General features: G+C 30.8%; 10 protein-coding genes, 1 long non-coding RNA gene and 1 other non-coding gene across 15 annotated transcripts; 1 reads left to right on the forward strand and 11 right to left on the reverse strand.

The window, feature by feature from the left end:
* The first annotated feature begins 1,978 nt into the window (after positions 1 to 1,978).
* LOC140919875 (uncharacterized) lies at positions 1,979 to 2,702 on the forward strand. Its single transcript, XR_012162474.1, has 2 exons — positions 1,979 to 2,371; positions 2,455 to 2,702. It is a non-coding gene; the product is annotated as an uncharacterized lncRNA (long non-coding RNA).
* A 6,843-nt stretch (positions 2,703 to 9,545) lies between these two features.
* Positions 9,546 to 11,154, reverse strand: LOC101494664 (large ribosomal subunit protein eL22z). Its single transcript, XM_004494527.4, has 3 exons — positions 10,961 to 11,154; positions 10,437 to 10,691; positions 9,546 to 9,867 (listed from the first exon to the last, which is right to left on the reverse strand). Exons 1-3 carry the CDS (start codon positions 11,113 to 11,115, stop codon positions 9,723 to 9,725), a joined length of 555 nt encoding a protein of 184 aa, XP_004494584.2. The 5' UTR covers positions 11,116 to 11,154; the 3' UTR covers positions 9,546 to 9,722.
* A 2,239-nt stretch (positions 11,155 to 13,393) lies between these two features.
* On the reverse strand, positions 13,394 to 18,504 carry LOC101494984 (E3 ubiquitin-protein ligase RFI2-like). The gene is made up of 6 exons (XM_004494528.4): positions 18,151 to 18,504; positions 17,355 to 17,524; positions 16,535 to 16,593; positions 14,777 to 14,802; positions 14,303 to 14,687; positions 13,394 to 14,090 (listed from the first exon to the last, which is right to left on the reverse strand). Exons 1-6 carry the CDS (start codon positions 18,290 to 18,292, stop codon positions 13,631 to 13,633), a joined length of 1,242 nt encoding a protein of 413 aa, XP_004494585.1. The 5' UTR covers positions 18,293 to 18,504; the 3' UTR covers positions 13,394 to 13,630.
* A 1,636-nt stretch (positions 18,505 to 20,140) lies between these two features.
* Positions 20,141 to 25,546, reverse strand: LOC101495310 (uncharacterized). 2 transcript variants are annotated; one of them, XR_001143573.3, is made up of 13 exons: positions 25,284 to 25,546; positions 23,708 to 23,845; positions 23,537 to 23,618; positions 22,999 to 23,075; positions 22,789 to 22,904; positions 22,586 to 22,703; positions 22,270 to 22,386; positions 22,043 to 22,134; positions 21,393 to 21,459; positions 21,235 to 21,316; positions 21,025 to 21,137; positions 20,745 to 20,888; positions 20,141 to 20,495 (listed from the first exon to the last, which is right to left on the reverse strand). XR_001143573.3 is itself a non-coding variant. In XM_004494529.4 (13 exons), exons 1-13 carry the CDS (start codon positions 25,416 to 25,418, stop codon positions 20,349 to 20,351), a joined length of 1,407 nt encoding a protein of 468 aa, XP_004494586.1. In that variant the 5' UTR covers positions 25,419 to 25,545; the 3' UTR covers positions 20,141 to 20,348. The 2 variants fall into 2 exon arrangements, 1 of the variants encoding a protein (XP_004494586.1); XM_004494529.4 differs by having other exon boundaries at positions 21,046 to 21,137; positions 25,284 to 25,545.
* Positions 25,547 to 26,237: 691 nt separating this feature from the next.
* On the reverse strand, positions 26,238 to 28,843 carry LOC101495857 (uncharacterized). 2 transcript variants are annotated; one of them, XM_004494532.4, is made up of 6 exons: positions 28,695 to 28,843; positions 27,500 to 27,611; positions 27,243 to 27,381; positions 27,050 to 27,163; positions 26,854 to 26,947; positions 26,238 to 26,674 (listed from the first exon to the last, which is right to left on the reverse strand). In XM_004494532.4, the coding sequence occupies exons 2-6, from the start codon at positions 27,565 to 27,567 to the stop codon at positions 26,511 to 26,513; spliced, it is 579 nt and encodes a 192-aa protein (XP_004494589.1). In that variant the 5' UTR covers positions 27,568 to 27,611; positions 28,695 to 28,843; the 3' UTR covers positions 26,238 to 26,510. The 2 variants fall into 2 exon arrangements, with proteins under 2 accessions (XP_004494589.1, XP_004494588.1); XM_004494531.4 differs by lacking the exon at positions 28,695 to 28,843 and adding an exon at positions 28,519 to 28,651 and having other exon boundaries at positions 26,311 to 26,674.
* On the reverse strand, positions 28,062 to 28,259 carry LOC113785976 (small nucleolar RNA snoR127). The gene has a single exon (XR_003472158.1). It is a non-coding gene; the product is annotated as a small nucleolar RNA snoR127 (small nucleolar RNA).
* Positions 28,844 to 30,684: 1,841 nt separating the features above from the next.
* On the reverse strand, positions 30,685 to 33,914 carry LOC101502853 (bifunctional phosphatase IMPL2, chloroplastic). Its single transcript, XM_004494897.4, has 9 exons — positions 33,563 to 33,914; positions 33,404 to 33,482; positions 33,220 to 33,314; positions 33,084 to 33,133; positions 32,220 to 32,344; positions 32,018 to 32,084; positions 31,553 to 31,642; positions 31,283 to 31,394; positions 30,685 to 30,982 (listed from the first exon to the last, which is right to left on the reverse strand). Exons 1-9 carry the CDS (start codon positions 33,768 to 33,770, stop codon positions 30,915 to 30,917), a joined length of 894 nt encoding a protein of 297 aa, XP_004494954.2. The 5' UTR covers positions 33,771 to 33,914; the 3' UTR covers positions 30,685 to 30,914.
* Positions 33,915 to 36,016: 2,102 nt separating this feature from the next.
* Positions 36,017 to 39,846, reverse strand: LOC101496627 (F-actin-capping protein subunit alpha). Its single transcript, XM_004494535.4, has 10 exons — positions 39,637 to 39,846; positions 39,444 to 39,559; positions 39,176 to 39,265; positions 38,399 to 38,463; positions 37,307 to 37,468; positions 37,094 to 37,172; positions 36,930 to 37,007; positions 36,585 to 36,659; positions 36,469 to 36,504; positions 36,017 to 36,376 (listed from the first exon to the last, which is right to left on the reverse strand). Exons 1-10 carry the CDS (start codon positions 39,743 to 39,745, stop codon positions 36,269 to 36,271), a joined length of 918 nt encoding a protein of 305 aa, XP_004494592.1. The 5' UTR covers positions 39,746 to 39,846; the 3' UTR covers positions 36,017 to 36,268.
* A 913-nt stretch (positions 39,847 to 40,759) lies between these two features.
* Positions 40,760 to 45,892, reverse strand: LOC101497171 (uncharacterized). Its single transcript, XM_004494536.3, has 7 exons — positions 45,474 to 45,892; positions 45,215 to 45,333; positions 44,721 to 44,786; positions 44,422 to 44,619; positions 43,779 to 43,897; positions 41,867 to 41,972; positions 40,760 to 41,548 (listed from the first exon to the last, which is right to left on the reverse strand). Exons 1-7 carry the CDS (start codon positions 45,706 to 45,708, stop codon positions 41,003 to 41,005), a joined length of 1,389 nt encoding a protein of 462 aa, XP_004494593.1. The 5' UTR covers positions 45,709 to 45,892; the 3' UTR covers positions 40,760 to 41,002.
* Positions 45,893 to 47,250: 1,358 nt separating this feature from the next.
* Positions 47,251 to 51,388, reverse strand: LOC101497501 (uncharacterized). 2 transcript variants are annotated; one of them, XR_012162247.1, is made up of 8 exons: positions 50,806 to 51,388; positions 50,312 to 50,389; positions 50,076 to 50,218; positions 49,849 to 49,919; positions 48,511 to 48,606; positions 48,256 to 48,330; positions 47,618 to 47,710; positions 47,476 to 47,507 (listed from the first exon to the last, which is right to left on the reverse strand). XR_012162247.1 is itself a non-coding variant. In XM_004494537.4 (7 exons), exons 1-7 carry the CDS (start codon positions 51,250 to 51,252, stop codon positions 47,425 to 47,427), a joined length of 1,011 nt encoding a protein of 336 aa, XP_004494594.1. In that variant the 5' UTR covers positions 51,253 to 51,383; the 3' UTR covers positions 47,251 to 47,424. The 2 variants fall into 2 exon arrangements, 1 of the variants encoding a protein (XP_004494594.1); XM_004494537.4 differs by lacking the exon at positions 48,256 to 48,330 and having other exon boundaries at positions 47,251 to 47,507; positions 50,806 to 51,383.
* Positions 51,389 to 53,191: 1,803 nt separating this feature from the next.
* Positions 53,192 to 58,029, reverse strand: LOC101497838 (ATP-dependent Clp protease proteolytic subunit-related protein 3, chloroplastic). Its single transcript, XM_004494538.3, has 10 exons — positions 57,653 to 58,029; positions 57,434 to 57,535; positions 56,248 to 56,370; positions 56,030 to 56,089; positions 55,451 to 55,547; positions 55,286 to 55,359; positions 54,627 to 54,680; positions 54,446 to 54,529; positions 54,030 to 54,159; positions 53,192 to 53,490 (listed from the first exon to the last, which is right to left on the reverse strand). The coding sequence occupies exons 1-9, from the start codon at positions 57,935 to 57,937 to the stop codon at positions 54,061 to 54,063; spliced, it is 978 nt and encodes a 325-aa protein (XP_004494595.1). The 5' UTR covers positions 57,938 to 58,029; the 3' UTR covers positions 53,192 to 53,490; positions 54,030 to 54,060.
* Positions 58,030 to 64,014: 5,985 nt separating this feature from the next.
* Positions 64,015 to 64,666, reverse strand: LOC101498375 (protein RALF-like 33). The gene has a single exon (XM_004494540.4). It carries the CDS (start codon positions 64,574 to 64,576, stop codon positions 64,193 to 64,195), a length of 384 nt encoding a protein of 127 aa, XP_004494597.1. The 5' UTR covers positions 64,577 to 64,666; the 3' UTR covers positions 64,015 to 64,192.
* Between the last annotated feature and the right edge of the window lie 4,032 nt (positions 64,667 to 68,698).

Raw genomic sequence — 68,698 nt, forward strand, 5'->3', positions numbered from 1 at the left:
ACATTTTAAATTTTCTCAAAAAAATATTTTTAATTTTATTTTTGTAAAATGTAAATTTTCATGTAACTTATTTTCTATAAATGCACATTTTATTGTTTGTTTTAGGCTTTAGAATATATTGACTGACCGAAATAAAAAATTTGAATTAATCGGGTCGACATTTATATTTATATATTTGAAAAATATTATTAACTAACACTAAAATTTTAATTGATTTTTTTAGCACAGATGCACGGTAGAAAGTGCATTTTTGCCTCCTTGGTCGAATTCTCCCTTTCCTCGACAGAGTCCAAATCTAGCAAGCAATCTCAAACGCCAATTCGTCAGTGATTATGCAATCTATCAATTACTATTATTACTTCAACTTTTTACCACTACTTTAATCATCCACAGATGCTGCAAGCCACATTTTGCTTAACTATTGACATGCTACAATATGTAAAAGTGATTAATTGCATTAATAAGGGTGATATGTCTACGCAATAAATCGATAAATTTATGTCACCTTACCTTTAATATTTCCTCATGTAAGATTAAGATTCACCGGGTCTTGTCAAATTTATGGTCACACTACTACACTAGGGTAGAATACCATGGCTCCTATCACTTCAATTCTTCTCACAATCATGATGCAACACACACCGTGCATCACACAATGCAAAATATGGATATACTATTACTTTCTAAGATTAAATTTTCACCTCACCAAAGTCCATTTCTTAATGATAATGCCTCTATTTTGTATATTATTATTTTATACAAATTAAGGAAATTAATCATTTTTAATGATATTTTGATTGTGTATTATTTTGTTGTATAATTTTTTTATGCAATAAATAGTTAATAATATTATGATAAAATAAAAACTAATATTGTATTGACATTTGAAAACGATAAATACAGCATTATTTTTATAATATAAGTCATTTTAGTAAAGAAATATCATATTTTATATGTTATGAGTATTTTACAATATCAATAAAATGTTAATTTTTTTTTTAAATATCTATGATTATATATTTATTTCATTTTTTCAATTCATGAAATCTCTCTTGTCCACTGTTAATTATGGTACTTTTGTGAAGTAAGTTTAATTTTGATTTTTATATAACCAATAAAATTAATTATCTCGTAAGAATTTTTTCTATTTTTTTTAAAAGAAGATTTGATGAAACAATTAAGTTATTGGAGTTTGAAGAATATGGCAAAGAAGAAGATTAAGTTGTCAAGGAGGGATTGGAGTTTGACTAAGATGAAATTTCTTTGATTATTTTAGACTGTATTTATGAGTTGACGAAAAAATCGAAAGTTTTTTATTTTATTTAATTATTAAATGATAATTTGAATTTGTCATGTCATTGTAATCATATATCATCAACTTAATAGTAATCAGAATCTTTTTAAATAATTTGAAGGTCATATTTTAATCTTAAAATTGTGTGTGTGAAAATATCGCATTTTGTAATTAAACCATTAAAATGCATCTAATAATTTACAAACTTAATAACATATAATTATATAATTTTAGAGTTCTTTACCATGATCCAACTTGCAAACAATATTGATTAGCCCTAATAGTCACGAGACCTTTTTTTTTCTTTTTTTTTTAAAAAAAGACAACATATACATTTTAAGAATTAAAAGCAAACATCAAACAAAAATGTACCATAAAAAACCAAATTAAAAAATCTAAACAAGAACTAGGTTAAATTAAAAAAAAATCACATGTGTTTATATATATATATATATATATATATATATATGTATATTTTAACAAAAAAGTACAACTCAATAATGCATGTAATTTTAGTTTTAACCATATCTTAATTCACATATTTTCTGTAAAAAAACATGACATGATTTTTTATAGGTTGTGATTTATGTTAATTTTTTGTGATTTAGTTTCACATATTAGTGTTAGTGTGTTTTAGGGAGAATGAAAGCAATCAATTTTGAGAAACGAGAGGGTCCCCTGTTTTTACTCCAAACAATACGCAAACCGGAGGAGAGTGATTGTTCATAATCATCATTGCTTCTTTTTCTCAAACCACTCTTTAATGAATTCCCACTTCAAGACTCAATCTCTTTAATTCTCTCTCTCTCTCTCTCTCTCTCTTCTTCACTTTTCAACCGTTATATAAATCCATTACTTTCTTCTCTTTTCTCTCTCAACTCACTACTACTCCAACCTCTTCTCGTCCACATTGTTGGGTCGCTCTTGTTGGAGAAGCAGGGCACGTGCAAACATAACTTTCTATTAGTTTGTCTCTCATTTTGCACGTGCTCCACTTTTCCAACTTGATTTTCCCACCTTCTTCTTCTATCTCAATTTCAACCTCAACTGACTAAGTATCATCAATAACTAATTAAGGTAATGGTTAATTGCATTTCACTTCGTTTCTAATTTGATGAAAACAATGTTACTTTCACAAACAGAGGTTTTTCTTGTTACAGGGTCAATTGGACTTTATGCATTGCAAACTTCTTTGGATTACAAGGAAAGCTTTCAAGTACAAGCACTCCTCTTAGGAAGACACAAGCTCCTATGCTTAATGCATTCCAAAATGTTGTTACTATTATTTGACATATATGCATTATATAATAATATACTTCCTCCATTCTACAATAATTTGTAAAAATAAATAATTCTAAAATATTAATAATTTTTTCAATTTTTAATACACTTTAAGTGTATATTTTAATTAATATTATTTTCGTTATTTATAATGCAATATTTTCTACTGTATATTTATAATGTTGATTATACATTAATTAAGAGATAATAGTTTTTCTTTAATGTATAAAATAATTAAATTATCATAGAACGAAGGAGTATATAATGATAATAGCAGTAGCAGTATGTTTGTATTTGTAGAATTGTGTGCCCTTTACAATGTGGAAAAGGGTCATGATCTCGAGTTGTAAGTGTTAGTTTAATTAAAATAAGATAAGATGTAAGAGAAGATAAGGAGAGTGCGCCATGTGATAATATGCTCACAAGTTACAAGAAAAATGAGAAGATAAGATTACCTCGATCTTCTATACTTATTCTTAACTTATTTCGTTACAGCTATTTAGACTTTATTAGTGGTACTCTCTTTATATTATAATAATAAATGTTATTTAAAGTAATAATAATAAAGTTATTTTATTAAACTATTTATCTTTATTATTAGTAAATATTTTAATATTATCATATTAAAATATAATGTATTAGAAACTGTATATATAGTACTTATTAAAAAGTAGTATAAAAAAATTAATTAAAATATATTAAGTATTATAAATAACATTTATTTTAATTTCTTTTTAAAACGATAGTTATAGAAATAGTTGTTTATCATTGTACAATAATTTCTTTAAGAATAAATTATTAATGAAGTCCTTGAACTATTCTTTACTTAGCATATCTTTTGACAATCTTCTCATTCTAATGAAAAATTATTGGTATATATTTTGTTTAAACTTTGAAAGATATAAAAATAGAAAAAAATAATGTAATATATTATGATATGGTAGAAAATGAAAGATAAAAATAATATAAGCTGTTTAACGAATCTAAAAATTTTGTGAGTGTACAAATGTTATTGTTATATATTAATATATATAAACATATACATTGATTTCTTGACTTTTACAATCTTCTTAAACTTTTTATAAAAAATAAACACCATGAAGATAAATAGTTATTAAAAGATAAATATTTAATTGTAATTTTGATCATTTATTATTACTAATTTATTAAATTAGCTTGTATATTTTAAAAGTCGATAATTTTGATATTTTTTTAGATTTTTGAATTAAAAAAAATGATTTAATATATTTTAAAGGACATGAATACATTTCTATGATATAAAATCATTGACATATATTAATTATTCATATGTGATTAATTAAATAAAAAATATGAAGAAAAAATTATGAAGTTAGAAAATTAAATTTTTACGGTATTTTATTTTAATTTCTTAGATTTTAATTATTATATATTATTTTTTTTAGTTAAAAAATCATAGAGATGAATGATAAATTAAGAAAATTAATTTCATGGATCAATAAAATTAGATAGGCTAAAACTGTAATTAAATCAAAAATAAATTCTATATTAATTGAGAGATATTTTAAAAATGTTATCATTAAATAAAACAAAAAGATTTAATTTTGTTTATAGTTTAAACAATCAAATATGAGCATATTTTATTTAGGCAAAATACATGTTTTTTTTTTTACTATATTGACCATTATAAAGTCAAATATCCATTTCTATTTAATTTTTCTTCTAAGTCTGTTAAAATTGTTTGTGTCGTTACAAACAAAAAACCATGGTCAGAAACAAAAAACTCGTAGTCTAAACTTTAAACAATAGTTAACAGTTTTTATAAAACGTAGAATATGCAGTCTATTCTAATAGGGCAATTTTTTTAATTTTGTTATGAAAAGAAAAATAAAATTATTGTTGTTTATAACACGTGAATATGCCACATTTTTTTAGCTAGTTTTACACCTCGATTTTCTCATGAATCATTTTATATACGAAAATAGAAAAGTGGAGAATGTATAATCTTGACAACGTGTGAAAAACAATTGCCTAATTTCTTTTTCGACTTCCGATTTTCGGTTATTGACAATTTTCACATACTTAGGGTAAAAAATGTCATATGTATATATATAAAAAAATATTATACTGCGTTTTGATGCGAAAAAGGAAAATTCACAGAAAATTATGGTTAAAAATTATATTTTTGGATTTTAAACTCAGAACAAAAAGTATCAGGGTTGATCACCCTTAAACATAGAAAGGCCAACAATTAGTGAACTGATAATTTCCTTTTTCCTTTTTCTTTCATCTTCAAAAGAAAGGGTGCTTTACAATCTTTAATAAAATTAAGTTAAATTTCAAAATGTGGAGCATAGGGTTTAGGAATGTTTCAAAAATAAGTAGATAATAAAAATAATCACTATTATAAATAAAAATAATAACTTTTATATATATATTAAAATATATACTTAAATACAATTAATTTTATAAATTTTATGTAAAATATAAATTAAATTTATTAAATTGTATATTTTTAATGTTAAATATTTAACTATTCATATAAAATATTTTGAATTAAATAAATAGTGTATTGTAAATAATAGTATTAAATAATTAAAAAGTAGTTATTTTTTTCTTATGATAATGACATAAAATTAAAACCTCTTTTCTGAGATAGAAGTCATTTCTATGTTCTTCTGAGATTTAATTATCCTATAAACGTGTTACTAAAATAATAAATTATTTTACTTTTATCAAAATCACAAAAATATGTTAATGAATTCGAAGAGGTTTTATCATGAACCTCTAAGTAAATGGTCATGAATTTTAAAAATGTGATAATGGATAATTAATTGAATATATCATAATATAAATTGTTTTATATTTAATTAAAGATAATTTTACAAAACATAATTAAATTTCAATGTAAATGAGTCCAAACGTAAGTTTTATTTTAAAAATGATTACTCGACTCATTTTTATATGAATATAAATTTACATTCCAATAAATTTTAATGAAAAATAATTTTATAAATACAGTTAATAAATAATATTATTTGAGAAATTTCCATTGATTTGATGTTTGAGTCAGTGATTTGAAGTGGTTGAGCAATGAGAAGTTGTGACGTAAAAGATGATGTAATAAAGTGGTAGTTAATGTTTCCATATTTTCCTTGTGAAGGAACTAACAGAGTAAATTCTTAGGCAAAGAGACAGGGAGTGAAGTTGTGTAAAAATGTGAAAGTAAGAAAAGAGATAGCGTGAGGACAATAATATATATTAAATATATTAATATACCAATCCAATTCCAATGTATAAACAGCATGTAAGCAAACAGTGGAAGTAGTGTTCTGCTCTGCTCTGCTTTTTGCTGGTTCATTTTTGTTATGCATGTAAGTAACCTGTTTCATTTCCTATTTGTGTTGGAAATTGAACTCTAACAAGGCCACAATTATGGAATGTCGAACTACCTTCATATGCAAGCAATCACTCCTACCACTTTCCAACACGCAATGCATAAACTCATCAACATCTAACATAATTATGAGTTTAATTATATGCTATAATTCACTGAAATATTGGTTTATTGTGATTTTATTATTTTTATTTAAAAAATTAATAATATATCATGGTTGATTATCGAGTAAGATATCAAACCAAACTAATGTATGAGAATGTTGACCTAAAATTTTCACATTAACCATTATTTATTTAAACAACTTCATCCAACCAAAATAAAAAAAGTTAATTTACTTATAGAAAGTTGCAGCTTCATGAATGCACGGTAGTACGATTGGGTACTGGAGACATTGCTTGAGACAGTAGGAAAGGAAAAAGAAAAGAAAAACCCCCGAAAGACATGGAATCAGAGACTGTGGTCCTACACATCATCAAAACACTTGCTTTACGTAATCCTTTCACCTCACCTTTTAATACCCTTTTTGGTAAAATCCTTTTTTCTTTTTTTCATTATTAACTTCAGATAATTGGGATGAATTTTTCAAATCAAAAATATTTCAACCGTATTTTTGGGCGTTGAAAGGAAATAAATGTTATTTAGAAATTCTAGAAGGATATTTTCTATGCTTAATATATAATATTATATTTATTTTTTTCTTAAAAAATATAACAAATTTTATTATAATGAATCACACAATTGTGAAATTTAATGTTTGATTCTAAAAAACATAAGATATTTGTCAATTGACTTAAAAAGATATACTATAATTTACTTTAGATATACATTTTCATGTTTAGATGAGATAATAAAAAATTGGATTTAGGTAATGATTGAAACAATATAAATTTTGCATTAGAGAGAAAATATATCCCACTCCATAATCTTGTGATAGCTGGACTTAAAAGTGATCCTTTTATTTTGCTGAAAGTTACAACTGAAAGAGTCGTGGATATCAAAATTGGGATCGATAAATACACTAATTGATGTAAATTATTAGAAGTCTTCCAAAACTTATTTGAAGAGTGGATATCCACTGTTTGGTTGTTGTTCTAAATATGGATTTGTTAACCATTGCCAACGGTTCAAAAATCACCTATTTTAAAACCCCAAGCTGCTTTAAAACACACTCCTCCACACGTAGCTGGGCCTACACAAGGAAATGTGTCTCCAATCTCCATCACTGTTTTGCAAGTAGAAGTGTAGAAGTACTTCATCAGAGTCTCTTTAATTTCTGAAATGTTTTATGATAATTCTCTTGGTTAAAATATTGTTATTATTTTAGATAATTTTTTTTTTAAAAAAATTTACTTTGACGACAAATTTGCAAAGGGTTATAGCAGAATTTAGAGAAAAGTTGAGTCTGAACTGATTAAATTTGACATTGTTTCTGATTGATTTGAGTAATTGATTTTAGATATCTTGGCATCACACTTTTTATTATATTCAACCAGTCTTATTTTTTAACGTAGTATAGTATGTATGTAGTTCTATGTAATAAAAATTGATTTTGAATAAATTAAATTTTTTTATCAACCGTAAATTGAATATAAAGTAATTTATTTTTAAATACATTAATACAATAGAAATTCTTATAAATTCATGTTGTTAAGTTGTTTGATCAAAATTAATTGTAGATGTATAATTATCAAAATGGATTTTTAACGTACACTTAAAATTATTATGGGTTTTAATTATTTATAGAACACTAATTCCATTGAAAAAACAATGACCTTGTGTTTTATTTGTTATGCTATATCACCATTTATTTAATAGGTCTTTGTTTTTCTCTACGCAAAAAACAATGACCATTTAAATTTTGCGTAAAAATTAACTATCAAATTAAAATTAAAATTCAGTCAACAAAAAATGAATGGGATTACATACGAGACTTTTAAATTTGAGTCCAATCATTTTCCCTAACCTAAGAACATATGTGCAGCAAATTACAGGTAAAGAGGAAACCGTGGAAGCTAGAAAAAATGCTTCACCAATAATCGAACTTAAGTTAACTGAATCACGTTTTGAACAAAAACCCAAATATCCATCAAATTCATAAAATTGCGGTTGCTCAATATAGATGTGCGATCGAGAGAATTCAACGCAAAATCAAAGAAACGAGAAATTTCAATACATCAAACAAAAGCACCACATCCAACAAAAAGCTTCTACACGTTCCACCAACCATTATATTCAATTATAACTAAGGATCTTCACGAGAAATTTACGTCTATACGAGGACCATAGAAATTTGCTACTCCATCGGCCACATCTTTTCTAATTAGGAAGTACCAAAATACATACCAACTTAGATAATCTCCATTCGAGATAGTCAAACCCATTCTTTTGAGTACACCCTTTCAATAACTAAAATTCAAAAAATACCACATAAATTTATATTGGACTCAAATGATTTTAGATCCATTTTCAAAATAACGAGTATCGTTGAAAATTGTGTGAGAAAATATGTTTAAATTAAGACTAAAAATAAACTATATAATTATATATGAACACAAAATAACCTTCCTCATAACCTATTTGACTACTACACCAAAGTTTCACAACAATTAAATTATTACCGGGTTTCAGAAGAAGACAAGTTCACAGCAAAAAATTAGAATTATTGTCTCAATGTCTTTGGAAATTTTGTTCTTGCAATTCAATGAAATATCAATTTTGTTGACATAATTAAAAATTCAAATTGCTAACAATACTATGGCCAATTCAATTTCATCGAGTTACAGTTTTCCTATTGATGATATACAGAAATGAATGGTGTACAGTTGTCATCTACGATTGTGAGAAACATTAATTTCTTGCAATAACGCAAAATATTACACCACTTTGGAAAATATGCAAATAAGAATGGTAGTTTGTAAGGAGAAACAAAAGGCAAACATCGTTCGCAATGTTGAGATTAAAAACCAGAAAAAATAGAAAGGAATCTATAGCTTATAATTTTTTTAAAATTTTACCTACAATGCTGCAACTTAGCATCGCTGTTTATGGAAATACATTGGGAGCACAATATAAGTAGAAGTAGAGTTTATATTGAAAGGGGGTTTCATAGTTTGTTCAAAATAGCACTCTATTATGGTTTAAACATGTCTTTTTGTGGATAAAGACAGCAACTAACATAAATGAGTCTAATGCAAGCAGTATTTTAGAGTGGTTATAATAGTTCAGTTTATGAATAAAATATCTTGATGAAATAGGAGAAGTTGCCACTAAATAGATGATTCAGTGAAGTACATCATCAAATGTATGAATGAAAAAACTCATAGCAATGTTGGGTACCCATTTGACCAGATATAAGCTGAGTAATACAAACTGAGTTCATGGTTGGGGTTGCTGAAGTTTACACATGAAGTTTTTAAGTCATGCGATGCTATGTGCAGATGACATAATTGTCCTCTAATTAATGTGAATGAAAGGACGAGATATTGTTAAGAATTTGTAAAATGGAGCCAATAGAAAATAAAAATAGGTTATTAGGTGACCCATGAAAAAAATATAACCTACTGCAACTGTATAAAAGCAGGAAACACAGAATAAAATGCAAATAGTATTCCCAATTCATAAATGGCAACAAAGCTCGTAAATAATCAAAACTGTTAAATTGCAAAACAGTCAAAACAACACATCATATCTCAAGCAATACTTGCCAAAAGGAAAGCTAGCTCTAGGAAAAAGGCAAACTGTTTGAAAGTAAATAAGTAGATCATACAATTAATCTTCTTCCTCTCCTTCGTTCTCAGCAATGTTGAAGTACCTCAGCTCATAGATACTTCTATCTTTGTTTGAAGCAATCACTCTGAGCCAATCTCTAACATTGTGCTTCTTCAAGTATTTCTTTGTCAAATACTTCAAATATCTGCAACCAGGAAGGATGATGTTAAACTAGTATACCTTAGGCTAAAAATATCAAGACATTCAATTCCAAATAGCCGATATTTAGTTTTGCTAAATCACACTCAATGACTTAATTTTTCTGATACTCTCCATGTTTGTGTGTTTCATAATAAAATGGAACCAAGACAACAACAATGAACAATCAACCAAAGCAATTACAAGGAGGGAACGAAACATTGGAGAAAAGAGAAGGAATATTATAGCAAAGCACTGTTTCATTCATTCAGTCATTTAACAATCTTGAAAAAGGCCATTTATAAAAATCCTTGCATAGTAAGTAGCCAATAAACTAAACAATTTATGCCAATTAACTCTTAATTAACTAGACATAAACCAATATCTTATTAAATCAAAGCATCATATAGTTCTACAATTATTCAAACATAACATACATGTAAGAGCTTTAGTATATAAACACAGTATATATTAAGAAAAACTCTTGGTTGCAAAAAATGATTTTACACAACAAATAAATTCATGAACAAAGCGAAGTTAAAATCTACATAAATGAAATTAAAATAAAGCAATTACCGTTTGGAAAAGTTACTGTCAGAGGTAACAGTGATCTTGCTCTTCTCACGGGTAACAGTGACAGAATCACCAAGGGCACCAGCTTTGCCACCGACTTTGATCCTCTCTTGAAGAAACTTCTCAAGAGATGCAATGTCCATGATCTTGTCTTCCACTGGCTTAGAACAGTCAATGGTGAATGTTGCACCCTTCTTCTTTCCCTTGGCTCCAGCTGCACCACTTCGACTCATTTTCTCTTCTCTTTTTTGTAAACCTCTGCATCAACGCATCAACAAACGACAAATAAACACTCTTCTAATGCCATCAAAAGTCAAAATCAACATATAACTACAATTTAGGGTTCATGAAAATTTAATAAACTCGATTGAAATCCAATAGGAGCACCAGCTTTAGTAAATCTAATATATAATCATAAAAAACTGACAGATCCAAGTATAAAGTGTAATAAGAGATTGATAAATTAGTAGAATAAGTAAACAAATTTATTTGTCGTTGAGGAAATAGAAGGAGAGAAAGAGGGTTACCCTTCCGATTGAAGAGCAGCGGCGACAACTGCAGAGAGAGGTGAAACCAGTAATAGATAGGTTTTAGGGTTTGTGATTTTGGTTTTATATGGTCGCTCTTTTTGGGTCAAATATGGGTTTCGATATGTTTCAAATTGGGCTGACCCAGTAGACATTAGACAAACCTTGGTTGAGTTTGCTTTTTGTACACTGCATTTTTCTTTGACACCCTTTTGTAAAACATCACTTAATTGTACTTTTCACCGCAATATTTTATTTTATTCACGATATTAGTCTTAGATATTAATATCCTCTTTTTGAATTTGTAATATAATCTTCTAATTTTTTAGGATAATGATAAATACTTTTTGTCATGTGTTTGGTATATTGAGAACAAGTGAGAGTGAAATATATCGAGTATTTCCTCTTTTCAGTGGCGGGTCTACAAGTTATGAGACTTAAAGCGAAAAGAATATTTTAAAAAATTAATAAATAAATTATTAATATTTTATTTAATAATTATATAAAATAACGACAATTTTAAATCTTTTTTCTCTATATTTTTTTTAAATTAAATAAGATCTTTCAATGTGTATATACGTTGTAAAACTCATGTAGAATTTTTTATCTTTTAGTTAAAGAAGAAAATAACGTGTACTTACGTTGTGTACCACTTAAAGAACTCACGTTAATAGTGTGCACACTACTTGTTTCATAATTTTTTAATTTATAAATAATATTTCTAATGTGTCTTATAATTTCTCAATTTATAACTAATATTTATTTCATCCCTACTATCTTTAGCCAATTTATTTATACGATTGAATAGTCTGATTCATATTTTCAAGAATATTGTATAATATTCCTTTTATAAATAAACTTAACTGACGAATATTAGGATGTGAGACATTTTCGCGAAGTACAACAAAATTTCAAAAAGTAAAAATATTTGTTTTGTAGGGAAGGCGGTTGCTTTATAACCTTACCCTTGGTGCGGCTCTGCTTCTCCTCCCCATTAGAGCCCGATATATTTTGTTTGTTAAAATGTGTATCAATTTTCTTCTTGAAACAAATTCCCTCCTAATTTGGGAAATTGGAGAAGGATTTGAGAGGGTTTAAATAAATTCTTCCCATCATTGACATGTTGTTAGAATACTCTAAAAATTTAAAATACATCATTCATAAATATTTTCTTATCATTCTCTACAAAATCATTATCTCAAATAAGTCAAAAGTTTTTTGTTTATTTATCTATCTTTCCTTGTTTACAAAGTAATTTCCTTTCCTCTACACTCTAAAACAAACCTTTAGGGTCCATTTGATGAATAAGTTAGGGATATTACAAAAATAAGCTATCAGATCATGTCTGATAAGTTAATCCGATAAAACAACATGATAAGTTAATGCGATCTCTATCCAATCTTGGCTATCTAGTCAAATTTTCTATCATGAATATGAATTGGGTTAAAAACCAACAACATAAGATAAGAACACTAATTTACTCATTAATCCTTATAAAATATACAATTGAAGTATAATCAAATATAATGATAAAAATAATTAATAGAATTTGATATTAAACTCAAAAATGAAATATGATTAATTAATTTAAAAAATATTAATGATTTTATCACAAAGATAATTTTTCTTTTTATATAATTTAATAAATTAACATCCAAAATAAGAAAAACAATATGAAAAAATATTGAAATTTTAAAATATTTAATATCAAACTTTTTGCTAATTTATAATATTTAAATACAATAATTTAATTTAAAAAACTAATATATAATAATAATGATGCTAATTTTATTATTTAAATATAATATATATTATATCATGCCATGATTAAATATTTATCAAATACATTACAAAATAAAATATTATTTTATTAATTATTATATATGTATCAAACACATTATACGATAATATTTATCTTATTATTATCCAATCTTTATCTAACTTTATATATATTTAACAAACGACCGTCGCTTATGAACTTTGAAGAGTTTTAGAGGTGAGGGTTTTAAATAACTAAATCTATATTTTAAAATGTTTTTAATTTTCTTATAAAAAAATAAAAAATAATATAATAGTTCAATTACACTTAATTTATTTTAAGATACATATACCCTTTTAGACCCGGAACGGAAGGATATTATCATTCAATTTTTTTTTTTTTTTGAAAAAAAATGTGTTAATCAATCCTTCTTTTGGTAAACGTTAAACCCATCTTTGAAATTAACAGTCCACGTCATGACTAGTTCAAAAGCGAATTTCAGAACCTCGGGCGGTTCATGCACAGCAACCTAATGTGGTGAGTTTAATTGTATCCTCAGTCTTACAATGCATTTGTATAAGCTTCCGTAAGTAAATCATTTAACGGCACTACAACAAATCCAATCACCGCTATCATTCACTCGATTTATCATTTGAGATGGTAACGCCTCAAAATTACTTTACAAAACCTGATATCTTATTTTATGCCTTCCAAAGCAACGAAACCAGAGGAAGCCAATGTCCATTCACAATGCCTCATGGCTGCCAGAAAGATTAATTCCAAGGCTAGCCAGAGTATATAGAGTTTAAGATAACATGCCAACCCGGCCAACGCATTATGTAACATTTTACAATCATACACAAATTTTGATTTTCCATAATAATGGTAGTTTTTGACAGAAATTATGTGTATCATCGATTTTGTGAAGACGTTCTCTCCGAATCACTTCTTACTCGAAAGTTGGTAGATCTGAAACCTGGGTCTGATCCGCTGGCAGTCTGGTGGTACGTTCTCCAACTTGATTCTCTACCAACTTGGTTTATTGAGGACGAAGGCAAGTGATCTCTATCCCAAGCATGGAAGTGACTTGGAAGACGTGTTTCTTCTTGAAAATTGCGTCCTGGGACATAAACGTAGCTACCACTTTGGTCTGGTGTAGAGGTCATCAATGCCAATGAAGTTGATCCACTGTGACTGCTGGATCTTCGAGTGCTGGTAGCAACAGGTGTCCGTATTGTGGTAGAATTTGGAGGTTGCTGTGGTTGATAGTATGCTTGAAGCGCTTGGACTCTATCACGAGCACGAGCATTGCTGCCAGGATAAGGAGGAATCATTGAAGATGCAGCAGAGTTCCCGGGTCTAGCAGTAGAACTGCAAAATTACACACATTAATCATCAACCTCATGGCCTTAGCAAATTTCCACCAGCCAGCAAAGTTGCTCAGTTCCATTGTTTATTAATTTATTAGTTGGATTTAACCGAGTTTCATTAGACAATAAGACTATAGGCGTCTTATATTATTAGTCTCATATGAAGTCTCATTTGAGGCTCAAGTAATATATAACTGAAAACTCAAAAGGTACCTGTGACCAACAGGGAACGGATGCATATAAGATCCAGATCTAGGAACCTCTGAACCACCCCTGGCCGGCCTTTGATTACTTTGTGGCAAGGAGGGCTGATCAGCAGCACCGAGGCGGCTGCTGCCAGAGGAGAAATGCGAGGAATGGTGATCCCAACTGTGATAATGAAAAACCACTGCAGGAATTGTGTAGGAGGTTGACATGTCACCATGTATAGGCGGACCATTCCAGTGATTGAAATTCGAAACTTCTGACACAGTTCCACCAGAGTTGGAGGTGGAGGGATGCACCGGTCCAACGTAAGCAACATATGGACAAGGATGACTACTCGAAGACACAGCCGAAGGCTCGGTATACATGGCATGTTGTCCCAGTGCATCATGATCTGCATCTCAAAATTTCGGTCAAGATTGCATAATCATTCAAATGCAAGTTGACGAAAAGTAGGATGATATACAGGTAAAAGAGTCTTACATGCAGTTGGTGAAAATTCACGTTCTCTGTATAAAACAATAAAAGAATAACATGAATAACCATTTCAACAAAAAGTATTTTTTAGTAAGAATGGAGAGGGGGTTTACAAGGATTACCAAAGTCATATTAGAACAACACCAAACACCATTATTACAAAAAAAAAAGTTTTTTTCCCGATTCTCCCTATCATTAACATACTAATAAAAATGATCAGTCAACATGATTTTGCTCCCACATAATGATAGTTATATAACAGCTTCGAAATCTCACATAACATTCTAAACAAATCATATTCAGGAAATGACTAACAATGACATTTTATAATAGTCATAGAACTGGAAAGTTTTGAAACCCAACATAACATTCTAATGTCTAAACTAATCAAATTTGGAAATTACTAGCAATGACTAAAATGCAAGGGATATATAATAAAACCAGTATCATTTGAACACAGCACTAAGACTCATTTGTTGTTTACTAAATAGAATGAGATATTTCATTACAAGAAAGAAGGGAAGCCTCAACACAATAATTGGATTTAGTGCAGTGTGAGCGGGAGGTAACGAGTTCTTCTTGCAAATATGCAAAGGTAAGGTTGCCTAAAATAGATTCAAAATGGGTCTGTCTTTTCCTTGGCCCTTGCAATGGCAGGGCCTTAATAACACCAAGTCGTCCTTTTTCAGTTTTATGTGCTAATAGATTTTCAAATTGCAAAACCCTGACCAAACCTTGAAAGTCTAGTGATTATCTTCCTGATACACTAAATAAAAAAAATTGCTAGGTTGAGCACTTATACTAGGCCTAAAGCCATAGTTTTTATTTGAGGCGAAACTTGTTCTACTTAAGTACATCATCAAGAGCCACAGTTCAATCTAACTTCGGCATTATCCATGCCTTGCCATGGCAAATGCTGACCCACAACCAACCATATTCCTTTCAGCACCTGCCTTGAGAGTTTGTGCCAACTGCCAATGCAGAATGTTGGCCTAAAACCAATGACTCCCTTTCTAGCTCGTGTTTATGCCTTTACAGGTATTGAACTCAAATCACGACCTTAGCTCTAATACCACTTATTAGATCAAGCGGTTACTACTAAACCAACATAACCCTTCATACAGACATCCTGGGAAATTTTGTCGGTTCCTAACAAAACTAGACTGATCTATCACGTAGATAATTCTGAAGTGTTATACAGCAGAAGAAGAGAAACTCTGTTGAATCAATTGGAAATAAAGTATTATAATAAAAAAAAAAAAGAGACAGAGCAATATAGAAAATAACTTATCCAGTTCTACTGATGTTGCTGTCTTCAAATTCTTGATATTTTTCTCAAGGTATTCTTAGGTGTTCCTGCATTTTCCTCTAACTTTCCAATTTTTATCTTGTTCTAAAATATAGTCTGAAGTCTAATTTTATATGGTATTAATATCACCTATAGCTTTAACCACGCTGGCTTTCATTGACCTAATCCAGTTCCATGTTTAGCACACAAACATTAACCTTTTATAATAACTTGTTGTTTACCTAAAACTTAATTTGGTTAATGAATTTGAAGCTTGATTAAGTCACAAGTGGTATCCGTAACACTGAAAGTACCAGTTGTAACTTAGAACTGGCCTTCACAAAAATACCTATGCATGTTAATGTTTTCTCATGCGCCACACACTTCAAAGAAAAAAAGATTATCACCAATAGGAATTTGGACAGAGATTATTCTGCGTGCATTTAAGTATGTTAACTATAAGTTATATAACTTACTCGAATGAAGAAGGAAGTTGGGCAAAGTTACCAAAGGGGCACCAGTGAACTCCCAGGGACTGCAGAAATAATTTGGAAATCAAAGTTTAGTCAAAATGGTAAACAGAACATATTTACCCTTACATAAATGAAAAAAAAACAAGAACAAGATGATTCCATTTAAAGCAGGTAATGCCATCCTTGAAATTCCAAGTTCCAACCATCATAGATTACAAAAAAAAAAAAAAAAAAGACTTTGGAAAAATTTAAGAGCTAAATGGTACTAACTCCATTCCATTTTAAGTGTTGTTTTAGGTTATTTTACACAAACTAAGGAAATTAATAAATTAGTTGTCAAGTTAAAGTTACTCATCAAAAACCCAAATGTAGTCATTACTTGGTAGAGGTTAGGATGATATGAGATTAATCTCTAGGACATGTTTTAATTTATACAACAATTCTAAATAGCACTGATGACTAATGCAAGTATCATGTTGCCAATTCTTAGATGATAGATCACACAGTGACACATTTTTACATATTATGTGCAGGCCAAGTTTAGAAACAGTAGCTCACTTATGTTGCATATAAGAAAATGCAAAAACATGCTTAATTACTTATGATGTAATGTAGTAATAAATAAAGGATTATGCTAACAAATGCCATTAGGGAATAAAAAATTAGTTGTCTTGAGAGTAGAAAAATTTGAACACTTCAAAATTTGAATACACAATTTCCAATACACTTTTAATGAAAAATTTCTATATTTAGATCATAAGGGCACTTGTTAGCATTTCCCATAAATAAAATGGCAGGACCAATTGCATACAGTTTCTATTACCATTTCAGAATAGCTGAGATCATATTGATCCTCATCACGTGTCCAATCATCCACATTGACTTCTGGATATGATCGACTGCCATTAGCATAAAGCCACTGACCTTTCTCAGTCTTCCGACAATTAGGACATTGCATTGCCCCTTTCATATTGAAGGCCGAGCCAATGCAATCTAAAACGATATAAAGAAGGAAATTAGAAGCATAACAACATGAAGCGGTGACATGCCAATAACAGCTATGAGCTTGTAAAAATTTCTAGTAAAGCATTAAACTTAGCAATTTATCCTGAAAATCACGTATACAATTTTATAACATAAAGTATGGTAATTTAAAGTACTGGTATAAGCCAGCAATTGTTTATTTTTCCTTTTGGATTTTGGTCTTCTATGATCGTTGAGAAAAGACCTTGTTGGACCTCGAAAAATTGCCCAGCTCATTAAAATCAATCTTTGATTTTTGTTAATGGCTGATAACTAGCAATGTTTTTTTTACAAGCAAACTCCAACCAGCACCATAAATTCATTCTGAAAAAGCTAATAAAAATAGAATTCCAACAAAAATTACAATATTATTTTATAAAAAATAAAATATAAGAGGGAATTCATTGAATCCATTAACATAGTCAACACAATTGACATAAAAAAAGCATTCACCAATCATCTGGTTCATTCATCAGAGGTGAAAATTAAAATTCAGATCTAAAACGTTGGAAATCAAAATTAATTATGATAATCAACAGTTAAAATGCACGGCATAGAATTGAAACGTAGCAATAGAGGAAGAATCTAATAGTTACCAAGATGAAATTCATGACCGCATTGAAGATTAGCAAAGGATCTAGCACCGTTATGAAAAACAAAGTCGAGGCAAATTGAACAACGAACGGAATCGAAGGACTTATGTGAGTCTCCGTCGTCGTCATCATTTGTAAGATCCATTGAAATTGAAAACCCTAGAATGTGGAAGACATGAATATGATGAGGATTTTTGAAATTAGTTGGAATTAGGACACAGAAACACACGGAAGATATTGCTGGGGAGAAGGAAAAGTTGAAAGTGTGTGTACGTAAGAAAGAGAGAGATCTAAACAGTTTCTTTCTCTTTCTTTTTATCTTCAAACAAAGTAGATAAGAGAGAGAAAAAGATGGACGAAAAAATAGTTTAGGAATTTTTAACTATGTCTAAGAAAAATGGATTTTTCAACTCCTAGTAGTTGAATATTCAACTAATTTTCCTAATTAAACCTATATCCACGGTCCATATTAAATTTTAGCGCTAGATATTAATATTAATTTCAGTTAAATCCATAGTTGAGTAACTAAATTTCAGCAAAAAATAAAGAAATTATCGAATAACTAAAAGTTTCAAAAAAAAGTTAAGTAAATTTGTTTTTACCAACCAATTTAATTTAACATTAAATCTAACGTGGAAAACCTAATAATTTTATATAATTTTTCAGTCAAAAAGATTATATAACTTTTTATATATAATACGATCTATGCAATCTTTATCAATCTGTAAATAATTTTTTGTTAAAGTGGATAAGGAAATGAATCATAGTAATATATTTATAGAAATGTAAAAAATAATTAAACACAATAAAATATATGAAGAAAAAAATGTTAAAAGAATATAATACCAATTTTAATTTAAGCTTTGATTTTTTTTGACACCATTTAAGTGTTGAAGTTAATTACAATTGCCATAGAATTTTTATAACATATTCACTACAAATTGATTAGAGTTATGCTATTTATTACAAAGTTTTTTTCCATACAATTAGATACAAACTCTCTTTTGAATTAAAAAAATAAACTGTTTAAATTAAAAATAGTTTTGAATAACTTTTTATGAAAAAATGAAAATGGAAAGTACAAACTCTCTTTTCTTATTTTATAAACAATGAACCACATTGTTTCATGTATATCATTGCAATTCGTGTTTAAATATTAAACATTTTTTAGTTAAATAATTAAATAATTTTATATTTAAAATTATTTATTGATTTTACAAAAAAAAAATCATTTAATTTTATTTAGAAAGTTATGAGTAATCAAATAATTTTATTTTATTTGTTAAAATATAAATAAAGATATGATAACTATTATATGTGACTGAAAAAAATATATTTATAAATGAATTATATTTATTTTAAAATTTCAATTAATTTTTATATTTTTATAATTTTGAATACTATTAAATTATATAAAAGACAAACTACCCTCTTAATAAAATCACAAATATTTTTTAAATTAATCACTAATATTCTATATTTAAGTAATATCAAATTTTAGTAATTATTTTTATATTTATATTTGATTAGATTTACATTTTATATTTATATTTTATTATATTTATATTTTAAATTATATTTTATAAGAATAATTAAACAAATTACAGTTCTTGTCATATCCTACTAATTTCTATCCAAATTCATATTAATGATATAAATTTCAACTAGAGAGACACATGATATAATTTTAAATTAACTTATCATATGATTTGAGTTTATCAAACACTCGAATCTTATATAATATAATAATTTATTTATATCATATATAATCTCCTATATTGTCCAATGATGTACCTTAATTATTAGATTATGAGACGAGTTTGTGATCCCTAACGGTATAAACCAAGGGCACCTTTAATACTGCAGCAGCATCAGCATGGCCTGAGGAGAGTTCTCACAAAGTCCTGCTTTCAAAATCTAGTTCTAAGAATTAGTAGATCCTGAACTATATCACGCTCTGAGTATTAAAGTCAAGTGATTTGTTTATGCATCCTGAGATTAAAATACGTTCAAATTGGATTGCTGGAATTGGATGATTAGGTTTTAACCAACACATGATTACATTTTTTATACATCAAATAACATATCTAACAAGTATCAATTATGTTTGGTAAGCTGTCTCCGGTTATTAATCAAATTGAACATTCAGCAAAAACACGGAAATAAATTAAAAAGACCATGCAAGTTCTTATTTATATAATTCAAAGCTTCCAATATATGCCCAATTGGTGCAAAATGCCTGCTATGACAGCCCAGAATAGGATCTCGGCGAATATCACATACAGTAGGATGCCTACTCTCGTTGAATGCCAAACTCTAATGAAGACATGCTCTTGGATCCAATACGTCTGTTGACAAAGAAAATTAAACGTGTAATGATAATTATGTTAGTAGTAGATTCAAATAACAATTATTATTATTATATGTCAGTATCCAGATAGTTGCGTCCATTTTGATCACGGAAAAATATTTAAGGATTTTATTTAAATTTTAAGATTACATGGAACAGAATAAGATAAGATATAAATGTCAAATTACTTTATGGAGCTAAATTACAAGGATACTGAGCAAGAGTTCAGGAACTAAGATGAACGTACCAGTGTATTATGAGGGTCACCATAATACCACCCATTAATGAATCCAGCAAAGATTCCCTCAGCTGCCATGACATAGACAAGCATAGCATTCATGCCAATCCATTTTAAAGGTATGAACAATAATTTTAATCCCCAAATATCAACCTGCAATCACAGAGTACCCAAAATTCTAAATCAACCTAAATGAGAAATGTGAAAAATAACCACAAGGGTAAAATATTATCCAGAAGATAAATCTATAATAATAAAAAGAAAGGTCAGTATTATTTAGAGTATTCACCTTAGAGATTCAGAAATATACCATTATATAGAAGGCTGAAAAAACTAACGCTGCAGCACCAGACGTTACGCAAATATAGCTAAGTGTGTACAACTGTTTATTCAAAGGAATGGCTGCAGTAAATGGAAGAGAGAGCAGCATCAGAATAAGCGAGGACGGATGTTTGATTACATAGTAAGTTCCATCCAACACTGAGGTAAGATTTCATACCATGTGTGAAATGAAGAACAAATCCTGAAGTAAGGAGAGCTACGCCTAGGAGAAGCCATTGCTTTAATCTAGAAGGATGATTCTAAAATCACAAAAGTGAAGAGGTGAGCAGAAGTTAAAGATATTTCAAGCACAGATTACTGAGTCACATGTTTTACCTGCAAGTGTACAAGTACATGTCCATAATGCAATCCGATGATCGTGGATAGAATAGCAGATATTGAGCTGCAGTTGCATATGTTATCACTCTAAGGATCAGCGGAACAAGTTATACACCGGCGTGCCCAACAACAAGGGAGTATTCATAATTCAATCATATTACAGTCTTCAAAAGAGCCTGAGATTTTCAAATTTGTTGCAAAAATTTTTATGGTATGCTCTAACCAAGCTTTCAAAACAGCGAAGAATGAATATGGGATGGGAGTCCTGAACTCTTTTTTCTTGGTAACAATGTGAAAAAAAAATTCAACTTTCAATGTGGGATTTGGATTTTTCTCAATACAACTGCTCATGCCCAACACTATTGCATTTGATGCGTGAATAATTTGGTTGGTGAACCGAATCAATAGTATCTAATACTATGTTATATTTTTTATATTTGACTTAACACATTCTTACAAAATTGACTTGTAAGATGAGGGACTACTTCTCTTTATAAACTCTTTCCAGACTTTATCTATTTTCAATATGGGACTAGGGTCTTTCCTAATACAATAAAATCTAGAATATGGAGTCTATAATAGCATGTTTGGGATCTCTTCTGACCAAAAAAAAAACTACTAACAAGATTTGGAGACCATATACAGACCTTAAAATTCCTTCTGGTTCAAAAGGAGCATAACACCATGCAGGAGCAGTTTTTTTAAAATGCCCTTCATATGGGGGTTTCACAGTGCAAGCCTGCAAGACTTACATAAAAGGCAATAAGTGTTTGAAATTGCCACAAGCCATGAAAACGCGATTCAAGTTTTTATAGTGAGAATATATATATATATATATATATATATATATATATAGGAGAAAATAGCAACACACTTCAGATCTTCTCCAAGCTGGTTTCTTATACACATGATTAATTCCAAGCACCTCTCTGTCAATATATCCCACAGCATTACATGGAGGGTCAAGTTTCCCTCTGACACCACATGTCACCTAAAATTGACTGAGCAAACAAATTAGAAAGAGTTGGAAAAAAGGGGAAAAGTCATAATATTTTAGACCAGTTGTCACCACTAGGGCTCTTTTTGCCCCGGGGACTAAGGGTTAAGAAAAAAAAACTAAGCACTATCAATATTCTTATTTCATGTTTGTGTAGAGAGAACAAATAAGAGGCGGGAAGGCAAAAGCTTACGGTGAAAGTTGTGCCATTGTATATGCTGTCTGGATTATGGACAGTGAATTGCCAATCTGGAACATGTATCCCATAAAGTAAAGCCATGTAAACAGTAAGTATACACGCCCCTACCAGCCTGAAATTTTAATAGACAAAATGCTCAAAAAAAGCAGATAATATATTATTGGCTATCAACCAAAAACATGTCATTATAGACTAACCAATGCCAATAGTACAACTTAAATATTGAGAGGTTAGTGTGTTCCTGATCTCTATCTTGTCTACTTCTCGAAAATATCTCCACCAGTGCCACAACCAAATATGCCAGAGCAATTCTCTAAGAGTACAAACACAAGGTTTCTCTTTTTAAACGTTATTATATCAAAACCTCGCCTACCAAAATTATCACGAAAAAAGGGATAAAAAATCACCTGAAGAATGCCACACCACCTTATGTGTTTCATGTCAACTCCGTATGATAGATCGTCAGGTGCATGTGAGAAACCACCTTCATCATTTAGGTCATCCATCACAACAAAATAAAGCAGGTTTTATCTTTCACCCCAACACAGGTGTCTTATTAGAATATTTCTTAATATGAAATTCAGATCCAATTATTTTAGCACATTTCAACAGAATAACTTTCACAAGACCAATATTAATGATTTAAAGAATATCAAATAATATATCATAACATCTTGATGTTATGTTACAACATTTTTTTATCAATACATATGATCAAGAGGGAGTAACAAATAAGAAAGCTTATATCCAATATTGAATTAAAAGCTCATGTTTTTCCTCTTAAACAGGGGCACTGTTGGGAACTGTGAATTTTCCTCTTCCAATAGAAAACTAACACTCATGTATGACATGTTAGAAAATAGAGTGGCACACTGTAGAGAAATGCATAGAGAAAATACTTGTATTTATTATATTAGTACTTCACTTTTTGTGAGTAAAACTAACCTTGTAAGAGCAGACCCCAGAAGAGGAGTTTGAGTGTTCTAACTATCACCCTTTTAACAGCTACAAGTTTATTTGGTATTTTCTGAACACCAAAGTAGAAGAAATAAATGACCAGAGAATCTAAGTACTTAAAAGCACTCTTAGCCACCATATTTTTCATTCACAACTAACCTTGAGAGAGAGTGGAATGGCCATCCCAACAATGAACAAAAAGAAAGGCATGACAAAATCAGCAAGATTGCAGCCATTCCATGGCGCATGAGCAATCACTGGCCATTGTCCTCCAGCATCATCAACCAAGATCATAAGCTGCAATGAATAATATCAAAACATGCTAAAGCAAAATCAAAAGAATGTTTACAAGTCCTAAATAAATCAAGTGATGTTTTTGTAGGTGAATTAAAAATGACATTTTCTAATTATCAAAGAAGAAATCTACAATTTTGAAAATTCTGCCAGTGTTCAGTATGAATTCTATAGGCATTAAAAGTTCAAATTATAATTGCTACATGATATTGTTTCTTGAATAAACATACATGATAGTACACACCACAATTGTCAAAGAAAATAGCGGCATGCACTATCATTGATATCCTCAATTAACCTTTAGAGTTACTTGTCATTGCTCTTTTTGGATTTTAGACTCTAAATACTTTCCCCTTAAATATACAGTAAGTAGTATGCACCAGTAGTCATTGTTTGAATGATGTACTGATTGATCACAACGCCAGGAAATGGGCTACAAAATGAGAGATGTAAATTTCTATAAGGAATAAAATTTTAAATTTGTTATGTAATTTTAAAGAAGAGGGGATATTTTAATAATCATGCTTAATTAGCTTCGGTTAGTAAGGGTGTTCACGGGTTTCGGGAAACCCGGGAGTCCGTTACTCAAATCAATCCAATCCGTTTAACTTTGGGTCTAATCCGAACCAACCCATTTAAATCCAATAGTGTTCGGTTCAAATAACGAATTTGACATTTTGAACTATCAAATCCAATTCATTGACATATCATAGGCATTTTTATTTATTTTTTCTATTATTGATGTATATTAATTATTTAGTTATTGAATTTTATTTGAGAATTTGTTGTTAATTTAATTAGTTTTATGTGTTTGTGAATTTATTTTAAAAATTGAATGATATGTTAGAGATAAAATTTCATGATTATTTATATGTTCAACTATTTAAATTTAATTAATTTTTTTTAAATAAAAAATATTATTTATTTATTACCTACAAATCCCAACCAAATCCAACCCACTCTTAATCAGGTTTGTTGGATTTTGATATTAAAATTATGAGTTGAGTTGAGATCTCAACTCAAATAAAATAAAATTGAGATAAATCTATCACCCACCCCTCACCCTTACCTCCAATCCCTAAATTACATAGAAAAAAAACATTATAGTTTTTTTTATCACCTGGTACTTAGATTGTCAAAACTTTCAAAAAGTTAATTTTTTTTTTAAAATTCTAGATAAAAGTGAAATTTTTGAAATGCAATTTTTCGAAACTGGATGAACGAAAAAAGAGATATGAAAATTTTGAAAGGCAATTTTTTTAAAATTAAAAAAAAAATATAAAAAAGGTAAAATGGTCTTGCTTTGAGTGTGTGAGGTAGACGCGAGAGAATAAAGAGTAGAAAATTGAAAAGTGAGAAGTGATTCCAGGTATTGAGCTCATTCGTAGTTATATGCACTAAAGAAGCAAGTTAGTGAAATTTGAAGAGAGAATACAAGTACCGCAACAGTGAGACCTCGGAAGATGTCAAGCGACGCAACGCGCTTTGGGTTGTTAGGCACTACTTTCTCTTTGGCGGGAACCATAACTACCGCTTCCGCAACATCCACTCTCTGCTCGCCTTTCATTTCTGCCATACTCTTTTTATTTATTTATTTATTATTTACACCCCCAACCTCAACTGAACACAGTGTGACTTCAACCGAGTTATTTATTATACACACGACTCTATCATGTTCTTTTGCCACCCCAAAATATCATTAGACAACAATGGTTATTCTTTTTTATTTATAAAACAAACAATGGGTATGTTGATAATATACTATATCCCCAAAATATATATCCATTTTATTTTACTCGCTAATTTTTTTCCATAAATAATAACAAAAAGCAGCTTTCATAAAAAAATGACATCTATACATCTATCTTGCACAATAATCTTTTCCACGTGATTTACACATTTACAAGTAATAAAATATTAAACTTTGTCACGGCCCTCATGGCATGGGTCTTATTTCAGGTTTGACACATATGATTAAACAAGACACATTAACGATAAGAATGTACTCCAATGTCTAAAATACACGTATCTAGCTTAATACTTTTTAAATACTTCCTAATATACAAAATTACGAACTATTAATTATGTTAAAATACTTTTTATTATAAGATTTGAAGAGACAAGTATCTAGTTTAATTTGTACAAAAACTAATTATAGCATGAATATATACTAAAATTTTAAAACTAAAAAAATATTTTAAGTTTTTCATTAGTCAATTTAAAGTTGAATTTCTGGATTTTATCAAAAGTTGTAGTTCTATAACACATGTCAACAAATCTTTAGGTATGTGAGCTAATCTTTCTAATGTTTATCTGATTTTACTTCTAGTAACGATTAGCATTTTCCATATAGGAATATTTACATTCAAATGAGCAAATCTAAAACCAGGAGAAGTGTCCCAAAAGACCCAAGCTTCAGTTTATATGTTGAATTAAAATGACAAAAGATAACTAATCTTACATATTGCTAAAATAACAAAACATCAACTCGTAAGCATCATCATAAGCATGAATAGTTCGGTTACATTATAACTGATGGAACAAAATAAAAACTTGAAATTTTAATGGTCAGAAGGTAAATTCCAAAACTATATCTTGAATGACATGCAGGGTGCCACAGCATTTGGATAAACAACCGTCCAATAACTACATTTCCCTGGAAAGCTTATCAAGAAGTTTTCGAAACATGGTCTGATTGTAGCACTTGGTTCTTTGGAAGCAAATACAATGGAAGAAAAGAAGGAACAACGAATGCAATTCCGAGACACACAAATGCCAGTGCCACTACCCACCAAACTTTGTAGGGTAAGCCTAACAGTAGTTCATCGCACACTGTTGTATCAACAGAAGAATAATAGAAGAAGGAAAATTAGCATTTTAAGTGTCACTTGAACTGTAATCTAAAAAATATCAGATAAATTCACAAGCTAATAAAACTAGTAATGAATCACGAGAAGCAACAATTGCTAACTTCAAACTTATTATATATATTATTATATGCAAAATATTACCTATATTAAAGATGATAAATTGCCTCTCGAGTACATGCTGTTTTGCAGGAAACCCCTCTGGCTCCACAGTCACTAATATTAAATGGGGTTCATCCTGAATTAAGAGTTAAGGTTGTAAGAATAAAGCATACTAAAGTTATGCCACATACAGACTTTTCGGGAAATTTTGGAGTAAGACTTCATACTAACATTGCACCTGATCGTTACCGGTCTTAAAAATTAGCTTTTCAGTGTTGAGCAATCTCCTGTTATTGTTCAGCACTGCATCCGACTTGTCTCTCTTCAATTGTAAGGAGAAACTAGCAGGTATCTGGTTTTTTATTTAGTTATGTTAGTTTCTAAAGGAAAGATCTCCTGCAAAGAACTGAAAGAATACATAATATACATACAGATGCTGGATATGATATCTTTACTTCATACCACATATGTGGTTTCAGACCTTGTAATTGATAAAAGCCAGAGCCACCTTGTAATGGCAGAGTTTCTCTCCATAGCTCTTCTCCAACTTTCAAAATTTTGTCCTCAACCCTATAATAGTGATCAGTTGACCACTATAATCAAGTTAATAACACAGATTTCTGATTTGTTGAGTCTAAACTCCAAATCATTAAAATTAAAACATAATTGAGGATTTTTATACACTCACTTATTTCCAAAGCAAAGAGTTGGGCCGTTCATGACGATGTGGAGAATGTAAAGCAGAATAATAATCATATTGCACAGATAAATTATGGATTGATAATGGAGACAACTCAAACCTGCAAAGTTCATCTATTTCAGTACACATTGAACTATTCCAAATAGGATATAATCTAATATAGCAAGAGACTCATTATGAACTACACCACTGACAGGACACCGAATATAGAGCAGAGGGGGGAACAAGAGAATAGGGAGAAGAAGGCTGAACAAGAGGGGGATCCTCTATTAGGCCTCAAACAGAACAAGCCCAAGATTTGGAAGGTTTATACTCAGTAACTCACACTAATGTAACTAACTCAGAGAAATTATATATCCTGACAAGAATCAGGATAAATTAAGAAAAACACCACTGCGATTCCATTAAGCAACAAAAAGTCAAAATTCAGATAAATCACTTGCAGCAAGATGAAATACATTAATAACATGGCTATTCCTAAGAAGTGTGACCACAGAAACACAATAATATTGAAGTGTCTCATTAAGATTAAGTGTTGTAGTTGACTGGTTCTAGTCAGGGAAAATAACCAATCTCCTCGTTGATCACCAGAGAAATGTGCTTCAACATGAGGGTCATCAATATGATCAAAAGCTTACTCACATGCCTATATGATTTTCTTTGACAATGGGAGCAAGATAAAACAGATAATGTTGGTTGCCTCATGGAGCGCATTAATGTCTGATTTGGCTAATTTGCATCATTCCAGAGCCAAAGGGGAAAGGGAGCCTCTAGATCTAATTTACTCTTGGTTCAAAATAGTTACAGAATAGTTGACAGAATTATAGCCACTATTTTCCATTGTTAATACCTAATTGCGAATGCTACAAATAATTAATATAAAGATTTATGGAAGAATTCTTTAAGATTTAGGTAAGTATGAATTAATAAATGCATAATTATTTCGGATAACAAGACAAACAGGAACAAAAACATGTAATGCATAATCGATAAAAGAACTTGTATACAATTTATAAGTAATATATAACCAATAGAGATAGATCCATTGAACATTAAATTATCAATGTTGCGAATCGCGGTGCGAAGTGGAGCTCTGCTGCGACGCAATTACAGAGCCGCACTGCACCGCACCAGTAAAGGAAAGGAAAGGAAATACCGAAAAAAGTAATAATAAATGGAAAACCTGGACGGAATTTATGGATGTAGAGTTTTCCGGCGACCTAAGACCAAGTCGACAGCGTTTTTCGGGCAGTTGAGTTCAGTGCGACTCCAAGTTGTTTTTGATGCAATGGCAAAGCAGCACCGCATGCATTTTTTATTTCATGTAACTGCTCATTTTTGTTGTTTTAGTTTCTTGTATACAACTTGTAGCGTTTTTACATTTTTTTTTTTTACTTACAATGTTTTTCGTTCTTTTTAAAATTAATTTAGATACTAGTATTCGAGATTTTAAAACGATAAAATTTATATATTTTTTATAAGAGATATTATTTAAAATAATTTTTTAAAATTTTATTATTTAAAAAAGTTGTAATAAATAAAAGAAATATTTCAAAATAATATTTTAAGATAAATTATTTAAGTTAATTTTTCATTTTAAATTTTTTTTTAAATATTATAACAAAAAAAATAAAATACTACAAAAAATTGTTTTAATTTTTTTATAAATAAATGGACCAATATATATATATATATATACTTTGACTTTATTGAATTAAGGTTTGTTTGATTTTTGCTTATTTGATTTTATCTATCAATACAAACCTTTGAAAAAACTTATAAAAATAATTTATAAATTATTTTTAATTAATTTTTGTAAACTCTTCGTAATAGCTTGTGAAAGCAATTTAATAGCTTGTGAAAGCAACTTATAATTTACTGAATTTGAAATCTTCAAATCTTTTAATTTCCACTTTTCTATGTATCACAATATTAATTCCCTATAATGTCAATAAGAACAACAACAATGACAAATGATTCTCTATTTTTAGATCTCTCCATATTAAATTTTTTTGAAATGTGCAATGAATTGAGGCATACATTTATCCACCTATTCTGTTTTTCATCGAATTCATTTTTTTCATTTCAAAATTCCAATGTTCCTAATCTTCGGAATCATTAGCCTTTTAAAAATATACCTTCAAAAGCAACAATTATTTTCTCTCTCTTCAACCACTTCTTTTGCAACATAATCTCATTTAAAATGTGATGACGAACGAAGAAATAAATTTAACTTTCTAAAATCACACCTCTAATAATCTATTTTAACATGTTGAAAATCATTTTTACTAAAACTATATAGATACATCTTCTAATGAGATTGGACAAGACACTTCTTTTTTGGAACTAAGACAATGAAGGAGTTGTTAATTCCTTTGGTGAGCTTACTATTAAGCATGAAATTCCAATGTCAACTTCATAAAACCAGATTTTAACTCCTTCAAATTTTTTCTCACAAATCCAAGATTTTACATTGTCCGATTCTAGACTTTTTGAGCTATCATATTTCCAAATTGCCTTTCTTACCTCTTCCTCTGAGAACTCTACAATTAGATAATTTCTTTTTCTACCGCCCCTACATTCTTAAAAGCCTCTCAAATACATTTTTTAAATAGTCCATCCAGATGTGTTTTTATTTTTTTCTTTCAAAATATACCTCCAAATTGAATTAACATGCTGTTTCTGTTGACTTGCAATTTGATGGGAATCACAATTTGCCACCTTTGGTATTTCCCCCCGAGTGAAATTGATCCCAGAGCGTTCAGAAACTTCATTGTTTAATATATCTACCTCCCATTCTCCCTCTCCATTTATTGTCATGCAAAGAATTTCATTCTGTTTTGAACCTTCTGTTGTCAACTCCATGTTAATAATTTGTCAGCATTTCTACAAAACTTCAGTTCAAAATACAAAACAAAGTGTATTCTTGAAGTTAAAACCGAGTTTGATTCCAGTTCGATTCATCTTGAGAGAAAATTTCAACTAGTGTGGTTTGATTCAACCAAAGTAACTTTCGGATCAGTTTAATTTCCTTTACTATAACTGAGCATGACCACCCTATTGATATTTATACTAAAACTACAATTCATAGAGTTATAGTACATGTCGTTATTTTCTATAGTAAATTCAAGGTTTCAAACACAATTAGCATCTTTGTCATTTGTGATCAACAATTATCCTTAACCGACTACTCACGATTCCGCATAAGGTTCATCTCAAACTGAACATTTTAGTGTAGAAATAATGTTCACAAGGATTGGCGTACACCATTTGAACTTTGATAAATAAATTCAGAACAATTAAATCATAATACAAATCCTTAGGAACGTCTGAATTCTGAACTACGACTCGGCTTCCAGAGAAGATTACGAACTTGAACTGTACTCTCGAGTTATCATCCATATTACCGTTGTAATGAATCTAGAGCTTGTTGATGAATTTGTTTGTCACCAGCCGCCACAACATTAAAACCTGTCACATGCAATTCATTAAGACAAAATGGAGCCAAAGGGACAAAAACCTTATTGACTTTTAATTAATTTAGCGTTAGGCAATTGGATGGAACAAAACAGGACAACTTATTTTGTTTTGTCCTCTTTGGTTATTTCCCTTTTAGATGAATAAAATTTACTACTTTTCTTACTTTTAGTCCTATTTTGTTGTATTTTTAATATGAAGCGAGCACAGCAAAATCCATATGTCTATCAAATGCTACCAAATAATGAATTAGAAATTAGGCACGACAAGAATAGATGTTGAATAGGAAAATACTTATTGCAATTGAAAGTGGAGAAGCTTCCCAACGGAGTTGATGCCCTTCCCAATCAGTTATGACACCTCCGGATCCTTCAATAACAGGTACCAGTGCAAGAAAATCGTATGGCTGAAATAGAAAGTTTACCCAAGGAAGATATTCAAATAATGAGTAAAAGAACAGCCCAAATATTGTTTTAATCATCTGAGTTTTTTCTCTGAATGGGACACAAGTTTCTTAAATGAAAACAAGCAACCAAAGATTGGACAATAGAGAGCATGTAATACCTTCAGACCGGACTCAACAACAAGATCCACAAAGCCGGAAGATAAAAGAGCATATGCATAGCAGTCACAGCCATATAATGGAATTTTAACCTGAAGAATGCAAAAGATAGAATAACTGAATGACGATAATAAATCGAGATATATTTTTTGGGAAAGAAAAATGCATTCTATCATTACTGTCATAAGCAGTCATCGTGCAAAGAATAGTTCAGAATGTTGAAACAAATAAGAACAAAAGGATCTAAAGTACAATTGATATATTGTATGGGTAACATAAGTGGATTCATGTGTCAACCCTGATTGTTTTGGGAACAAGACTTTGTGTAATCAAACCAAAAACAGAGTATTCTATCTACGAAATGACAGACTTCCTCAAACCAAAAACTTGATAGGCATATTTTATCCTTTTTTGACATTATATGTGCACTATCTTTATATTAACAATGCGGTAAAAATGCAACAGACCTTGTCTCTAACACGTATGAATGCCTCTTCTGCATCTCCACTAAAAAGATGTGGGCTTGTGGTGTACCTGGGTAGGAAAAATATGAAATTAAATTTGCTAACAGTAATAATTGTAAAATCCATGGCAACCTTCTTATTGACCTTCTTATTCTCAAGAACTTTTCACGATAAATTTTGCAAAGGAAAAAGAAGAAAAGCATACAAGTATGCCTGAGAAAGGTCCGCACAAGTGCGTGTGGACACTTCTTGTCCATTAAGTGTAGTCCTCTTTCCAGTCATCCCAATCCATCTTTCTCTTAACACAGGTTGATCAATTATGCCAAGGATCTGATGACAAGGAAAGCAAACTTAAAAACATAAAGTTTACTACTCATTTAACTGAAAATGGTGACAAGATTGATTACAATTTGCAGTTCATCTAAATAACATCCTCAGCTTGTCGACAATTTAAATTAAATACGTAGGTACGACTTGCATATGTGTATGTGTATCAGTTGCTAAAAACATTGCAATCAATTGATATTGACATTTGAGAAATGATATTTTGACACACAAATTTATCAAAATTCGACAACTTAAATGGTTGTTAATGCAGATTAAATATATGGTTAATTATGTTCTACGAATGGTTAATAAAAATAATAAGGTGCCGCATCTCATTAACCATCCACTTATAACACAATTAACCACAAATATGATTTCGAAGTTTGAATTTGAACACCTGAAAATCATATATATAGCAACACAATTTGGATGGTTAATGAATATATATGTATATTTGAACACCTAAATGTCATGGTTAGTTGTGTTCAGTTAATGATAAATTGTGACACCTTGTCATAATCATTAATCATCTACTGAACATATTTAATCATATATTTGAAATGTGTTAACAATCTAAATTGTTGTCGAATTCCGATGTCAAATTTTGTGGCAAAATAACACAAATCTTGACATTTTCCTTCATTATCTTTTTCTTCCTTTTCACTTTGTGATGCATAAAGAGAAAAGACTAGGATTTGTAATTCTACATAAGCATTCAAGTGGTAAGAGATGAGATAGTTACTGGTGTGCCATTTTGCAAAAGAGCAATGAGAGTACCAAATAAGGGTTTCCCTGAAATGGATACAAAATGAGGAGAGTCAAAATGTAAATTTCAGTACTCTAAAGTGACCCAATATTAATGAAGCTAAGAAACATACCAGTGATAAAGCTCTTAGTTCCATCAATAGGATCCAATACCCAAACATAATCGGCACTGTCTTGTCTGCATCTCCACCCTTTTTCCTCTCCATAACTGCAATTCATTCAGTGGAAAATCCAACAATTACTAATTTAAAATGCAAAAAAAAAAAAAAAAAAAAAAAGATTTGCAGTTACACTTACACAGCATGAGAAGGGAAATTGTCTAGTATGATGGAAACCATAGCCTCTTCAGCGGTTTGATCAGCAATGGTGACTGGACCTGGATGATTCACAATATAATATGAAGAAGGAATCAAAGTGAAATAATAAATATTGAAGTGAGTGATTGATTTAACTTACTGAGATCGTGTTTGTGAATAATGTCGAAATTTTTCCTGAAATATTTGCGGATAACATCTCCGGCGGCGTCGGCGGCCTTGTTAGCGACATCGGCGAAGTGATTGAATTGGTGAGGAGAGGAGGAGGAGGACATGGCTCTGAGTCTGAGTTTGGGAGATCGAATGGACAAATTGTTACTGTAACAGTGAAGATGGCACTGTGACAACATTTCAGTTGCAGTTACCTTAACCAATTTCCCAATTTATATATGGATTTCGTTTCGAAGAAGAGAATCACTGAGTAGAGTACACACCACAGTGTTAAAATTCAGTTTTGATGCGTTACAAAAATTGGGGAAAACTCGTATCGTACAAATATTCACTTTTTTCAAAATGTGAATTTTTTATTTGGTCAACATTATTGGATGCTCAGCCACATTTAGGGTTAAATGAAGAAAAACCGAAAACATTAACGACAATATTTTTAAGTTTATAGTAAAGACCAAAGATATATACTCTTTCTTCTCCAAAGTCATGTCTCAAAACAAAACAACTATTTTCTGTGAGTGATTAAAAAAAATCGACTATCTATTTGAAACACCTGAACCATATCTAATTTGTAAAGATAACAATTAAAGTAGTTTCTAGTTTTTTTTTACCCGTAACCGACTTAACCGATCAAGGAAATGTGTAAAAGTGACTTACATTTTATGCTTCTCAATTTTGGTTGGATTTGGATTTTTTTGTCCGAAACTATTTTAAAATGTTAAATAATTTTTAAAACAAGTTTGCTATCCACACCCCTCAAATTTTTCATAAAAATTAAATATAAAAAATGTTATTTCTATCTTCATCTTCTACCTCAATCTTTTTTTCTCACACTCCTTTCTCTTTCTTCCTCAACAACTTCAACATCTTCATTGCCTTCCATTTACATCAAGTTTGCATCAATCTTCTTATTCTTTACAATATTTAGTTAGAGTCGTGCAATTAAAAATGATTTTGGTGAGAATAAAATTCATTTTGCCAACATTTAATATTAAACAACAATGGTGATTTTGATAGTCTCTATGCGTATGCATGTTGAACTTACCTGAATTGAATTTGCGTACATGTAGTGAATTTGCATTCGTGAACTAAGTTTGCGTAAGTTAACTGAGATTGTGTAGGAACGCACGTGAATTGAGTTCACAAACGTTTTATGTACACTGAATTCATGTACGTTTACGTGAACTGAATTCACGAACATCTCACATACTGAACTTAGATCATGTATACATGAACTGAATTCACGTACATTTACATGATCTGAATTCACACAAGCTATGTGAACTTAATTCACGTCGATGTACATGAATTGTATTCACGTAGAGTCTGTAAATTTTTAAACTCAATTGCATACGCAAACTTAAATCATGTATTCTTACATGAACTTGATTCACGCATTGTTTGTGATTTCTTAAATTTAATAAGGCACGTGAATTCAGTTTACCTAATGATGCATGATTTAAGTTTGCGTAGAATGAATAATTTACAACGCACGTGAAACGAGTTCACATAAAATCCCCAAATTTTAAAGAAAAAAACAAACTCAAACGCAGATCAATAAACATAATTTGTTGGTGACTTTATCCACAATACGAAAAAAAATAAATAAATAAATAAAATCTTGTTGGTGACTGTAACCACAATAAGAAGAAAAAGTTATGCGATGTAAGTTATGAGTGAATTATGTGAGTTTCGAATGAGTATGAGTTATGAATGAGTTGTGATGTGAGTTATGAGGTTAATAATAGTGATGAAGAGAGAAATAAGGATTATAAAATGAGACAAATAAGTAAGGACATTATGAATATTTCGTTTTTATGAAATGTTTTAAAGGTGTGGATAGCAAAATTGTAAAAAAAAATGCAAATGAAAGTATAAAGGTGTGGGGTAACCATAAGATCCATAAGCATTGCATCGCCAAAATAAACGACAGTAGAGGTGTTAGCCTTCATTTTTGTCAGTAGAGGTGTTAGCCTTCATTTTTGTCATCCTCCATGACAAGCATTCACATTACATCCCCAAATGGCTTGGTGAATATAAATTTGCTCTCCACGATCATGGTGTTGTTCATAGGCCACACTCCCTCTCAACCTTAGGCCGGCATAACTAGGAGAACTATTCCTCCTGCAACAACAAAAGTGACAGTCCAAAGGAGCTACTGGTCTTCAAGACCATCTCCATTCTTCTTCTCTTCTCTTCCCTTAAGGTCTTGGGGTGTCTGGCCTAAACCAGCCCCAACATCAAGGACACCGACAAAGCAAATGGCGATTGTGAATTCTATCCACTAAATAAACTCCGAAAATTTTCAAAATATTATACTGTTGAAGGTATGAGAACAAAATGTTATAAAGCAAAACCACCTCAAGATTTTCTTCTGAAAAAACAAGCTTTCTAATTGTACTGACATTAAACTTTTTAGGAAAATCGCTTGAGACACAAGTAACTCTTTACTGCTATACAAATAATGTAAAAAAAGAATTAAAGTACAGTATACCGGTGAAAGAGACTCACACAAAGAAGTGCACTACAGGAAGCAAATGTGTGAAGATAAAGTCAACCCTAAGAATGATTGATCGTTGATTTGATCAGTTACATGTGTTGAATAACTTTATATATAGGAAACTTGTCGCCACCAGGTTCGACTAAACACAACTTTAATTTGTTGTGTATGTGTATGTATTTACTTTCCAATGCCAAGTTCTTTTGAGATATCTCTTGACAAGCTAAATTGCAAAGTGTTATGCCATGGAAATAAGGTGCGGGTGACTGGAAGCTTCCTCCGAAGATCCTGCAAATAATTGTAATCAAAAGGCTTCAAAAATCAATGACTATCAACTACAAGACATAAATATGGGATGATAATAATATAATAGAGGGTACCTTGAAAGTAGAATCAGGAAGGTTTAGATATGAAGCCTGTCAAGTTATGGTCATTAGTAACATTAATAAGAAAGAGAGAGAGAAAGATCTTAGCTACAAGAAATCAAATTCAGTACCTCAAGCGAAGCAAGGTACTCTGTTTCATGGTGACGAATAATGCTTGATAAGGCAAGCGCACAATCCTCAGGAGCCTGAAAATAAAATCAAAAGATGAAACATGAATAGATAACTGTTGTCTTTCTATAAATGTTCAATTTATATCTTCACCTATGTCTTATCATTTTTATATCATATAGACAGTTTCTAAAATTTGTACTAGCTTACAATATGACAGATAAAACAAGCAAGGATACATATAGACTAGATTGCAAAAAATATATGGATGGACATGTACAAATAGTTCAGTGATACATTCACACATAATTAAAAAGAAAAGTCAAAGAATGCTGATTTATGGTAACCTGAAAAAGAGTTGCATCTTTGCATTCATGTTTTGCATCCAACTGCACATTTCCTTCCTCAAAATAATGGGCTCCAACCTAAAAATAGGATAAAAATGATAACATTAAAGAAGGTCTGTAAAGTTTCATTCAAATCAATGCATCAAGTATCTACATAACATCACCTGCAATTTTCCTTTTACTTCTACTGTTTGTTGTTCGTCTTTGAAATCAATATTCCAAATTGAACACCAACTCCCATTGCTACAAACAAAAGTCAAAGAAAAAAAAGTATACTAACATCATTAATACGTCAATTTTTTTACTGTATAACAAGAAAAATAGAGAGTAGTCATCAAGAATAACGGTTCGAAATTCATTCAACTAAATTCACACACCAGAAATTTTGTGGACTATGCCTAGCAGCAGAAATCACTATGGCAAGCTCAAAATCAGATCCTGGGCCCTCTGCATCCTTCCCATTTACACAGTAGACAGAGCATACACCTTTTGGATAAGCTTCTTCAACATATTTAATTATCTCAGCATCCAGACTGCATCTGCAATAAACAAGTCCTGTGTTATGCAAGCAATAATGTATGAGAAATATATAATGTGATACTCCAGCTACTTTATTCAAGAAGTCAATATGATTTTTTATTGAAAAAATGTAGAGAACATCCAGCCAAGTGCTCACTCCATTTCCTTTAAAGTATTGTTTAAAGAAAAGTTTTTGTTCCAATTTATCTGTTGTTTTAAAAGTCAAAAATTTGTTTTTGTCAATTATATCCTCATTTTACCTAATGAATTAATAAGACATACATAATTGTGGAAAAATAACATATTTAAGAGAGAGAGAGGGTATATAAACAAAATAAACAATAATTTAATATAAATAAGAGCATTAATTGCATTTCTTAATTTGTATGTCATACCCTTAAAAGACACATAAAACGAACAAAGGGAGTAATATCTATCACTTGTATGAGACTCACTTCCTGACTACAATAGGGTACACATTTCCCATAGAACAGTTCCATATATACCAGAAATCTATCAGTATAACAATTAAAAAGGATTTTGAATTTATTAACATGGAAGAATAAATCAATAACTGTCAATATGCATGATTCAAGATATGACATTATAACAATATTTGATTCATGTAACTAACCCCATCTAGTCGGAGAACTGAAAAGGATTTCGTGGTGGTTGTTGTATTGAAAAAGAAATTTTCATAGTCAATCCACCGTGAACAATTTAAAAACTCGGAGATCAAGCGGCTAAAATTTAGGGATTAAAAAATTACCAGCAACATAGAATAAAATGTTTATTTGAAAAGAAAATATATTCATTGAAATCTAACATGAGGCAGTGTGTTCTGAAAAAAAAAAAACATCGAGCAGTTCACTTCAGTAAAGGACTAAAGGAACATCAAATGATCAGACACAAAACAAAACATTTTATTCATGGACATTACAGAGCACTACCGAAATTCTTCAATGTATGCAGATGGAAGTTCTTCATCCAGTGCAGGTCTCACCTCTGTACAAACCTGTAACATTTATCACGTTGTCATAAGACACCATGCATACCACAAATACACTTTAACTTATTTATGACAAAAGTCATATTTAGCTGAAATACCAAATTTTCATGTTTTGCCCCAACTAAGTTTTCTTTTAATTTCAATGTTTTTCGATAAAAATGCATGTTCCAAGTTCCAACAAGCAACTCTAATAAGCAGAATATTATCCACATACACACATACAAGAAGTATACATTATACATATTACAGTATACATAACCTTTGATTTGCTCCACCTTTATTTTACTAAAAATGAATTGAAAAAATAAAAAAGCAGTGAGTATGATAAGGCTCTCGTGTTTATTTAACCCATTCCTCAAGAAAGAAAAGTTAAATGGAACAATGGTTGGTATATTCAAAACTAACTAGTAATTTTAACCATGCATACGTGTCCTAAAAGATCTTTGAGAAATGGACTTGGTATTTCATATTTGGCTGATCCACTGAGGGTATATTTTGGATTAACTTATTTTAGCTTATTCATTGACAAAAAACACTTGTTAGGCATGTCTATAAATAATTTTCAACTTATTTCCATATGCTCTCCACGGCAGCTTATACAAAAACAGTTTGATTTACTTTAATAAAGTATCTTATGCACAAGTATTTACATGATAAATGCTTAATAAAGTTGTTTATCCAAACACGACAATGAGTTAAAAAGAGAAAATTAACTTACTTGTTTAACATGGTCAACTATTGCTACTTGAGCAGTCCTAGGATCAAGAAATGCATTGTCCTCAAGTTCCCCAAAAGAAGTAACCAATACCTGCACGCAGTTACTAAGTCAGGGATTTCTGTTAACTTAACCAGAAGAAAATCGAAAGCAACTATACATTGATTAATCTTTCATACAAAACATAAGCATGATACCGATCCAATCAATTGAAAAATCATAAAAAAGAGTTAAAAAAAAGGAAGCCCTAGGAATCAAGATAGTTAGTTACGTCTCCGCTTCGACCAGGCATTGAAAGAACGATCAAGTGAGATTTGTTGTAAAGGGGAAATGCTTCGGAAGCAGCTTCGTTGAACAAACCATCGTCGTTGAGAATGGATTTCACATCTGAAGAAGAAACGATTGAGCAAACTGAATTGCAAAATGGAATTGAATGGAAAGGAAATGCGATGAAGAAGAAGAACCTTTGGCAACGTATTGGATTTCTCCAGGAGGAGAATTGAGGAGAAACCATTTCGCGATTTCTACTTTCTGCTTCTCGCTCAGCTCTGATTCTTCTTCTTCTTCTGCCATTATCTCACTCACGATATTTTAATTTTAATTTTAATTTTATGTAAGATGCAAATTAACTATGAAATGTGAGTGGAAGAATGAAGATCTAGCCTCGCAATTCTTGAATATTGTGATGGTAGATTAGACAAGATTTTGATTTCGTTGTAAATCAGGACCGTTGATCAAATGGGGTCCACTCAATGGGCCCAATTTGGTTTAGTGATAATTAAGCATACTTACTTACTACTTTGTTGTGTAGTGAGTGTTTGGTGTGTGATCTGTAAAGTTTATGTCTGTCATGGCGCCTCAAATAATTTTGGTCGACAATCACATTCAACATTCTAATGGATTGGCTTACATGGTTATTCATTGATTATTAGACGAAACAGGAGAGTGAGAGCTATAAAATTAGTCAGGAAGTGGTAAAATAAAGAGAGAGAAAAATAGTTATTTATGGATACATAATATCACCCTGTTTCACATTGATTAATCTGTCAAAGAATCAAGGTTGATTCTTTCATTTTCAACCAAATATTTTTCATGTATAAGGGTAGGTGCTCGAACATTAATCACTTGATTAAGGTGATTGAATCATATATTATTCAAATCAATCACTCGTTATTTCATTGTACTCTCAATTTCGATGTTCATTACTTAAGAAATCTATATTTAAAATTTAAATTATACAAGAAAAAACAATACAGAGACCACCAACAGATACTTTGTCAAAAGCTAAAAACATTATAGAAAAAGTCTTGCGGGGAACTTTCTTTGGTGAAAAAAGGGGGTTAATCCCTCAGCAACATACCAGATAACACAAATCTCTAAGACAGCAATTAGTCAAGTACAAGTCATAACTTTTTTCAAAAAAAATGTACAAATCATACATCTGTCAACATGGGAAGATTGAGAAAATTAGGCACAAAATCATACATCTGTTGGAGGATAATCAAGGGTGCCTTCTAATTTATTAAATACTAAATTTTTTAGTAATTGAGCTTTCTATTTCTTTCTGACATTTATAAAAAACAGAGATGACAATGAGAAACTATATTTATTAGAAATACCAAAAATAATATGCCTAAAAGTAAAATATTACTTATTTCCTCAGCCTAGAACCAAGGTATCTTTTTCATGGTATCACCATCCCATTAGGACCTAGTGCCACCATATAATTCCATCATGTCACTCGCAGTAATCATTACCAAACAACTAAACTACTAAATTAACTATTTTAGTTACAAACACTCATCAATTACACTACGTTCAACTGTTAATCTACAGGCTGTAATTCCACTGCCGCAATTGATGAGCTTCCAAGAACTCTTTCCATGCTTTCAAAGGGCGTATCTCTCTACTAAAGCCAGAAGAGTTCTTAGTTTCATTATTTTTCATAAATAAGCCTCTGGCAGCAAAAGACATCAATTCCATCTGTTCCATATAACCACGCATCCTGTATGAGAAACCCACTTTCATACTATGAGATTGCTGATTCTGTTCAAAAACACTTGTATCTGGGAGGACAACTGTTTCTGGTGTCTGCATTAAATCATCAGCAGAAGATATGAAATTATCCATTCCAAATAATTCCCAATCAACCTGCTGCAAGATTCCAGATGCTCGTTCGATGTTGTGTGGGGATTGATCTTGTAACCGCATTTCTTGTTCCATTGCTAGAGTGTCGACTTGGGCCTTCAGTTCATGCAACCGATCGCCAATTCTTGATGCTACTGCATCATACAGTCTTTTTCTTGGCACATCCGGACCTTTCTCCATGTTGAGTATATCGTCAAAATTGATAGGATCGCCAACAATTACAGTAACCTAAACAATCCAAGCATGTCAAACCAATAAGTATTTAAACTGAAAATACAATCAAAGCTTATCACATTAATAAAATATAAGCCACGCCATGCAGAATCTGAATTCTGTCGGGTGAACATTTTGTTCTTTGAGGAAGTGTAAAAAACAGATCCAAACCAAAGGAACAAATAGTGCAGCATTCCACTAAAAAGCTAGCAATCTAGGCCCTTCAAGTAGTTTGAACCATGGAAGGTTCGTACACTGGCTAGGGCTGGATTATTTCATTTGATTCCCTAGTTGTTGATGAAATAATTTCAGAAATGGGTCAAAAGTACTTACCATCTTTCCAATTCTGGGAAAGCTGGCACCTATTGGCATAATCTCCTGCATCCCTGTATGTACAAATGGGATAACAATGGGCATGCTATCTCCATCCAGGACAAACCTGATAGGGAAATTTACATCAGGAAATACGCATTGCTATATTGAAATACCAAATAGTAGAAATGTCGAGAAGTAAAAAGTGAAAATAAGATATTTTAGAAATTAATAAATCTTAAGTTATTATGTATCATGTCAAAAATAACCATCACATTATCATGCAGCACATATACATAATAACGTCTTGTCCAATACAATATGTTGACAGAAAAGTAATATTAAAAAAAAGAAAAGAAAAAATTATATATGATGTATAAAATGGTGGTGTCTAGAGTGGACCACCATTTAAATGGTTCACCGTGAAGCATTATTCAGAATCGTTTGATTAATAAATTATATTAGATCTTACAGTGTGTTGTTCCCACTGGATTTTTTTTTTTTCTTTCTTTTTCTTCCTCGTCTCCCTTACACAATTACACTGCTGGATCGGCAACCATGAACATAGTGAAAGAAACACAATCATCTATTGGCGTAATAATTCTGCTCATATCACACACACCCTCTCGTCACCCTCATCCCATTTCCAACAAACAACCATCACACCACACCGAGAGAGGTTACGTCTTAAGATCCCAAGTTCCAGCAAACAACCTCAGTACTCTTTTTAGATCTGAAAAATCATTCCTTGTCCATTCACCTCTGTTGAAATTATGAGGATGAAAAGTTTTTTCTTTCTAATTAACAAATCAATTTGGGTTGGATGAAATCAAGAGGATGGTGTTGTATTTTAATGAACTTTTTAGAGGGAGAATGTGGTGGTGGTGCAAGAGCAACTGATTTGGTTTCTAAGAATGTTATGGATTATAAATTGAAAGAGACGAGAAGGGGATAAATTTCGTCAATTTAATTTAATTAACAATCCTATAAATTTGACATGATTGGTATTTTTAAGGATGAATTTAATCATAAGAAATTGATGTGAACAGTTACCTTCCTCTGTTGATTGTGAAGGGGAAGGCTCTGCGTAGGTATGGAGGTTTGGAAGCAGCAAAGGAGAAGAAAAAAAAAGATGTAATCTAGTATATAAAGTGCATACTAAGATGTGAGTCTGATTAATCTTGTTGGTTTTAATGGTGGTCCACTGGTAAGGGACTTGTTAGAGCCTTCACCCTAGAAGCCACCATATAAAATAATACAAACATATCCTGAATATTTTCATCTCACAAGAAATCAAGAATAGGTCCCATAATTTTTATGATACTGAATCCAAATTTAAAACATCATACTAGTAAAATGAAGTTCGAAAACCAACATTAAAATCTTAAACAAGAAAACTAACATACTGTGCATGTAAATTATAGATCTAAACTTAGAAAATGGTCAAGTTCATAGAGTTACTGGTTCCATTCAACTTAACCCTTGAGCTAGTCAGCTAACATTATTTAAAAACGTTCAGCAAGTATTGATAATACAAATATAATCTACTTAATTTTCAGAATTTATCAGCACTATAAGAGCAGAAGATATATTCACATTTGAATATACGGTAAAAATACTCCATATATATTAAAAAAAAAGTGAATAATTTCATAAATCTATCATTTAAATTTTGATTATAATCTAATAGAAACAAAAGGAGCAGAAGAAACAATTAGGCCAAAAGTTGTAAATTTTGCCATTCTGAAGTTACAAAAGGAAGAATTTCAACCCTTTGCAGAGAACAAACTATTTCTTTAGTGGACAATTTTAATTACAATACTCCAAAAAATGAGGAAATAATTTTGCTATGAAACACGCAAAATAAGAAATAAACCATGGCATGAAATGAGCAAATATTCCAAAATACTGTCGAAGATTGTTAGTTTGTTACCTGGCAACGCCTCTCTTGCAAGAGCCCATGGTTTTTCCACCATCCCGGGAGCGACTACCTTCTGGGAATATATGGACCCAACCACCATTGTTCATTTTAGAAAGGGCCATATCCATTCCCTACAGCAGAGATAAAGAAGATGTAGTCAAAGTAACATATATGCAGACAAGTTCCACTTTGGAGGGACAGAAACCATATGTCCCTTTCCATTTTCATCCAATAAAAGTTGTGTCCCTTGCTCACACTTCAAAATTACATTCTCCCTAATTGGTTAATGTTTTATTGTTCCGAGATAAATTTTCATTGGAAGGATACTTTTTTTAGGAGATGCAATCATTAGAGGGACAAGAAACGGAATAGAAAAAGAAAATGAGACAGAGGCTTTCGTTTGATACCACTACAAAAAGAAGCACCAAAGGATGGTTGGGGCATAAAAGACTTGAAAAATCATTTCCATGACAGAACATGAAGATAAACTGTATTGAATGATTCAAGTCATAACATTGTAATAAAAACAAAGAACTGAGATGTTCACTAAAAGCCACATTGTTTACCGGAAGTTAACTATTATAATAGATTCAAAAGCCTCATTGGATAACGAAAATTGCCCAAGGTTATCAGCAACTGTGCATTGGATCCATACCTCCTGATAAATTCCATCACCCCGCGAAACTGGCAAGACCTTGACCGATCGAAAGAATGCAGAAGTTACAGGGTTTTTAAAACATCTATCAGTTGCACAAAGTGTCCATCTGAGGTTTCTAGCATCCAAAAGAACTTGTGGAGGAAGCAGCGAAGCAATAACAAGTGGATCATCCATGGAAGCAACATGGTTGCTAACCTGAAAATTTAAAATTAACAGCAAACCCCATTAAAAAAATTAAAAAAAATTAACTCATAGAGATTCGTTTTGCACAGTGCAGGGCTTGGAAGAGCACATACCGTAAGAAGAGGCTTGCCTTTAGGTCTTTGCAGCAATGCAGAGTGTAGTTTTTCCAATCCATACACCTGTGTTTCACATACATATAGCATTCAGATCAAATATCCAAGGAAGCACATATACACTTCAAAAGAGTAATCTGTGCAATGGCATACCCATCAGACAATTATTTGATACTTCAAGTTGTATTTTACATTTCTTTTTTTAAAAACAAAAAATCTTAAATTTCCATACCAATGTTTATGAGAAAATCACAAAAACAAGATAAAACTAAAAGAACTGCATTTTATTGTAATATCTCTACAAAGACTCGTGCTAACATTGAAAACATTGGTTTCTTTTTAATTAATAATTCATGTTTTAATATTCTTATTTTAAGTGTTATATCAGGACAATAATGTATAGAATTTTCCGTAAGCTGGTGTCATGTATATTCTTCTATCAACAGTTCATTCAGACAAATATGAGAGAAGCAGATAATTCGATTATCGTATACCTGAACACGATTTAATCCGTTCATAAACACGTGACAGACATTTCCAACAATAGGAACAGCAACAGCTTGCATCATACGAAGAATAGTTGATTCTTCTTCGGAACTGAAATCCCTAGTCACTGTACATACATACATATGCATGAAAAAAAATTAAACGATAGAAAAACCTAACCAATGCCTAACATCCACGATATTTGAATTTCACGAAAATACATCATAAACAGGAGTGGGAAAACAGAATTGTAATTAAATTGAGAACCTCGTTTGCGATAGAAAGAAGTGGAAGAAGGCAACGAGTCCCTCCGAAAATCGCGAAATCGGTTAAGCCAACGCTGAAGAGTGGAGGAGAAGTAACCGTCGGCATCGGGGATGAACGTATGGTAATTGCGGCGGCGCCAATGTCGATCGACGGCGACTCTGAATCGACCCCTGAGCTGCAGCTGCAGGGATCGAGCCTTGTTCTTCCAAACATCACCGCGATCAAGACGGTGCATCGGCGGAGAGAGAGAAATTTCAATTTCAATTTCAATTTCAGGGGAAGAGAATAACAATTTGGCGGTGCTGTTAGTTGCAAAGTTCAACGAGTAGGAAAGCGCGAGTGTAAGGTACGCAGCAAATTCTACCACGTTTCTTCACTTGTTTTTCTGAATGGGGTATGCTCTAGTTTAGGTCATTGCCACGGGTTTTTTTTTATTATGAAGTTATTTATTTACTTGTATTAGATTAGTTAATTAAATTTAATCAGATTTTTAACTCTCATAAAATCTATATTGTTGACTATTTATATCTCACATTGTAAAAATGTACATGACCAATATGAATCTAATCTGACTTAAGTAAGATTATTACACGGCTCATTAGCAATTTTCTTTTTCCACTCAATTTTTCGATGTTGTTAATAAGAGACGAGGTAAGATGTAGATTATGAGATTTGACTCCGTAGGATCATGTAAATCACAACAAATTGATAATAAGTGATAAGTTTTTGTTTTTTTTTTTTTCTTGTTTTCTTTAGTGTCTACTACCTCTTGAATATCATGTGTCATATCTATATCTTATCTAATTTTTCTCCTCCATTCATGTCTCTTTTAACAATTTATAACATAAATGTTGTTTTTCCAGAAAGCGAGAAGATGTAACTTCATCTTCAGTGTATGTTTTTTGTCATATTTCTTTCAACAAAAAATATTAGATTTAAGTGCTTAAGCTCTAAAATCGTCAAACTATTTAGAAAAATATAAAAATTCACATCAAATATCTGAAAGAAAAAAAAAATACTTATATTTAGATAGAAAGGAACTCGTGGAAGCAAATTTATGCTTCTAAAAATATAGGGGTTTAGTTTTCAATTTGTGAGAAGTGGTAAAATGACGAAGAAGGAAGATTAAGTATAATTATATATCTAACCCCGCTTAAGTCACAGAACATGCAGTTGTATACACATTTTCGCAACAAAGCTGTAAAATATACCATCGACGTCACATTATGATAAGGAGCTTGAAAGTAAAAAAGAATATTAAAGCTTGAAAGTAAAAAAGAATATTAAAGCTTGAAAGTAAAAAAAAAATTTATCAAAGCTTGAAAGTAATTTTGTCAAGAATATAATAACAATTTTGTATTACAATACTATTATGCTAGACACAAAGCAACCCTTCCAATTTGCTTAAAAAAAACAAAAGCAACCCCGTCTAATTTATTTATTAAACCAATTTATTTATTTATGTTGTACGTAGTTGCATAATGAATATAAACAACACTCCAACTTACATATTTGTGTTTAATCTAAATATTTTTTATATTTATATTTTACTCTTAAATGAACACATTTCAAAGAAAAAGAAAGGGAAAAAGTAAAACCAAAGAATTCATTGATCCAGTTTTGTTGTCTACCATGTGTACAGTGGCTAAATCATAATCCCTCCTATCTTAAATATAAATAAAAGGTCAATTATATTTTGTAAATACATTTCACTTCTTGCTTTATTTTAAGACCGGGAGGAGCACATAATAAGCGCTGCGAAAATCGACTTCGGGAGTGCACGTTATAAAGTTATGGTCGTTACTATATCAGAAGATTTATTTACAAATAATAAAGTTGGAGAACTAATTTAATATAAATTGCACGAACATACACAGTAATGGCACACAATCATCAATTAACCTCACAAATCTGAGGAAATCTACTAAGCAATCTTCTTTGCAATCGAGCATCAACAAATGAATAGTTGATAATTTTGACTTTGACAACCTACGTTCAAGATGTTCACATCAACAGCAACCTCCCCGAGATCATCTACAACGAAGAAAACATGATGACACACAATGAAGTCATCCTTTCTGAAACTTAACTTGAAACTAAAAAAAGACAAGTTTCAGTCATTTGAAAATGGAACCAAACCAAACCTTCATATATAGTCCTTGCAATTTGTACATAATCTGGTATTAGATCTCTGTATATGATTCCATCAGGCCTAGCATCCAGCACTACCAGAACCCCTGCACGCAATTGATATTTTTAAGCTATTCAACCATCTAGCACAACAAATAACATGACATAAAGAACCAATAATAATGTCAATGTAAAGTGTGAAGGATACAATACTAGAGACATATCAATCTTCAAAGTTAACACAGAAATATACACACATCTATGATCTACACCTTCACGCAGTGTGTGAAGGAAGGGAACAAGAAGGAAAAAGGATAAAAGCGACTGTTGTTTGTGTTAAGATACTGTTCAGACTTGTACAATTTTATAAGAAAGTCCACCTTTGAAGTTCAAAGATTATCATCAGCTAACTAACAAAACTATACATCAAATAAAGACTTCTATCAAGAGGGCATTGAGGCTCTAAAACAGCACTTTATTTAACTCTTTTAGGCTAAGTACTTGAGTCCTCTCTCTGCTTTACTCTCTTGGTAATAAGATCGGCACAATTAAAATCTGGTATCGCTGTCCTATCTTAGAGGAAGCATACTGATAGGAATTGAAGCTCTAATGTAGAAAGGATTAAGAAACCAGAAAAGAGAGTTTTGATTACAAGTTGAATTTGCAGGAAAAAAAATGAGTCGGAGAAGAGATCAAGAGACTTTTCTGTCCAATGGCAATAGCAAAACTGAAAAAGGAAAATTGGTATCAGAAAACATTGCTTACCACCATAGTACTTTATTTAGGCTCATATATCTAAGGTATCACTTTAAAATTTCAAAAGGGCACAAATAATAATAATAATAATAATAACTTATCATAAAATTTAGCGTGAAACTTAAGAGTATGTTAACTTTATTGAGGGTACCTGGTGCCACCCAAGATTTAGAGGACTTGTCAGGCAAAGGAGCCAGCCACAGAATATTTCGCAAGTTCATTGAATCATCATATGTCACATTGGACCCTGAAAGAAATCAAAAAACCAAATACCACTTAAAAAGTTGAGAATCAAAAGAAAAGGCAATCAAACGTTTATGTATTTGACATTTACAATAACCTCTTAACATTGGCAACAAAAATTTATTTCCTCTCTCTCCTTGATGGATACTCCCTCCGGTCACAAATATAAGCAAAAGTCAAAATGTATTTGACCCAAAATTTAAGCCAAATACATTTTGACTTTTGCTTATACTTGTGCCCATAGGGAGTACGTTAGCTGAGAAATTAATGTTGTTCGTTAATTGGTTAGTGAGAAATTGTGATTGATAGTTAGCGGTAACACAGGTAGTCTTTTTTTAAGAGAATCTGGGCCTTAGGGTACAGAGTTTGTGATAGGGGTTTTGGATATTATAGGGTGTTGAGGTCCCATATAGAGCAGTCTGGAATGCTCGGTGGAGTACTTAAGTGGCTTGATTCTTCTCCCTTGACAGCTAGCTTTATAGGGAAGGTTTCCCCCGGCATTTGCATTCTTATGAATATGACATTGGGTAGGATTAGTTACGGCAGACATAGTTAGAGGTAGACTATGTTGTAGAAAAACAATAGGAAGGGATGATAGGGCATGATGCCAGTCATTTTGTAAGATAATCGGATCCCTATAGCAGGGAGATTGATGGTCGACCCTTAAGTTTGAGGTTTTATTTGTAACTGAGAAATTCACTCCTCCTCAATCCTCATTGTTGTCGACGGCAGATGGTGGAACATGGAGGAAGGCCAAAAATCCTCCATTTAAACACACCATTGCAGCATTGCGCCGCAATGGCGGGCATCCCTTCCCAAATGGGTTATGGCAGTAGTCAAAAAATCCGCCACGCATTTCTGCTAAAGCCGCCATTTAACAACACTGCTCCTCCTCTTTCTCGTTATAAAATACCAGACATCAATCACAACCCATCTCATGTCCAGTCACTCACACACAAATGGGACACAGATCCTCTAATGGGAAAGACGCTATCACTCTATTGTCATATCTCACCTTTCTATCTCATAATATTTACTAAAGTCACTATGACTTTCCTGCCTAAGGTCGAGGATCCATTTCCCACACCAACTGCCTACAAAAACTATTAAGCAATTTCACAAGATCCAGATAATAAAAGAAAACAGAATTTCCAAAGCAGGACCTACAGCTTGGAAGCTTAACAGATATGAAAGAAAATCAAACTACGCATAACATCTGAAGATGTGATGATATATAGCAATATACCTCTCTGACAAAAACCCATATTGTACGGGAACACTCGTTTATCATATGCCGGGTATTCCCTTGCATGGAATCTGTCAAATGTAAATGGTTGTATAAATTGTATTCTTAACTCAACAAAGATAAACATTTCAAAAAAGTGAGTTATATCTAGTTAATTGATAATACGGTGCCTTTGGAACAAATAACAGAAAAATGAATCAGCATCATTTAACTAACTGTCAACATACAAGATACCAAGCCTTCCAGTGTCAAAGGATAGAAAGAGATGGCCGTGGAATAAATCAAAGCGATTCAAGGCAACATCAAACCCAACAGAAGGACCCCGATCAACAATGAGTTCAAATAAAAATTGCATATACATGTTCAGTTCCTGCAATCAGAGAAACAGAGATGCAGCATCACTACTATCAATACTCACTCCTTCTCCCTTTTGATCTATTAAATGTTGAGAATGAGAACAAACCTCAGAAATGAAGCGTCTACCATAGGGAGTTCTGGTTAGTTGGCATTTCTCTTCATTTGATCCTTCCACATCAGGTACCTCCAAAAGTCAAAACCACATAGTAACTTGTACTGACTTATTTGAAATTATTTACAAACATAAGCATTTACAAATAATTTTAATAAGCGATATACAATGTTGTAATTAACTCACACAATAACAACCGATATCCACATTGCAACACCTGTAACGGCCAAAATTGCAAGACAGCTATTTAAAACCTTAGTTATGACTTATGGAAACCATTTATGAATGTGGATAAGCTATTTTGAGCTTATTTTGTTTCCATAAACTTTTCAGGATGGTTTATACTTGATTTTATCTTATCTTTTATTATAGAAATAAGTAATTTATATATAAACAAGGATTATGTTATAAGCAATTATTAAGTTGTGTATCTTGTTCATTAAGTTTTTTTATTCCTCTGATTCATATATATTAGGTTTATAACTTACTGGAATGATGGTTGGATCAAGAAGGCGATGAATGGCGGCAGGGTCGCCACCGGAATCGACGGCGAGGCGGGCCAGTTCTAAAACAGGCTCAGGCGGCCACCAAATCATATCGTTATCGTATCTCCGATTTGGGCCGGTTAGTTCGGCCCGGCCCAGTTTCCTATGACGTGGAGGTTCGGCATCGAGTGTGGGAGAAAAGGGGACCATGAATTTGAGGCATGACTTGAGCTGACGTGCTACAACGGGATTGACGGTTTTGGAGTGAGGTGTGGGACCCAGCAGAGACAATAAGTCAGAGGGAGTAGCTTTAGGGGATGAGATGGAGGAAGATTGAAGGAGAAGAAGAGAATAGCGCTTCGAAGAGAATGGTGTTTGTGGAAAAGATGAAGACGACGTAACGGAAAATGAGAAGAGTAATGCCAATCCGAAGATTGAAGGGTGTCTCATTGGAATACTTGACTGTGTTAGGCCATGCTTTGCTTTCCCTCTTTTCTTTTTGAGTTTTTTCAAATAAAATTAGATATTAACAAAACCGAAGCGATCTGAGTCAACCAATTTGATCATTCATATGCAGACCGGTTGCAGTGGGTCGGTCACACAAATTCGTAAATGTAGATAATACACGGTTGTAAAATGTTAAAAGATTCTTTTTCTAACCCTTTATTATTTTATAAGTTAATATTAATCCGAATTTCTATGAATAAGTCTTACTTAAAGTAGTGATATCTGTATAAATTTTATTTAATGAAATAGTGAGTATTAAAGAGAATATTTGAAAGAGAGTGTTTTAAACCCTTTTCATAGCTTCACTTAAAATTCTCTTTATAAAATTTTATATTTTTTCTTTTATATTTATTTAGTTATCACATAAAAATCAATTCAAGTATTTGATTAAAAATATTGAAAGCTAACATTTAAAAAAAATGAATTTAAAAATAAAATGAACAAAAAATAAAAAATAAATAAACAATCTAATGAGGAAATAAAAAATCTATCACCCAAATCAATCCACCTGCAAATCTACGTTGACTTAAATTTATCTACTCTAATTTAAAAATCAGTCAGAATTAAATTTATAAATTGTAATCTTAGAATTTGGGATGGTTAGACAAAATTGCGCCAAAAAATCATCTATATATAATTGATATTCCGCCCTAAATAAGAGAAATATAATTTCTTATAAAATATCTTTTCATAAAATCAAGAATTTAGTTGTTATACACTTTTAGTATAAAATTTTACAATATTACTATATCACAGTCATAAAAATAATTTTAATAAAAATTGAATATATTTAATAACCTTGTGTAAAAAATTTGCACTAACATTATATATTAAATTAAATCCTAAAATAAATAATGAAGGTATGATTCGATTTCCATTTTTAAAAGTATGCCGTTAGAACATTTGAAAAGACAGGTAAAGTTCACTTCGTTTTTGGATGCTCAAGTCTTGCGAAGAACATTACTCGTTTATTAAAATATTAGTGCTTGATAAATAATCGATTCATCTTTTTTTTAATAAATATTAATCTATTCATGTAATTCAGCACTTAAAAAAAATACGAAATTAATCTCAACAACAATTTTATATATCAATACAATTCAACAAAAAAAATATTTTGATATGATTTAATTAACTTATTTTAATATAATTGATTAAATGTCTACTGAAAATAAATAAATAAATAAATAAAGGGTACTCACAATATCACCCCAAAAAATTTACCGCTGCTCTTACGCTCAGTTTTGTTGGTTGTTCACTTCCACTTTCTATTTCAACTTGTCTAGACTCGTAATTGTTCTCACTATTACACGTAATGGCCCAAAGAAGACCCTTGAGTCATTGCTCGGTGCGTGTATATTTGGACCAGTATTTGATAAACATTATTTTGAATAATTTATTTTTTGTTGTAAAAATGATTTAATTATAACTGATTGAATGATCTATGGTTGTAATATATATTTGTACTCTAAAACCCAACATGAAAACAATTCTCATCACTTTTAATTAAAATCAGTTTGAAGGTAAAATCAAATTTGCCTAATAATATTTTCTTCGTGTACCAAACTAAAAAAAAAAGTAATAGTAAATTAGTAATTAGACATGTATTGATACTAAAATCATACTTGATAAAACCAATTCTAATTAATTGCACTTTGAAACCAAACACACCAATCGGTTTTGGTTAAATGAACCCTTTACGGTTTAAAAGTTTTGCAGTTCAAGGAACTATTGACTCGCATTAATAGGATAGTTGAACACCTAAAAACTTTTCAATGAAAAAGTAGAAGACGTTACATATTTTTGTATGTGCTTTAGATGTCAAGAAAGTTACCAGAGGAGGACGAAGATAACAAATAAAAAAAAGTTAACAGATGAGAAAGAAACGCAACAAATCCCCTGCTAAGAGAAAGAATATGAAGGACAACAAGAATACGATCACAACCAAATCAAACACTATATGACCATAGACATAGATGAATGATTGCTTTGTTGCTTTTATGTTCGATCATTCATGCCTTCTGTGCACTACAGCTTTTTAATAACTACAGTTTCCAGTGAATAGCTGTGGAACATTCCTAGGAGCCCTGGATGATTTTTTTTATAAAAAAAAAAATCTTCAAAATGAAATATAAACAGAAACCTCCTACACATGGTAATAGGGCCTGAAGGATCTTTAACCTGCAAGTCAGCAGCACAAAATTTCAGATCAAAGCCTACACCACAAAAATGAGTAATGACCCTACTCTTAACAAGTGTATCAAGCTGTAGACTAGATACACATCACATTGCAACAGTACAATTCACTAGATGTGCCAAGATGGGTTATTTAAAGCAGAAAGGTTTTACAAAAATCAACAGAGAGGTCGGCTTTAAACGAACTAGTTCCCCTATGAACCAAATATTGCTTAATTTGTCTAACCGTATCCCTATTTTTCACTTTATCTACAATTTAGTTATTCAGAACTGGTTTTCTAATTTTCGAAACATTGCAGTATATACTGCAATCTCCTAAAGATTTTATTCCAAGAGAAGCATATTCGCTTTTACGAGGGGCACATCATCTATGTAGTTCGCACAATCAAATCACATTCGGCAAGCCCCTTTACACTCCACTCCATCCATCAAAGCAGAGGCAGCATCATTCATTGAATATAAGCTAAATAAATACGTCCAACATTTTGCAGTAACAAAATGTGAGAGGATGATGATTCACTTACATTAGCAAGATATGTATCGAAAAAGGAGGAACTAAAATCTATCTGCAACTTTAGCACCAGCAGCACCCTTCTCCCAATCTTCCCGAGAAGGAACGTCTCCCATAATCTTCTCCTGGCCACGCCAAAGAATCTGGTAACAGTGTCCACATTGGTTTAGTCAGCAAAACACGTTTGAAAAAAAAGACAAGAAGATATTATACTACAAGCCATTTGTTTTTATTTATTAGTAAAGTGATTTAAAAATTGTGCTAAAGGCACAAAAAAATATTAAGGAATCTTTAGCTTGTTTTACTCAAAATGTGTGCTAAAGTGATTTACCCTACAGATTTTGAAATGTGAATTTTTCCAAATAAAAGTGGCTTTTTCCATTAAACATAAAACAAACAGACTCAAACATAATGTAAATAAGCACTTACTTTGTCAATGACCCCAAATTTCTTTGCCAATAACGCATCCATGTAATATGGTCTCTTCATCACATTAGCAACTGTTTCCTCAGACTGATTGTTCAGAAAAGAAGCAAATAACAAAAATATTAGATTCTCCCTCATGTTCATTGAAAAATATGATATCCAATACGTAATGCATGATACTGACATTTCCCGTGTGTTTGGCCAGTAGTTGAACCAGAGTGTCCCTGTTTACTATCACCTGAAAATTTTGGAGCATGAGCAAAGAATTCCGAGACATAGTTGGACATTCAGGTTTAAATAAAAGAGCATCAAGAGTGAAGATAAATAGATAGATGTACAGCCATATAATGTACAAGTTTATGAAAGACGTTCAGTTTCACTTGAGTGAAATTTAAAGAATAGAAACTAGACCTGGAAGTAAGAAAGAATAGCAAAATGGTCAATCCCAAATATATGAGGGAAATATGTGACTGGGGAATATTTGAGTGAATATAAATCATGGGTCTTGAACTAGAAAAATGCTCAAATTCACATTTAACAGATGATTATGGAAATTAGGTTTGGGTAGTTAGAAAAAAATGAAAATATGCTCAAATGTACTAAGGAATCACATCAAGATATTATATTTGAGTGTAAATGAAAACTTGAACATAAACAACGTATAAACATGAAACTCTTATTGATAAGAAAAATAATCCCATGAATATAGTCTGGCAGTATTACATTGCCAATTGCAAGATACACAAACAACATGAGAAGGAAAAATAAACAAACACAAACACAACCAAACTTTGCCATTCCTAATAAATAAAACTCACTGTGGCGCAAATAAATTGGACTAACCTCCTTTGCATGAATAAGAACATCACTTGCAGGTCTCAACCCAGATGATGGAACACGGGGCTGCTGAATCATGGCTGAAATAGGAACCAAGAGAGAAGTATCAAAACTGTGAAGAATTAAAGGACCATAAACAAAAACTAAGAAACAATTGGGTCCACACCGTACCCTTCGCATGTGGTGTCATATAACGTCTGCCATGAGTCCCTGCTGAAAGTAACAAACAGGCTAGACCAACAGCAGCTCCAAGGGCCACTGTGTGTATCTGCTCAGGATGCAAAAACCGAATACATGAGACAGGATATTTTCAAATATTATCAAAGAGACAAACGGGTTGCATAAAAAGTATGAGTGGTTGCAGATAATTCTGAGTAGACAAATAACTAACCTATGATTTCTCAGAATTGATTAAAAATACCTTACTCAGATCAAGTCAAAAACAAATTCCAGGTCATATGTCAATTAAAACTTAACTGTGGCACATCAAATGAATGCATGCAGTTATAAACATAAATTACTGCCATGTTGGGGTCATGCTATCAGTAGCACAAATCGTCCATACAACAGCCCAATCATTGATGCAATAATGTCACAACCATCATAATTACATTATGCTTCACAATTTCCATAAATCAAAGCAACCCACAACACATCATATTACTAACAAGTACAATCATCAATAAAAGTCAACAAGAAATACATGTAAATAATCATTTGAACCGCATTTTTAATGAGAAGAAAATACACCTCAGTTTTCATCTGCATCATAGCGTCATAAATGGCAAAACCTTCTGTCTCCATTGCTACCTGAAGTCACAAACAACACATCCTTGAGATGAAAAGGTAAGAAAGGAAGGAGGCAGACATTATTATCTTACAGATGTATGAACCATACAAAGGATGTATCCAAGTGTGAGCAGTACATCAAACATTTCAATATAAATAGCAGGCTGGAAGCCAATTACCGTTTCTCCATCCGCTCGCGTAGTCCCGGTGGAATTTATGTAAATATATATTGGTTCTTTAGGATCCATCCACTGAAGGTACATCAGCTCTGCAATAACAAGCTCTGTGACAGCTGGCACCAACTGATGGGTAGAAAGTAAAAACAGTCATAACAGTTTGTACAAATTGCAATAGCCAAAAATGTATTAAGAGGGAGAATGCAGATAACTGTGAAACTCAAGCCTATAGTCACATAACCCGGTACGTGGTTTGCTGCCTACAGAGCATTGTGTGTGTTGGGAGAATTATCATCGATATGTTTGCGTTCATTATGCCTATAGTACTAATATTTTATTTATAAAGTTAATTGATGATAATTAAAATATTGAGTGATTGTACATCTTGATAATCTTTCAAATATATTGGAACAACAAGCATGCAATCTCTTCAATTATCCTTCAGCCCAATTTTCCCAACACACATTTCCAATTATGTCTTTTCCCTATATATCACTAGTCTCTCTCTCCCACCCAAGTCTCCAACATGAATAGCGAACCTCTTTGTCTACCTAAAATCCCTAGTTCCAACTATTCTAATTCCCCAAGCAATACTACCAAAGCAATCTTCCAAAGAGTCCATCATGGAAATGGGAAACGGGATTGAACATCACCTTCCTTTGATTTCTCTATTCTACTCCCTCCATCCCTTTTTATAAGCACATTTAGAGAGAAAAATTTGCCCCTCAATACAAGCCCGTTTTCAAATTACTAGATACACTTATTGGTTTTTTCCAAATAATACAACTAAGTGTCTTAGAATATGAGAAGTCAAGGTTAACTAAATACATATACAAAAGAGTATTTTAGTTACATATATACACAAAATAGACACATTAAATACACTATCTACTGTTGTTAATATATGTGCAAACTACAAAGGGTCCTTATAAAAGGGACTGACTGACAGAGTAATAAACACTCAGTCTATTTAGTCTTACTTTAAGCCCTGCGACCACTCTTCTTGGTTTAACAAATTATCTAGAGAATTGAGGGGAACCAATTCACAAAAGTTCGCAGGAGGGACAAAGAACTGTGAGACTATGGTCAAGCCTATGACAGAACAATAATTTATGCAACGCAGCCATAAACACCAGAAATAGCAGAAAAATACAATAATACATAAAGCAATTCATAATTGAACACTTACAGGCATGCCAATGTAAACAATTCGACCATTGAGCAACAGCGAAGGCAAATCAGGCGGTGGCCTTCTAGGGCGGTGTTTGTTGTACGAAACAGACCTTTCAAGCTATTTCAATTTTCAACCACAGAACATAAAGATAATTAAAATTAATGCAAAAAAATATAATTTAGAATTTAGAATTTATAACAAGAAATAGAAAGGTATGATAAGAAAATGAAATACTTGAGCGGGAGTGGCCATGAGTTGAGGGGATTCAAAAATATCCAAATAAGGAAGATTATCAGGAGTTGAAGAAGGGTTAAGAAGAGTTTCTGGAGAAGAGGCAGCGACGGAAGCGAGTTTGGAGAGAAAAGGGTCGTTAGGGTTGAAAGGGGGTAATGGAATTTTGGGTTTGATAAATGCATTGACGGTTGTAAGAGTTTTGAATCTTCTTGGAGGGAAACGAGAAGAGGAAGAAGAAGGTGAAGTGGGCATGGATATGGGTAAACGGAAACATGTAGTAGCCATCGTTGCTGTGTTGTTGCAGTTGCAGTTGCACACACGACACTTCAACTCAGTATCGCTGGGGATATATGGAGCCACCGAGACACCTTGCCACTGTTTCGTTTAATTTATTTCATTTCATTTAATTAAAATTAAAAATGGATAATGTAATGGTTAAACAGTAATTTTCGGTTCTTCAACGCCTGAGATCAAACTTCACAAAGTTGAGATAATGTTATTATAATCTTTTGTTACTAGTTCTACTAACTAGATTAATTAAAAAACATATTCAACTAACTAAATATGATTTTTTTTTTTTTAATAACATGTTTGAGACTTAGAACGTGAAATAATGGTAGCTGCTCTCAAAATAAAACTTATGTTTCTTTTTCTTTATTTAGAGGAGATAGTTTATGGTATTTTTTATTTTTTAAATTTCTTTTATTTTATTTACATAAATAAATTTCATAAAAATTTGGTTTTTTTTATGATTTTTTTGTCGTCTAAGATTTTTTTTTTTTTTTGATGTTTTGTCCATCTTTTCATTTCATTTATATTGGTATATTTTATTGATTTGAATAAATGTATAATGTCTCTTTTTAATAAAAAAAATTAAAAATAATAATAATAATTAACAAAATATTTATTTAAATATATTTAATGAGTAATACATTAGGCACCCCAACACCTGATCCTAAAACTCCTGCAATTTATCTAAATTCTATTTTTCCATCTTTAACTTCACAACAACAACAAAAAATTGAAAACTTTTGTACTTTTCTCTTTAAAATTGTAAATGAGACCAAATACAAAGTGAACACGTAAAATATTCAAAGCAAATTAAATATCCAACATTTTAAAAATAGAAAACTTTAATATTTTCACTTATAATTATTGTGTATTTATCGTCTTTTATATTATAACAAAAAATAGAATATTTATATATGACCCACAATATTGCTTCTACATCTTTTTTATCTTTGTGAGGAGATAGGATATATGAATAAATTTCACAAGACCCATTTTGCACCCACCACATTTGATCTCTTTTCTTTCTTCTCTCTTCTTGATATGGGTCTCACCACCTCTTCTCCTCCACCGTCACCATATTCTTATCACCAGTGCCATGAATTTTGTTTTTATTTTTGTTTTCGAGAGATAGGGAGAACAAGAGAAAGATATAGGGGTGTAATAGTTTATTACAAGGATATGTAGTTTTTTAATTTGCTAACAAAATTTAAAGCAAAGGGCTCTCTGATTGCGTGGTTTCTTTGAGAAAAAAGGGTTGAGTTTGACGTTGCAATTAACGAGTGAGTAATGTGGTAGAAGAACCAAATGGCTAAGAAAAATGTGAAACAATTGTTAGAGAGAGAGGAAGCAAAGGTTGAGGTGGTTAAACTCAAAATAATAGAGAGAATAAAGAAAAAAAATATCAAATATATCTATAGACAAAATATTCCATTCCATTAATTAATGTAATTTTAGATAACAAATAAGTTATATATATATATATATATATATATATATATATTTTTTTTTTTGTTTAATCTTTTATTTAATTTAAATATTTATTTGATATTTTATGTTTTAACATCTCAACAATATTATTATTTTTTACATAAACTCATAAAATTTATCATCATTTTTAAATAAAATTCAGAAAATTCATAACTCAAATCTTCAAAGAAACTCAATTATTCATCTCCTTCAACATCAAATTCATCAAATAAGGAATTCGCACTTCAATATTTGATTTTTCAAATCACCAAGACAATATCTTATTTTCTTTCCATCCTTCTCAAAATCAAATTAATAACCTAAATATTAAAAGGTGAATTATTTATTCGATGTGGTTGTTGTTATTAGAGATAAATTCTATTTGAAGATTTTAGTTATGAATTTGATGAAAATATGGATTGTGTTGAAGATGATTGCTAATTTTATGAATTTTGTTTGAATATGGCGTTAAACTTTTTTATTTATGTATCACTGTTATATTTAAGACATAAATAATCAAATTGTTACTTAAAATTAAATAAATAAATGACTACATTGATATTTGAATTATGTTAAGAGATCTCAAGAGTTATTGTCTAAAATCTACTCACTCATTTATAAAACTACTATTTTATAAATTAACTTAATTATAATTTTTGTCAATGAAGTTTGAGTTATATTCAATTTTGGCCGCTATAGTTTTTTAGGAACATAGGGGTAGGAATAAGCTATATTGTCCGTTAGGACATATGATTTGACTTAATTAAAGTATGGTTTGATTTCCATCAGAGTTATATGATTTGAATTACTTAAAGCATGGTTTGGTTTAAGTATGGTTTGTTTTTATATGTTTAATAGGCCGACGCCCACGCATATATATATATATATATATATATATATATATTAAAATTGTTTTTTTGTTAATAACTTAAATATTTATTAAGTAAAAAAAGTATAATTTTATTAGTTTTCTATATATAAAAGTTTAGTTTAACCTATTTAAAAAAATGTGCAAAATATACTATTTAAGTAAAATAGTCTTTCAGATCATACCCGATTTTAAAAAAAAAGTTAGGTCATATAAAAAAAAAAAGTACATGATAAATAGTAGACTAGACTCAAACTTAAAAGTATAAGTCTTTTAGTTAAGATCATCTTCCTTTGTTTCCTGCTCTCAAATTATTAAAATCTTTTAAAAACGTTCAAAATTTGAAACATATAAATTGTTTTAAATATAATTCCGCTTAACATTCACCAATTGAAATCGAGTATCAAATTTAACTAAAAAGTTCCCAAGTTTTATTCTCTTGAAATCCATACACTAAAAGTTGCAAATTTATTATCACAAAGCGGACCAACCAATTGATATTTGTAATGGTACATATTTTTCTCTAAAACATAAATAAATAGTTTTTTAGTGCTTACAATTAAAAGTCAACAACTGATCTGCACTAGCTTTTCAACATGTGACGTGAAAACTAAAAAGCAAAGTAAATTACACTCTTAATTCCAAAATGTGTTAGGTTATGATGAAAATAAGTGCTGACCAAACTCTTTCAACCCAAAGGAAAAAAAACACTAATTACAATTGGTAAAATCAGCTGGTCAAGTAATGAAACTTACCAAATTATCAAACAAATCCACATTAACAATTTTAATGTGGCCCCATCTCCATGAGTTCAATGGAATCTTAACTCTTTGATGGTATTACATTACAAAAGTAACACCATAGATAGGCACCCAAAATCTATCTACATGCTACCCATTTTTGAAAAGGAATACCATAATAATTTATGGGGCCTTTTTTATATATATAAACCTGATTTGGCAAGGGGACCACTCATACCTTTAAATTGGACTGAGTAAAATACTTGGTATGCGATGGAACCATCATTATTAACAACCAACCACTAAAATATATATAAGGTAGGGAATAAATATATTTTACTTATTTATTTATTTTTAAATTAATATGAGAAGAGAATAACTCTTCCTGCCGGCAACTTGGCCAATACCTACCAACACTATTAATGTATCAATTCTATCCCTCATCAGTCTTAACGAATACATAACATGTTCTATAAAATATTAAGAAATAATTACAAAATTTAATTTGATTTACTCTCGGTGTACTTTTTCTATATACATGCATTTATTCACATTTTACTATGTAAATACTTTCAGAAATATTTTATAAAAACAATGGATCTCATAATTGTAGGTAAAGCTATGATACATTATAAAGTAATTTAATTGAAGGTAAATTTAACTGCACTACATAACACTGGAGGAACTCAATTTCTTTTTCTATTTTCTATTAATATAAGGAAACTAACTAAAGCTAGGACAATAACTCAATTTCTTTTTCCATTTTCTTTCTATTAATATAAGGAAGTTAGCCAAACATAGCACAACATGAATGAGACGGGACAAAAACTTTATGTAAGTTAATAAATGTAAACTCCAATCCTCATTGATTTATATTTAGTGCACTGACTCCTTGGCACCGTTTTGAATTTCAACCGTGGCACCGTTATGAATCTTAATGGTGTGTTTGATTGAAAGTAACTCAAGAAGAAGGGAAGTTATATTTTTAAGTTTTTAGGTTTGATTTAACTTTTAAAAAGAAAAAAATTTAAAATTATGAATTACATCAAAAACCACACTCACGATACTATTCAAATTCGTCTTGATTTTATATGAAAAAATATATTTTGATTAGATGGATATTTTCTCCAAATTAAAACTCAAAAACGAGAACAAATTTGGAATATTGATATTCAGCTGCACTCAAATTTACTCCACTAATAATATTATTGTCATTTTTAAATTTTATATATATGTACATATTTAATATATTTAATATTTTTTAAATATTAAAAATTATAATATTTTTTATATATAAAATATGCTTTTAATATTTTTAATTATTATATTAATTAAAACTAATACGAATTTTAAATTTATTATTTTATTTATAAAAATAAATGTCGGTGCAAATGGAGAAATCAAACGTCATTGAGAGCAAGATGAAATCTAAACTTTATACCCGATAAAAAAAAAGTTTGGTGCGAGGTAGAGGTAGAGAAGACAACACCTGCCCTCTGACTCGTTGTCATCTCTAATCAAAATCTTTTTTATATCTCATTTTAATCTTTCTTTATTTTTGAGACATTTAGAGGAGAGGAGAAGGATCATATATAACTAAAAAACTATTAAAAGTATATCTTCTCTCTTTAAACTAAATACAAAATTATTTTTATCTCCCCTCTTAAACAAACTTATATTCAGTTTCCCCTCTGATTTTCTCTTCCCTATGATTCGTTGAACAAAAACATACCTTAAATTTACCATTAAAACATATAAAATTATTTTTACTATTGTATGATTTGAATAGTCTAATCTTATACTACCAACTACTCTTATTTATTATATAAATTTAATAGTCAATATAGTTTAAAATTGATTTTGTTACTATAATCCAATCTCATTTTAATGACCGTGATTGTTTAGTGTGTATACGCGTGATTTTTAGATCCTTCCGGATTTAGGTTTGGGGTAGTAACTATCTCCTATAGTTTAATAACTCAAATGAGAGATATTAAATTAACGACTAAATCGTTTAAGTTGATATTGTATAATTTTAGCCGTTCAATCTCATATTAACCGTCCAATCTCATTAACAACTATGCTTAACGTGATTTTTCCACAATTTAATCCAAATCCCACGGTTACCTTATTTAGTCAATTTTGATTTATCTATTCACTCACATAGCATGTAAAGCAAAGCATCAAGGAAAGAAACCAAAAACTAATCGAATTCGCAATCCTTCGAAACCAACCTTTTTTTTTTCTTTCCTTCTTCATCCAACAAAATATCGTAAAACACGCATTGTCTATATACACACATATATATTATTTAAGCAAGCATGGAAAGCAAAGCATTATGCTTAAGCCGACACATAAAGAAAAGCATTTAACCGTTAAACAAATTAAGGTAAAGGGAACTATATTTGAAATTGAATTTGGAAATCCAATCCTCCACATTTGAAGAGAAAAAAAATAAAAAATGTATAGGATAAGATCTGAAAGAAACGGTAAAAAAAAAAACTATATAGATTGAATCACATACATTCAATTATTCATTCAATCAGGAATACGACAACACAATACACATACACCAACACGCTGGGCTGGCATACACAGCTGGACAGAACGCGTAATAACGTTAATAATAATATTAATAATTTTATTTGATACTAATGAAAATGATAATAATAAAAGAAAAAAAGTGATTTTAATTATATTTCTTTATAATCGTAATTATATTTTATTTTTAACATAAAATTTATATATCCAGAAAATATTAGGATATAGTTTTGCAGTAACATCCAATTGATCACCGATTAAAATCCAAAAACTATCTACAATTTTACTTGAGGAGTATAATCCCGTTTTCTACATTGAGTTCAAATAAACACAGTCATAAAATGATTATATTAGTATTACAAAAATTAATAAAAATTATTTACTTTACCAATTTTTTTAAGTATAGCAATTATGAAATCATATAATATAAACAATCTTAATATTAATAAGATTAATTAACAAGTAATAGCACAGTATATTGATAAAAAGAGCCACAAATCACAACGGTGACCAATAAATAAATGGATTAACATCCAATCTTATCATAATGTATAAAAATGCACAAGCAAACACAATAATTAATAATATTTTTTACCAAAAAGAAAAAATAAAAAAATAAGAACAATTAAAAATTTAACTCCTGCACCTCGTAATAGCACTGCATCCACGAGTGTAAGGGTTGGCCTGAGCACCGGGTCGGCAATTGTAGTAAGAAGCACCGCGACGAGAACAGGGGACAGTGTTCCTCTGAAGCGCACCATAGCTGATGTACTTAGTTGTTGCTAAAATGCGCCGATTGATTTCGTTATCGAACTCAAACTCTTCTTCACCTTGTTGTAACATGCAATCAGCGATTGAACCTTCGCAGATTGTTTTAGTTTGGTGAATCCATTCCATTCCAAGTTGTTCTAATCCTCCTGCATCCACTACTGTCGGTGATGAACTCAACATCACCATCATAAGGGTAACACAAATCAAGATGAAGAATCGAGAAAGTGAATTCAAGTTTGAAGCCATTGATTTTGGTGAATCTTTGTGAAGTTTTTGAAATGAAAATTATGAATGGTTGGTTTTTTGGTTTTGCAAGAGAATGGGTTAATAAAGGATCGAGAGAGCATTAACTTCATGTTTAAAAGGTTTATGTTTCAACAATGACACTCGAGTTCATTTTATTTACGGAAATGCCATTTTCTTACCATTTGGACAGTTGTATTTTGAACCTAACTTGGGGTTAGATACGTTTCACTGTTTACTTTTTGCTTTCAGTGTCAATTTAATTATCAACGCATTTTAAAAGGACAAAAGGAAGACTTAAGTATAGCTTTAAATGTTTGTTAAAACAAAAATAGAGTAAACCACGTTTTTTCCTTTTTTTTCTTGAGTAAACCACGTTTTTTCCACTATTTCATTAAAAGAGAACTGATTTTTGTGCTTTTTTATTTATTTATTTTTATTTTTATGTTTAATACAATGTGATTCGGTTTTTGTGTATGTATTTTGGAGGTATGAGTTAGTAGTAAAAGATAAAAAACCCTAGAGATAAATTTATTAGCATTATATATGATGTTTATATTTTAATGTTCGAATAACATAACTGTTGTTGTTGTTTTTTTTTTTTTTTTTTTGTGATAATTGTAATTAAAAAGGGTAGGGATTATTTTATAAGTCCATATCAGGGGATCTTAGTAGTTTATTATTTATGAAATTATCCCTAAATTACAATTATCACAAAAAAGGGTAGGGATAATTGTAATTAAAACTAGTATTATATTTACTATGGAGGGACATTTTATTTTAGACTTGAGAAATAAAGTCTGGACTTTTGACTTTTTAAAATGCATTTCCTTTTCTTTAAAAAGCTTCTTCCACCCACCCTCCACTTTACACAATAACAAATGGATATGTTCATGTAAATAATTTTATAATTTAGATGTGATTAGTGGTCTTATAGAGATATTGCTAGAAACCTAAAAATATATTATTTTATCTGATTAATAATATATTCAATCAAGTCACAAATATAAATATAAATCAATATTTGATTTCAAATTTAGATTAAATATATTTTAATTTTTATCTATATTTGTGATTAAAATGAGTATTTATTTGTAAAACTAAAATTGTTTTCCGATCCAAGCCTTTTTAGCAAGTGACTAGCGGTTTGATATCTTACTTTGGCGCATAGAAAAATTTAATTAGGAGAAGATAAATTCACTTTGATTATTCTATAGATATTAATTATTGTTAAATGAAGATAGATAATTCATAATTAATAAGATGATTATAAAATAATAAACACTTGAATGATAACCGATGGGATGGATCAAAGTCCATTACGGATTAATGTCGCAGACATATTTCTAAGTTCCTTTTTTGGAATTAACTCCTAAGGATGCTTTATTCACTTTTTAAAGGGTATATTAGATTGGATTCTTTAATGTACTGTTTATTGACATGTTCAATTAGTTAGCCAACTACAAAATAATTTATTGACCTTTTCTGAATTGATTGAAATTTTTTTATCATCAAGTTGGGTAAAAAAAAAAAACTTTTAAAAAAGAAGTGTTAAAAAGGGAAATTGATCCGCCATAATTTCATTTTGTACAACAGCCTGAATTTCATAATTTGAACTTTCATGTGTATGTTTGATATTTATTTAAATAAAAAAATAACGAAGGCAAAACGTGTGGAGCATTAAAAATAATTTTATACTTTTCTCGGGACGGTAGTAATATTGGTTTTTATTTTTTGTTTAGATTCTCTTTGTTGCGTTTGTTAAATAGAGAAAGCTTCTTGTATAGTTTCATTCTGCCAGGTTGACTTTTGTCTTCCTGAGTTTGTTTTCCTTTTACACATGGAGTAGTTGTTAAACACAACAACATGCAAAAGATTAGTTTTTGATGATATTAGTTTTATATTCACTCTGAGTTTTAAGTGTGATAAATATACTACTTTTCATTAATTAGTATATTTAGGGTACTTGTCTATTTAACCCAAAAAAATTATGACCTGCCAACTCAATCCATTGGTGATATGATTATGTAAAATTATCAAGTACGACTTCAACTTAAATTTAAATGAAATTGATCACTTCGAATATTGAGTTTGATCAAAATCTATCCAACTCAATGAAATAGTTCTCTACCCGTTCAAGTAATCAATCTCTTGTCAAAACACAAAATTTCTGATGAGTATGCTTCCATTTTGTAACTCATAAATGAATTGTGGCCTAGACTGTAGATCACCTTTATAGTTGATCCACTCACTTTGAATAGTGTTTATAAAGATATGAAACTCTAACAAAGATCAACAATAGTTGTCAGAACAATTTTCTTGATCTTTTATGTTAAGACAAATGACTTAATTAAAGTCAATTCGATAAAAATAAATAAAAACAAATGTATCTTTTAAAATTTAATTTATTAAATTAACATGAATCAAGTCACATTCCCAAACAAGATAGAAAAATCTGTTAACTTATATTTCCGAATAGGCAGAGAAAACAGTGAAAAAAGATGCGGGATATTCTGTCGGGTGCCATTGAGATAAGACTTTTGTTAGATATAGGGACAATTAACCTTTAGTTTTGGGAGTTAGAGGATTAAGGAGAAAAAAGAGAGAGGAGGGGCGTTGAAGTGGAGGGGACCCATATTTACGTAGTATCTCTCTGGACGGTGTTTACGCGTTCCAACATCCAAAGCTTCTCCTAATTCCAGCTGCCAACTGGTGAAATCATCAAACAAATGCAATTACTAACTTATTTTTCTTATCTTATTAAAAATATAATAATTTGAGGAAAGCGTCCGCTCTATCTAACAAACTACGCAATGACACAAACGTCTAATAACTTTTTATATCATTTTTTAATCACCAAACTTTGATTTATTATACATTGGGACTGGGTCGGCGGCCAAATTTTAGAACTTCTTAAATCCTACAGTGTCTCAATTCAACTAAGTCTCACATTCCAAAAGAAATATAGTTTGTTTATGGCTAATATATATTGACTCAAAATATGTAATCTTGTAAAAGCAAATGATGTTAATTATAAACTATAGGGATCTATTTAAAAGAAAAAGGTCAAATACAGTATGTCTTCAATTTCTACATCACTCAAGATTTTGAAACAAAACTAAAATGCTTAAACAACTAAAGTTTTGGAATTAAGGTATTAGTAGTATTCAATAATTTTCTAGGAGCAACTCATCCTAATATATGCAGAAAGATTTTGAGAAGAAAAAACCTATATTCATATCAGAGGAAAATTAGAATGCAGCAAACCAATCTCAAATTGACTTTCAGAAATTTGGTATAAACCCGCTGAACAAGTCTTAATGTCTTATTTAGTCGAACAAATATCACTAATCTTGCAGGAAATCCTGATATTCAAATGTAAAATAATTTATTAGCTACTTCCTTATCCTTCTGAATGGGTTTGGTGGCTGGTTAGTGGTCCGAGACTAGTTCTCTTGCCTCCATATAGTCAACCAAACTAGCTGGCAAAAGATGCAGCAGAAACATGAGATATGGCATATAATATATATTTTTGAGCAACCAAAGAAATGCTAATATTTTATTCCAGTTCATCTGTGTTTCATTTGTCCATAATAGACGAGTACACTTTTGACCATTAGATCAAGTAGGATCAACGCTGTTGCCAAAAAAAAAAAAATAAGATCAAGTAGGACCACCGATTCTATTGTTTGTCTACATTATATCTTTTTTTCACACTATCTTCAATCTTTCATCCATGAGACAGCAATAGCCTTTGTAAGCAGTTAAATTCCAAAAACAACGCCGAGAAACCAGTAATAGATTCCACTTCCAGAATCTGCAAAACCCCACTCCCAATTGAGTCCATTTCTGCACTATACCACCAAAAAACGATTTTTTCGCTCTTAAATTCTAACTTTATAGCACAACACTAACACATGATTGTGATGTGAGTCTGAAACCAAATAACAACTGAAAACACAATGTTTCATGCTTAATTTTCTTTTCTAAATTCAAAAAATAAACTATAAAAATAGAATATTTCTGGTTTCAGAAAACAATTCTAAATCATCAGCAACAAGCTTTCTTGAATTCTCCAATTGGGTCTTCAGAACCAGTGACAATAATCAATAGGCATTTGTTTTT

The sequence above is a fragment of the Cicer arietinum genome, chromosome 3, assembly GCF_000331145.2.
Source record: "Cicer arietinum cultivar CDC Frontier isolate Library 1 chromosome 3, Cicar.CDCFrontier_v2.0, whole genome shotgun sequence".
Classification (NCBI taxonomy): domain Eukaryota; kingdom Viridiplantae; phylum Streptophyta; class Magnoliopsida; order Fabales; family Fabaceae; genus Cicer; species Cicer arietinum.

What these genes read in the sequence shown, in the direction of transcription:
- LOC101494984 (XM_004494528.4), bottom strand. Translation starts at nt 18,292, where the DNA reads ATGGATCTTACAAATGATGACGACGACGGAGACTCACATAAGTCCTTC. An exon ending in CAACTTCCTTCTTCATTCGA is followed by an intron (nt 14,803 to 16,534) that starts GTAAGTTATATA and finishes TGTTTTATACAG; the next exon opens with AGAACGTGAATTTTCACCAA. An exon ending in CCGTTCCCTGTTGGTCACAG is followed by an intron (nt 14,091 to 14,302) that starts GTACCTTTTGAG and finishes GTAATTTTGCAG; the next exon opens with TTCTACTGCTAGACCCGGGA.
- LOC101494664 (XM_004494527.4), bottom strand. Translation starts at nt 11,115, where the DNA reads ATGTCTACTGGGTCAGCCCAATTTGAAACATATCGAAACCCATATTTG. An exon ending in GCTGCTCTTCAATCGGAAGG is followed by an intron (nt 10,692 to 10,960) that starts GTAACCCTCTTT and finishes GCGTTGATGCAG; the next exon opens with AGGTTTACAAAAAAGAGAAG. An exon ending in GACAGTAACTTTTCCAAACG is followed by an intron (nt 9,868 to 10,436) that starts GTAATTGCTTTA and finishes TCCTGGTTGCAG; the next exon opens with ATATTTGAAGTATTTGACAA.
- LOC101497501 (XM_004494537.4), bottom strand. Translation starts at nt 51,252, where the DNA reads ATGAGACACCCTTCAATCTTCGGATTGGCATTACTCTTCTCATTTTCC. An exon ending in ACTGGAAGGCTTGGTATCTT is followed by an intron (nt 49,920 to 50,075) that starts GTATGTTGACAG and finishes TACATTTGACAG; the next exon opens with ATTCCATGCAAGGGAATACC. An exon ending in TGCAAGGACTATATATGAAG is followed by an intron (nt 47,508 to 47,617) that starts GTTTGGTTTGGT and finishes TCTTCGTTGTAG; the next exon opens with ATGATCTCGGGGAGGTTGCT.
- LOC101495857 (XM_004494531.4), bottom strand. Translation starts at nt 28,564, where the DNA reads ATGTTCAATGGATCTATCTCTATTGGTTATATATTACTTATAAATT. An exon ending in TTATATATTACTTATAAATT is followed by an intron (nt 27,612 to 28,518) that starts GTATACAAGTTC and finishes TGAACTTTGCAG; the next exon opens with GTTTGAGTTGTCTCCATTAT. An exon ending in ACTCTTTGCTTTGGAAATAA is followed by an intron (nt 27,382 to 27,499) that starts GTGAGTGTATAA and finishes TCACTATTATAG; the next exon opens with GGTTGAGGACAAAATTTTGA.
- LOC101497171 (XM_004494536.3), bottom strand. Translation starts at nt 45,708, where the DNA reads ATGCACCGTCTTGATCGCGGTGATGTTTGGAAGAACAAGGCTCGATCC. An exon ending in TTCTTTCTATCGCAAACGAG is followed by an intron (nt 45,334 to 45,473) that starts GTTCTCAATTTA and finishes ATGTATGTACAG; the next exon opens with TGACTAGGGATTTCAGTTCC. An exon ending in AAGGCAAGCCTCTTCTTACG is followed by an intron (nt 44,620 to 44,720) that starts GTATGTGCTCTT and finishes TTAAATTTTCAG; the next exon opens with GTTAGCAACCATGTTGCTTC.
- LOC101496627 (XM_004494535.4), bottom strand. Translation starts at nt 39,745, where the DNA reads ATGGCAGAAGAAGAAGAAGAATCAGAGCTGAGCGAGAAGCAGAAAGTA. An exon ending in TGCCTGGTCGAAGCGGAGAC is followed by an intron (nt 39,266 to 39,443) that starts GTAACTAACTAT and finishes AACTGCGTGCAG; the next exon opens with GTATTGGTTACTTCTTTTGG. An exon ending in TAGTTGACCATGTTAAACAA is followed by an intron (nt 38,464 to 39,175) that starts GTAAGTTAATTT and finishes TAAATGTTACAG; the next exon opens with GTTTGTACAGAGGTGAGACC.
- LOC101502853 (XM_004494897.4), bottom strand. Translation starts at nt 33,770, where the DNA reads ATGTTGTCACAGTGCCATCTTCACTGTTACAGTAACAATTTGTCCATT. An exon ending in TTTTGCAAAATGGCACACCA is followed by an intron (nt 32,345 to 33,083) that starts GTAACTATCTCA and finishes CCTTGTCATCAG; the next exon opens with ATCCTTGGCATAATTGATCA. An exon ending in TCATACGTGTTAGAGACAAG is followed by an intron (nt 31,643 to 32,017) that starts GTCTGTTGCATT and finishes TGCATTCTTCAG; the next exon opens with GTTAAAATTCCATTATATGG.
- LOC101498375 (XM_004494540.4), bottom strand. Translation starts at nt 64,576, where the DNA reads ATGGCTTCAAACTTGAATTCACTTTCTCGATTCTTCATCTTGATTTGT.
- LOC101497838 (XM_004494538.3), bottom strand. Translation starts at nt 57,937, where the DNA reads ATGGCTACTACATGTTTCCGTTTACCCATATCCATGCCCACTTCACCT. An exon ending in TTGTTTACATTGGCATGCCT is followed by an intron (nt 56,371 to 57,433) that starts GTAAGTGTTCAA and finishes TCTACCCATCAG; the next exon opens with TTGGTGCCAGCTGTCACAGA. An exon ending in TTCTTATTCATGCAAAGGAG is followed by an intron (nt 54,681 to 55,285) that starts GTTAGTCCAATT and finishes CAAAATTTTCAG; the next exon opens with GTGATAGTAAACAGGGACAC.
- LOC101495310 (XM_004494529.4), bottom strand. Translation starts at nt 25,418, where the DNA reads ATGGCAGAAATGAAAGGCGAGCAGAGAGTGGATGTTGCGGAAGCGGTA. An exon ending in CCATTCCACTCTCTCTCAAG is followed by an intron (nt 23,619 to 23,707) that starts GTTAGTTGTGAA and finishes TTTGGTGTTCAG; the next exon opens with AAAATACCAAATAAACTTGT. An exon ending in ACAATGGCACAACTTTCACC is followed by an intron (nt 22,387 to 22,585) that starts GTAAGCTTTTGC and finishes AGTCAATTTTAG; the next exon opens with GTGACATGTGGTGTCAGAGG.